The 60,948-nt window shown below is 39.8% G+C and overlaps 1 protein-coding gene across 1 annotated transcript; it reads left to right on the top strand.

Annotated features, from left to right (window-relative positions):
* The first annotated feature begins 7,249 nt into the window (after positions 1-7,249).
* On the top strand, positions 7,250-60,183 carry SYK (spleen associated tyrosine kinase). The gene is made up of 14 exons (XM_072859073.1): positions 7,250-7,313; positions 25,127-25,579; positions 27,040-27,200; positions 37,250-37,388; positions 38,831-38,912; positions 39,931-39,980; positions 43,941-44,009; positions 51,466-51,556; positions 52,219-52,396; positions 53,688-53,897; positions 54,339-54,528; positions 55,900-56,040; positions 56,281-56,393; positions 58,011-60,183. The coding sequence occupies exons 2-14, from the start codon at positions 25,166-25,168 to the stop codon at positions 58,081-58,083; spliced, it is 1,911 nt and encodes a 636-aa protein (XP_072715174.1). The 5' UTR covers positions 7,250-7,313; positions 25,127-25,165; the 3' UTR covers positions 58,084-60,183.
* The last annotated feature ends 765 nt before the right edge of the window (positions 60,184-60,948 follow it).

A 60,948-nucleotide genomic window follows, 5' to 3' on the forward strand; every position in this document is an offset into this window, starting at 1 on the left:
TCTTGCAATCCAGTGAGGGAGGGATTCCCAAATCAATTCTACCATGGGAAAGACAGTGGTGTTCAAAGCATTCAGAACAGCTCAGATTATTTTTTTTTTAACTTTGGTGTAGTTTTTATTCAGAGACAGGCTGTGGAAGAGTTAAGTCAGTGCTAAATCAAGTCTCAGAAAACAAAATAAGATGGAAAACTGAAAAGTGTTACTTGTGCAACTTTAAGATATTCCATGGGTTACAATATCTCAGATATATTGCTTCAGCACGAAGGCCCCAGCTACCTTGCAGCAGCAAAAAAAACAGAACTAAATTATACATGAGGACTCTGATACTAAGGAAGTGTTTATTCCAACTGTAAAGGCAGGAAAGTAGGTTATGAGAACAGACAGTTAATATTTTGCATTATAAAAAAAAAATATAATATTTTATAGCCTGATTCATTTACAGTGAATCCTGAGTTAGAGGTGCCCATGCTGTATGGCTGGAAGAATACCTATGACTGGGATGCAAGGTCAGCTCAGATCCAACAGGACTCGTTAGTTCAGGTGCAGTGATGTGGAAATGCATCACACCTCTTCCAGGGCTAGCACTAATCCAGAAATAGTACATCTGCTTTTTGTGCATCCGTCAGAATCTGTGACAATTACAAACTGGCTTCATGAAGAGACAGGCTGGGTGTCTCCACAGTGGGGAGTTCCTACTACTTCTTGCTAGTGGGAACACTCTTTCTGCTTCCTCAGGAAGCAATGTGGGTCCAGCTTAGATTATTAACTCTGAATACTACAGATGACAGCTAATTCATTTTCTAGAAGGGTTTAACAAATTAAGCATAAATGCACAGATGCAGGTTGGAACAGCACTGCATCTAAGCAAATACGAGGTCCTAGATCACAATGCAAGGATAGCGGCTGGCTCTGTAGGAAACAGCTGACAAACGCTACAGACAGAATAAAACTACAGCTGCATCCAAGCTGACTCTTGAAGTCTCTCTCTCTCTCTCATGTCTGCTCCCAGTCCTTGAGATTAGAGAAGGGTTCATTAACAAAGACATGATGTGAGACACCCAACTAATAAAAGTCTCTCTGGAGCATGGATTTGGGAGAAATCCTGTAGAAAAGTCCTATACACTTGGATTATACTGAATTGGCTTCACACTATTTCTAAGTAAATACATATATAATCCTATTTAAGTACTTTGTACTATTTACAGGTTATACTAAGTCCAACCACGTTTCAGCTGAAAATAAAAAATTAAGAGGTTTGTGTGCCACTAGTAGGCTTACACTGGCAACATTTTATTCTATTTCCATTTCTACATACTCTTAAGGATCTATAGTTTTTTGCCCATTTGTCTCTATTCACTGATGTCCTAGGTTCGGCACAGGTGTGGCGGCTTTTATTATCCACATGAATATATAATAGTGTTAGAATGAAATTTTAGATGCTCAAATACCAATGCATATGACCAGGAAGCATGACAACTGATAATACCCCATGTCTCACCCAATGCAGTCCCCCTTAACAGTATGTTTCCATCCACTAGTGCTCTGCTCTTAAGTTCCTAGGATGGCCGCACAGGAATGCCTATCTAAGCACTAATCATTACAGTATACAAGGGGTGGAAAGGTGGATTACCCCATCCATTAACTGATCCCCCAACCAGAGGGAATCCCAAATGGAACAGGACCAAGAAAATGTGCTCTCCATGCTCTAGCCTCTCAGTACACAACCAATGATGAAAAAAAGGCTTCTGTAGATAGTATGACTTTATGCTAGCACAATCCTCGGCTCTGACATACTGGCTTCCAATACCGTTCTTGTTTGCTGATTGAGACAGTCCAAGATGGCTCTCAGGCGGCTACAGATCCAGCATTTTACAGACCGAAATGCTTCTGGAAATGGTGCTGAAGCAGAATCTTCCCCCATAGTTACTCAATCTTCTGACAGTTAAAAGGTGATTACGTATTCTCTCTCTTTTTTTTTTTTTTACCGTTATGCTAGTTCTCATCCAAAGCAGACCTTACCCATTCTTTTGCTAATAAATTCTTCTTAAGGGTTTTGCTCAAGCCTTCTTAAAAATCTGATTATCAACTCCTTGTTACCCACTGCCTTGGTTATTTTCTGTGCTACGATTAGGCAATTATTTTAAAGAAAAATTTACTTTAAAAAAAGCACTGCTTTTTGTCCTATCCTAACTTGCTATTGTATATGCTTTTGCTTCTTTCAGCCATTGTTCTCAAACAATGCACCATTCTTTAATACTGGTTTAAACAGACACATCGTTGCTATAAAAACAAAAGCTAGAACTGATAACCAGCCATGGGTGTGTGGTATATGAAGTCATAAAGACTGGACTGGCCCAAGCCTACATCTTCACTTTAACATAGATAAGTATTTTGTAAAGTCATGTAAGTTCAGAAAACACCTTTTCTCAGCTAATCTACAATCTTAGCCTGCATCGTCCCACATAAATTTAAAAATGTAGATATCATACCTCCTCACATCATGATCTTTCACGTATAATAAATACATCCTGACACTACTCTTAATCACTAGTGAGCAACACTATCAACAGTTTTATAACACATATACATAATGAGTGTGATCCATTTTTTATTTTAAGGTAAAAATAGAGGGCAGAGGTGAGAAACGTGGCTGTTGCATGCAAAATTATGGTATCTAAATTGTTATAGTTACATGCACATAAAATAATACAGATACCATTACATTTAGTGTGAGTTGATAAAGAAAATACCTTGATGGTCCTGAATTTTCTAATTATTACTCTTAACTTCATATAGCAAATAATATTGCTACTGACATTTCTAGTCAAAGCAGTAAATTAGTATATAACCAAAAGAGTCGTAATTTATAGATTCTCACAATGAGCAGGCAGGTCAATTAATTGGCTGCACATCTCCCCCACCTTATCTCTGTGTAATTGTACTCAGTTTTCCCTAGAGATTGCCACTACTGTTTTCCACTTAAATTCAGCTATAAGTAAGTGAAATCCTTACGGAAACACAAATAGCTGGTATTTACAATGTATGAAATATCTTCAGGCCTAGCTCTTATGTAAAATAAGGGTCTTTGCTACTCCTTGGATAACAAAAAGAGGCCACAGAATATGAGATTATGGTCCTCACTTTTTGAAGCTTCTGATCGAGCTCAGTTCTTTCTGACTGTAATACAGGACATTTGCTTTTGTGTCACAACACTGCTTTCAGGCTATTGGCGTTTGATTTTATCTAAATGTTGTTTACCACTATCGTGCTAACACTGAATCACTGCTTCCATCAAAATTAAAATGAAGTATATAATAAATAACTCCCAAATAGCATGTATTTTTGTTCAAACCATGACTGAATTCAATGAACTGTGCAGAAATTTTATATTCCTTAGGCAAAATGAGTCACTTATGCATTCTCCTCTGTGTATAGATGTTGTGTCCCATCTTACTGACACTAATTGTTTCTATCATAGAGACCCTTGACTTTTAGCTGTAGGTATAGTCAAGTATCAAGAATTTGAACCTCAAATGAGATTGTCTGTCTGTGGTGTTGTATATTTTGTTGCTATGTGTTCTACAGAATTTAACATTTAATCAGACAACAAAGCATCAGCTTAGCTTACAGTATTCCCTACTATAGAAACAGAGATGGCATTTTAAAAAATGCTCAGCTTCAGCCTGTAATTACCTCGAGAGTAAGCCTTTGCGCTGGAGCAGAATTCCACCAGTGCAAACTACGTCTACAGAAGTACATCTGCAAATTCCACTACACCAGTAAGCCACAAACCAATCTAAAAATTCCCTCTGGAGAATGAAATAAATAATAATACTTCAGTATGGTCACTTAGCTGAAGAAAGGTCTATTTCAACATACCTACTTGTATTTTCTGTTAACCATCTATTCCCTGTAACAATGAAGACAGATAGTAGGAAGGCAACAGAACAGACACTTCATAACTCCAAATTTCTGAAGTTTGGAGAGGCTTGGTTACACAATTACTTTTTATAAATTATATTGATCCTAGAGTCAGTATAGTAAAGAAATTAGATTTGGGAATATTCTTTTAAATCATTTAATCAACTCTATCATGATTCATGATAGGATAAAAAATAGATTTAAAACAAACCAGTGGTGTAAACTTCATCATTACCAACAGCAATACCCCTCTGTTTCCATGTGTTAGGTCCTGTGAGTTCAAGGGGTCATCCAAATTGCTTTCACGATAGAGAAAAAACTGGCAGATCACATGTGGAACCACTAGAGCAGCTGATGACTGTAACAGTGTCATGGTATGTGAGAAATTATTCAGATTTTTTATATCAGGAAAAATCTGGAGTTTGTCTACAGTAACAGTTAAGTCCAACTTCAGGGCTGAAGTTTTACCAGAAAGAGACACAGCATTTCACCCAGGCTCCATCTGTCTCCTCTTCTACCAGCATTGATTGGCATGGCAAATGGTCATGTTGTTGTAATGCCTCCCACCACAATAGATGTACCCTGGCCTTAAGCAAATTGTCATGCCTCCTGAAAGCAGAGGTCTTTCAAATCATATTGCAATAACGAAAGCATTGAAATTCCCTCAGATGTTCCCAAAAACGTATGGAGGATTACAAAGTTAATTATTGTAGTTATTATACAGCACAACTAGTGGGAGGCTATGGACAAGCTATTGGGTTTTACTGTATGTATTCATATTGGGCAGGACGTTCTGGAAAATTTACTGAATCTTTCCAGAAACCCCACATATACTCTAATCAGATTTTACCAGACAAAAAGAGGAATTATTTAACCTTACCAATTACTGGCCTGCTATAGAGTCAGCCACACATCACAGAAAAGCTTCAGAATGATAAAATATATATTAAGACATGATAATACGTAACATTACATGTAACACATTAAATAATATATTCCACTGTTGTGAGTCCCTTACCAAAAATCAGTATAGCAGAACTCCAGAACACAATTATTTGTATTAAATCTCACATGAAATGAAAGAAAAAGTAAACTGTGGATGGCATAAAAAAATACTTACTGCCCTTACTGGATTTCCCCTCTACTGCTGTTATGGGCTGACCCAGGCCTGCAGCGAAGCACCCATGCAGCCAATTGCTGAATTCCCCCTGCCCAGCAGGACTGAGGACAGAATAGGAAGATCAAAAGCAAGAAAAGTCATGTGCCAAGATAAGGACAGTTTAATAGGTGAAGGAAAGGAAAAAAAAAACCAAAATCCAAGTGATGCATAGGTGGTCACTCACCACCTCCCACAAGCACAGTGATGCCCAGCAAGCCTCTGAGCAGTGGCCACCTTGGAAGACACCCCCACCCCTCCACCCTTCTTCATCTACCCCCAGTTTTGATTGCCAAGTGTGATATGGGATACCCCTTTGGTCAGTTGGGAGCAGCTGTCCCCGCTCTGTCCCTACCCAACTTCTTGTCTACCTCTAGCTTACATGCTGGAGACAGAGGCAGGGTGGGAAACGCAGAAAGCCTCAATGTTGTGCAGTGTCCAGGAATAGCCAAATTATTAGTGTGTTATCAATATTGTTTTAGCCAAAATCCAAGACACAGCACCATATTGGCTCCTATGAAGAAAGTTAATTCCATCCCAGCCAGGTCCAGTACAATTGCTAATGTATAATTTAAAGCCATACAGTATTGATTATTTTTTCCACCAATTTAAGATGAGACTTCTCCTTAAAAAACAGTTAATAGTCCAATAATTATTTTCCAAAAGCTATTTCCTGAAGATTATGCTCTGTTCACCCTTGGATGTTGATAGGAAAAGAACTCTGCCATCAAAACACATCCAAGAATTAGGTTTTCTAAGTTCTTGTTTTTTCTAACATGTAGGCAGTGCCAATAAGAAATGCATCGCCACTACAGCAATTACCAAAATTCTCACTGAAACGAACCAAACCAGAGACCTTTTTAACTGGTATGAAATATGAGAGTTTTGTACTGTGGCGGCTCTATGAACTATAAGGGGCGTATGGTCCATTTTGCAATGAGGAAAAGAGAGCCAGTGTTTCGTCACTGAAAATAACGCCTGTACCCCACATCAGTGTTAACACTGATTTATTATGGAGAAGAAGGAAGTGGACTTTACCCCCCACTAGCACTGCCCATCACGGGACACGATGCCGTGTCATGCAGCACAGTCATAGCTGAAGGAGACCTGCCCGCTCGGGCCTCTGCAGAGGCCTGTCATGCCACTCATCAGCCCTGTATGACCCACAGCAGGCGCAGTTCAGCCCTGGACAGTCCCTGGCAAAGGATAGTTGCCACCTTTTGCCGCGTGGGGTCATTTGCAGTGGGAATTAATTCCCTGTGACACGGGGTGCCGAGGAGGCCTTGAAGAGGGACTTGGCTTCAGCTCAGTGTCTGGGCACACTGGAGTCTCCGCCACACCTGGAGCTGCTACAAAAGTATTTTTGATTGAAATATGGGGGGTTTTGAGTGAAATATAACAGGAAGGGGAGATATGGTGCCATGGTAGTCTCCTGTGTTGCTCCAAAAGGGAAACCCTCTAAGAGTCATTTTCTCACCCAGTACAAGTGCTGGAAGACACCGAACTTCAATATTCACCAAAAGTGTGCATACTCCTTTTCTCCTTAAGGGAAGCCCACATTTGATACACTTTGATCCACCGTCCCAAGCGTGGTGCTGAGCAGCGGCACGTCCATCTTCCAAAGCCAGCCGCCTGCGAGGCGACGCGGCTGCCTCGGGGACCCAAACCGCAGGGTACCAAGGAGACCCACATCACGGGGTCCCAAAAGACAGCCACATCACGCGGCACCAAGGGGACCCACATCACAGGGTCCCGAGCAGCCCCATGCCGCGGCGTCCGAAGGAGACGTACTCTTCCTCGCCCCGGGAGCAGCAATGCCGGAGGGGCCGGGAGGCTGCAGCGGTCCGCGCCACGCCGCCGGGGCCGGGCGCCCTCCCGCCGGGGCTGCCGCCCGAAAGGGGGGCCGGGGGCACGGCGGCTGCGCCCGCTGAGGAGGAGGGAGTGCGCGCCGACACCCCGTTGAGGAAGTGGCCGCGGTTGCGAGAGAAAACGAGGAAGCGGCGGCACCCGCGGCGCTCAGCGCGGGTCCAGCCCCGCTCCCGGCCGTACCCCGAACCGGCCCGGCCCGGCAAGGCTCGGCGGAGCCGCGCGCCCGAGGGCTGCCTCCCTGCCGGCTCTCTCCCGGCGGCGGCGGCGGCGGCGGCGGCGGCGGCGGCGGCGGCAGCGGCGGCAGCGGCAGGAGCCGCCGGTGGCGGGAGGAAGCGGCGGCGCGGGGCCGAGCGACCCGCGGGGAGCGGTGAGTAGCGGCGCTGGGCCGCCAGCATCGGGGCCGCGCCGGCGGCTCGCCCGCCGCCACCGCCCCTTCCCCGCGAGCGCTGCGCTGGGCGGCGCTGGGGCCGGGGCCGGGGCCGGGGCCGGTGGAGCGGGCGGCGCTGCTGCCGGCTCCCGCGGGGTCCGCGGCTGTCGGGGAGTGCGGGGGGACGGGCAGAAGGCAGAGCCGGCCGGCCCCCGGGGTCACGGCAACGCGGGCGGCAGGAGTTGAGGGGAGGGAAGGGCGAGGTGCCGCTGGGAAGCGGGCGCGTCGCGGGGAGCCAGAGCGCAGCGGCCGCACTCGTGTCGGGGCGGGAGCGGCCGGCTGAAAACGGCACCAGCTGGAAAGCGAGCCTGCAACCTTCCTGTGTTACCGTGTTTCTGAAAATAAATGCCACTGGCCCAGCGATTGAGGAACTTAAATCTAGAACTTAAACACAAAAAACCAGATCTAATTGTATCTTCATACGCTATTGTGGTGGTGGGTTTTAACAAAGCAAAGTGTGGGGCTGCTGTCTGAATGGTGCATAATATGTCAAAGATTTGACGCCTGACAAAATGGCTTTAAAAATGTGTCTCTTTCTTACCAAACTTCCCTATTTTGTTTCCAAGAAAACAACTGTAGCGTACTACTAGCAGTGCTGGAAGTAGTTGAATGCTACCAGCCTGATGCCAGAGTCATTGCTCTTCATGTGCTTTGCCAGCATTATTCAGTTTTCTTCTTTAGCACTGTACTGCATAAACTTTGTGTTGTAGTTGCCCAGATTAGTTTGCAGCGATGTTGTTTTGGACAAAGTTGAGCAATACTTTTGTTAGGTGCCACTGACTCCAGTAGAAGAGTGGCAAGTGGCGTCCCAGTCTGGCCAAATTACATGATATGTTGTAAAGTACTTCCATTTTAAAACAAAATTATTCCTTTTAAGGGATTTTTTTTTTTTTAATGTTCTTTTCTGTTAGACTTTTTTCGTGCTCTTTTTATCCACAGAAGCTTGGATCTCCTGAGCCCTCGGGTTGAATCTGCAGCCTAATCCATGGGCACAGCCATCCGGTACAGAGCTAGTATCAGCATGCAAGGCTGTGTATTTTTACAGGCTTGGAGGCCATAAACTGTAGCAGCGTAGAGTACATTGAGGCAGTCCACTTAGAGGAACTGTGACTTCTTTTTTTTTTTTTTTTTTTTTTTTTTCATCCCTCTGTTGAGCATTGAGCGATAAACAGACAAATAAGGAAGTCTGAATGTTCTTTATATTCTGACAGTTATCCTGTGGGGGAGAAAGATTATAGTGTGGTGAAGACAAAATAATTTGAACTAAAGGGTTTGGGATCAGTTAGGATGCTCAAAAATGGCTGAAATAGATAAAAGTAAATAATTGCTTTGGTTTTCACATTCACTTGGAATAACTGCAAAATCCCAAGAGAAATACGGTTGAAGTGTTCCGGTTTTGCTTCTGTTAAAAAATATTAACAGTCTGTCAAAGCAAAGTTGAACTGTGCAGCTCTCTCATTCGCATGTTGTTGTGGTTCTGATACAAGAGCAGAATTTGATCTGAAGTTGCAGGAAGACAAAAACTGAAATTTATTTTTAGAAGCAGCTGGCGGGTTATGTTGAGCACAAAATAACAGTTTTGAAGACTGATGGTAAAATTATAAGCTGGATTTAAGCACCTTTGAAGATGCTGATGACCAAAAAAAAATTATGTAGGGGCATTTCCTCAGTCTCCCATCCTTTCTTTTGGATCTGTTATGCCAGAGGCACTGCAAGTGGGAGAAGACACTTCTGAAATGTATGTTGTGTTCAGAGGGCATGGTCTCATAATTATAATTATTTTTTGCAGATTACACTTCTTTTTTCCTTCCTAATGCTTTTCCAATGTGCAGTATTTAGCAGAAAGCAGTGAGTCTGTTGTCATTGCTCGTTTGAATATCATGAACATAAGAAACTGTGTTTGCATCTGAATCCACTGAAGACACTAGGTAGTTATCTTTTTTCCGGCTTTATAGACTCTTGGATCAGTGCCTCGAGATCTGTTGTGTGCACGTTAGACAGGCTGTGCCAGAATCTGCTTTCAGTTGCATGTGTTTAGTTCCAGAGTAACACAGCTGAAAGGGGGAACTGGTCTGTTTTTATATCATGATTACAAGGAATACAACGCTTACCTTCGAATGTGAGTAATAGTTACAGAAAGATCGTTCCAATCAGCTATTTAAAATTACTTCTTTTTTACTTAAAAGTGAACATGTGCTTAACAGAGTTACTCCACTGGGGCAAGAGTACTTGTATCATTCAAGTGCCTGTTTAAAAGCTGAAGATGGTCTTGCAGGAGTTTGTGAGTTGAGTAGTAAGGTTCAGTCATAAGAATGAAGACTTCTCACCTTGCAAGGATTTGCAGGATCAGCTTCTTAATTTATAATTTAGGGAAAAAAATAGCATTTTGTTACGGGGAAGCAGTTTTGTAATCCACTCGAACAGTAGTTTTGCTTGCATTTGAAAAAAGAAGAAAATCTTGGGGGTAATGGTAACTCACTTTATGTCTCAGCTGGCATTTCTAGAAATGCTTGTCCAGAGAAACATTCCTAATATTTGCACCACTTTTACAGAGAAACTCTGCAGTTTAATTTAAGCCCTTTGATCACTCTTGTGAGAAAAAGAAGCCCTGGTCTTTGCAGGATCATTCCCTATTGTTGTATGCAGTAGAGGGTAGTAACTACACAATTAGTAATATTTATTTTGAGCATAGTAAAAATAATTTTCCTCCTTTAATTTAAGGTTTCAGCAGCAAGGTTACGTAGTTGGTGTTGTCTAGCTTTTAAATTCATGACACAGGGTAATGTGGAGGCATCCAGTTAAGCAGAAGAAAACCTTTTGCCACTGACTTCTGCATTGCTTGTGGGGGTGATGGGGAAACATCAGCATTGCAAGTGCAAGAAGTGTGAAGGAGCCTGTATGTTCCTGCATCAAAAAAAACAATTCCAGGATTTGCTGTAGGAAAGGATAATTGATAAATATTCATAAAGTTTGACACAAAATATCACCTGCCTTGAACAAATAAAATAAAATTTTGTAGTTTGTCTTTACATTCCAAAGTTAAAATTAGGTCATAACTTCCTGTCCCTCTACATACAATGACTAAATGGCCACTTCTTTAAACATGGTTGTTGTAAAAAGGAAAGAAAGGGGAAAAATATTTTTGAACTCGCAGGCATCCTAATGTTCTAAGGGGACTTCAGTGTATGCAAAATGCCGCAAGCCTTCCCTTTGTACCAAGTAACAGAGCAACTAATGAAAAATTAACAAATATTAGAATCTAAATAACCAGTGTACAGGAGTATGACACAGTTAGTTTGTGCAGTTTCACTATCACTCTGTTTGTAACTAGCTGATGTTGGAATGTATTAGTTTGACCAGCTAGGAGTACCCTGTAATTTCTCCAGCTTTGTCCTAATTTGCTTTGGGACAGTATTTTCCAGAACAGGTATGGAATGCCAGGTGTCCTGAATGGACAATAGGTCCAACGGTATATCCAACAACTTCTCTTCCTTTCAAAATGAGAGGAGGCAATGCAAGGAATGTTTCAGCACTGACACTCAGTAGAGGTGCTAAAAGCTTTTGTAAAGAAGTAGGATTTGTGGCACTGTGTTATGTAAATCCAGCCATGTAAATCCATGAGGCAACTCCTAGGCTGGGGATGGAGTTGAAATTGGCAGGAATCACAGCTGTGGTTGGAGGTAGCTAGAGAAAACACAGGCAGGAAGTGTTAGAGTAGAATATGTACCAAGGAAATGGGCACGAAATTGCCTAAATATATTAACATCATAAAGTTAAAAAAACAGAGCCTTTTTTTTTAATACTTAAAAATCCTTATCTTAAGCAACAGATTCAGTAAAATGAGTAAAAGGACTAGGAGTCATCATCAAATTCATCAGCCACAGCCTGCCCCTACCCTTTTGGATAGTCTTTCTCTTATTTTTTTCCCCCGGTTTGGATAAAATAATGAAGTAAGTGAGAAAAGGAAAAAAAACACAAAACTTTAGAGACCACAGCCTCTAAAACATGTAGAAGCCGGTGTACTGTCTCTTAGCTAAAACCTGTGTAACTGAGAGCATCTGTGGGATGCTAGAGCTAAAATGTTAAAATGTGCGCCACTGCTGACCACTGAGTGTGTAGTTCTGCTTTTAAAAATTCTAGTGCTGATATCAAAATTGGCTCTACAAATTTCAGAAGAATTAAGCTCAGTTTAAAAGAATGTCTTAATGTTTTTTTAGAAACTCGGTTTCTTGATTTTTTGTAGGGTTGCCTGAAAAGTTGATTTCTTAATCTAGATTTGAAAACTGAAGTTAGAAACCTGCTATAAAGACAATTTGGCCCCCTCCCCAACCTCTTTTAAAATATGTTACAGGAAAACTTAAACTGAAAAATCCTTGTCATCATTTTCTTTGGAGACAACATAGAAAAGGAAGCTAGTAAGCAACTAAGCAGTTGTTTATGGATAAATTCCTACTCTGGGAAACTCAGCCCAAATTTGATAACTTGAATCAAGAAAACAAGTTCACTCGATGCAAAAAACAAAACTAAGATTTTGGTAAGGTGAAAATCTCCAATATCTGAAATACGGGGAATGTAAGTAAAGGAAGAAGCATCAATGTAGTAATCTTTGACATAAAGTTTTAGATTTTGCTGCAGCATTTCAAAGAATATGTATGAATTGCACAGTATTTTGCTGAAAAGTTAGTAAAGCAAGCAGGTTGTTTAAGTAAGGATTATTTTAGTAAATCAGATAATGGGTTTAGTTATCTTTTGAATCAGTGGACTACCTTGCAAGTTTCTGAGAATGATTACTTATTTAAAATGAGTACCAAGAGGAAGAGAGCTGCTCTGAAGAGTTCTGGTCATGCACTTCCAGAACGCAAGTGGGCATTGCGGGAGGCTTTGAGTGACTATTCCGTCCTCAGTTATCATGTGCAATTGGTAAGAAATCTCATGCTGCCTCAAGTGAGCTGAACGACCGTGTGACAGTCTTCATCCAGTGGATGTAACAAAGATCTGGTCTGCAGGTACTCCTACGCACAGAAGTGCAGGAAAAAATCTGGTAAGGGAAGAGTGAACTCAAACCCACTGGAGCCTGCTTCCTGCAAAGGATGCAGGGCTGTATTCACTTGGAAGCAGTGGTGTGTTGAAGGAGTGATGTTGCTAGCATGAAATCCATTTGCGTCTGATTCCCAAGGGACATGTTTCATCAGAGGCAGCTTTTTGGTATCCTAGTGTAGCAACTATCTGTAGCGACAATTACCATTGGGCCATTTAGCAATGTAACCATTGATGCTGTGCAGAGCACGGCACAACATGAGAAAAGAAGCCTGACTATGAGCTATTTTTTTCCAGCCTGGCAGTTTGTCATGCAAGAACTAGGGAAATATTGCCTGTTGGCGCAGAACGTGCAGGGGCCAGGTGCATCCTCTCTCTGCCCAGAGTGATAAACGGGCCTTGTCAAGAGTATTTCACTGGTCCAGGTGCTTCAGATAGGCTTCCTCTGCGGGACGGGGGGAGAAGGCTCATGCCTCTCTCTGGGCAGCTATTCTGGAACATTCTAATGTTTTATGTGAGAGGTGAGGTTACAGTTAATCCAAATGGTCATTTGCTGGCTTAAAGGGATTCCTGCCCAAGAGACTGTTTGATCCACTCTTTATAGCAATGAGAAGTAAGCTTTAGCTGTGCTGCTTGTTCTGAGGATACAGAGTGGTATGGGGAGAGGACGCAGACTTAAGTCTTTTCTGGGCCGCTGATTCACTGATGCGCTAATTGGTATGAGGAGCTTTTTTGCTATGCAGTCTGCCTTTCTGATGTATGTGTCCTCACAAAAACTAGTCAGGAAGAGCTGGCTCCACTGCTGGAGGATACTATTTTTGGAGAGAAGCTTTCCTTTGATCTGGTTCTTAATTAGAAAACTATTACACAGATTTTAAGAAACTGATCCTTAATGTTGGCAGTCTGGCTGTGTGAGCTGGTATCACATCTTCCTTTCAAAAAAATAAAATAAAAATGCTTGCCCTTTCTTCCATACCTCTGTGGGTGTAAACTTTCTGAGTGTAATTGCCAGCAGGAGATGAGCCAGTGTCAGTTACAGTGCCTCTATAGCAGAACATTAACCTTGCTATATCCTCCTACCAGGAGCTTTTCAAAGAATAAAGTAACATGGCACAGTTTTTATAAACTCTAGAAAGTGGCACTGAGGAGTCTTGATCAGTTTTGTGGAAACCTGCCTATTCTAGGAGTATGAAAAGCAAGTTATTTTTGTTCCTGCAGTAATTTTTCTACTTTATATAAAGCAAGATACTGCAGACTGTTTCAGATGACAGATAACCTTGGTCTGAAAGAGGAACCTGCCTAATTTTGCCACCGTAACTCACAATGAGGCCAGTCCGTTGAGGCATCCATTCAGCAACAGGTTTTAGCGATCCTAGAGAGAGAGCAATACATTTCAGAGAAATTAATGAAGTATGATGGGATCCAAATGTTCTTGGTTTGTTGTTCACTTAACAATACGCAATTGTTAATATTCACGGCTGAGAAACTGAGATCGTTATCTACATTTGTAGCCTGTAGACTGGGAACTAAGTAGCGACAGACAGAGCTGCACAAAGAAGGGGAGTTCATACCCTCATAATAGCTTTGGAAATGTCAGTCTGCGACAACTAAACAACTAGTTAAAAAAAAGTTAAATGAAGATACTTACTGGAACCAAAAAGCAAACATATCTTTTGGGTCTGCCCACTGGTAAAACCAGAGTGATGTTTATCCCAAATTTTGAATTAAACATGTGGCATTTTGTTTTAGTCCTGTGATGGCTTTCAGACTTTGAGACTGCTATAATAATGTTCAATTTCTGCTGCAATATCTTTTATTTTCAAGAAAGAGGTATTAGTTTTCTTCCATCTTCTGTTTGATAGTAGTGACTTCCTTCTAGAACTGATGATGCTTTAGTTCTGAGAGATGTCTTGTTTACCAGAGATTTTGCTAAAAATACCACAAGGATTGAAAAACAAAGTTATGTATGGATTGTACATGTATCCACACTTGGGACCTGATCCTCCTGAATGAAGCCAGTCTTTCTCAGTTCTCATGGTAATAAAAAACCACAGTATCACCAGCTCTGTGCTCAGGGCTGCAGTTTTCTCTTTTTATGTGTGTTGGGAAATTGAGCAGATACTCCAGGTTTTGCCTTCCTGGAAAATGAGGAACATTTTGATTCAACATGGTTGTTGGTACAACGTTCTGGTAGATCTGCTTCTTCTGGCAACTTCTGAGTTGTGAAAAACAATTGACCTTAGTGAACCTTGAAAAAGAGATTTTGGAGTGAAGTGTTTTGGAGTAAAAGTGTAGTGATAGTTTGATGTGTCTTGGTTTTACTGTGCTATCTTGTCCATAACAGTTTTGTCATAGCCGTCTCTGTAAAAAGTCTTCTGTAAAAATAAGAATCTATTCCACCTGGAAACGGGGTATGCTGACATACTTAATGTCACTGTATCTTTGAACCTGAAAATATCCAGGCCATTGGGTAGGCAGTTCCATCTCTTTTTAGTAGTTCTCCTTGCAAGTAGGCTGATAGTATTTTTGTTTTGCTCTTCACATGTTTTCACTGACTTTATGAGTTCATTTCACAGCTCACTCTGTGCAGCCGTAGTAGCCTCTGTGGTACATAGAGGAGTTTTACTTTTTACTGGAAAGGCACTAAACTTGAAACAAAACCAGAGAGGAACTTTATATATTATATAACTCAACTCAGTCATTCCTGAAGTATTCAGAGGTAGTTTTGGGCTCCCTGAGAAAGACTTTTGTAACTGCGCCCCAACCCAGGCTTTTTTTGGTCAGCATTGGGAAGAAACAGTTATCCCTGTGCTCTTCCATAGTCACTGCAGAGCCCACAGCTGGTGTTGGTGAAGGTCTGTCTGTGCCCAAAGAAGTTTGTTCACACCTTGTCGGAGCGGGAAAATGGGAGATTAGAGAAAGGTCTGCCTGGAGTATCTTGAATGCTTTCCTTTGGATGTTAGCTCACCCCCAATGCTTCCACTTTTTGTATGGTGGTTTAATGGGTACCGATCACAGTAAGGTACTTTGCTCGAAAGGGAGCAGGCTTCCATACAAACGATGCCATCTGTTTTAAGGCAGAAACGCTTGCTTTGACAAGGGACATCTTTAGCCAGAGGAAATGGTTGCATTTGTGACAGTGTAAGAGTTCCCTGGAAAAGGAGGCAAGGGAATGAGTAGTAGAGCATGGCAAGGATGTGGAAGGAAGTGTTGATATTTTTGTGTTGGTGGGTTTGTTTTTTTTTCTTTTTCTTTTTCTAAAGGGAAAAGAAAACCCAAACCTTTTTTTTTTCTTTTTTTTTCTGTTTTTCTTAAATATATGTGAAAATCTTAGGGTTTCTACCACCAGGGAAAGAATAATTCTAATTCATAAATGCCTGGCTTTTTTTGTTTTGCCCAGTACCATCCTGAGCTTTTTAAAAGATCAAAGCCAAAAAACCTTTTTAGAGGAAAACTATGACATGTGAAAAGGTTACCAAAGTCAGGAGAGTCCCAAAAGGAAGGTGTTGTGGAAGAGAGACAATAGATTCCTAGCATCAGTGAAGAATATATTTTTAGTCATCAATGCCCCTCTGTGACCTCAGTACAGAAGCTTATATAGGAAACCCCTGAATAACATACGAAAGCTGTGGTGCTTTTTCTAAGCATCTGTTTGCCTTATAATAGGGCAGCAATAGTGTTGCCAAGTCAAGTAGTATTTCCTCAGGAAATATTTCAATAGCTAGAGTGCCTGGAGTAGTCTGATGATATCAGAATGTCAGATGCAATTTAGAATAAATGAGGGCATTTCTGGCATGTTTCAGTGGAGATAAAAACTAATCGTCTTCAGTATAGATAAAAATGACTCTGGAAAGCAAATCCAAAGAAAAATATTTCTAAAATCACAATTTTTTGAAGCGAATAATAATTCTAGGTATGTTTGTGATTTTTTTTCAGTTCTTTCAATGAATAACTCTTTGATACAAGAGGTGAGATAAATGGTGGTTTCCCTAAACCTAGTAGATAAAGCACCAATACCACCTGTTCAGCAGGCAGTTTTTTGTTCTAATGTGGCCAAAATGATGACGATTTACATGAACAAGGGCAAACATTGTTTTCTCTTAAGCTGAGAAAGGTGCTAGCAAGGCCACTAACTTTCATAATCACGAGAACACACAAAACCTGCCACAGATTGGACAATCCCACAGGTCACTGATGGTGATCCTAGATCCAGGCTGTGAACTCCACAGCAGAAAAGTCTTCTGGGCCCAAAGCTACCACATTCCCTATTTGTTCCCAGATAGACTTTAATTAAGCTACAGTTCTGTTAAAGAATACATCTCAGTGTTTAAAAACCCTAGCAGGAACGCTGTAGTTATCCTAAAAGCATTGCAAGAAATCAGAAATAGCTAAAAGAAAGAAAATGCTTCTGAAACTGAACTGCTACAAAGTAAAATATGGAACTTGGCACCCAAAACGGGCATGTCTGATAAAAGTGCTGAGTAGAGAGACCAATGTTGGAGAAATAGTAAAAGTGAAATTTGCTTAAAAACTAACCGATATGCTTTGTGTATGTCAGCATTGCCGAGGAGTGTGTGTGGAACAACAGGAAAGCCTGTGGAGATGAAGGAAGGCATGTTTTAGAGTCTGAAGTGCAGGGAAAAAAATGTTGAAGCATAATGCTTAGATCGTCAGTAAAAGGATGCAGAGCTCAGAGGTGGGCATTTGATTGCATGAGGAAAACTTCTCATGGAGAAGCTGGAGAAAACACATGGAGAAGGAGGCCCAAGCATAAGTGACGGAAAGATTGCTGCAGGCTGTAAGCTGGTTAGAGACGCAGTGGGTGGAGGCTGAGATGGGCGCTGGGGCAGCAGTACACAGTCAGGACACTTCCCTGAGGTAGATCAGCGTACTGGAAGAAAGATGTTGGTGATCCCATGTATGTCACTTTTCCCTTTGAGACAGTACTACGCACGTCTCTTTCAGTATGATGAATGTGACATTGTTTGGAGATGTCACTGTCTACAAAAGTTGTAAAAATCATCGGTGTTACCAGCTGAATTAAGTAAGATTTTAGATTTTTTTCGGTAGCTCAGAAAGTTCACCCTAGTGTCCCAATCAAACTCTAGTTTGTTTGAACGACTTAAGAAAATGGTATTCTCTTTCATTTCCTTCTCTAACGATTTACTTTTAAACATTTACTGTGTTCTTCCTTTATCTCTGCATAATTTTCTCCTAAAAATTCCTCTCCTAAGGTCTGGATAGAAATTAAATCTTCATGTTTATGCAGGGAGGTAAAGAAGACATTTAAAGATAATCTGATGAATCAAATTAAGACCACCATTCAGCTGCCTAGACAGACTGGAAGGTGATTTTAAAGGTGAAGAAAAGAGAATAGAACAATTGTTTAAATGCATTTTATTTGTTAAAATACTATAAAAATGTAAATATCTGCTTTAAATGTGAGGCAATAACAATGGATTTGTAATACCTTGATGGTAATTATGTCAGAATTTACATCAGTTTGGAGTATACCATTAAGATTATACTAAACCCTGAAAGTACCAAAATACTTAATAGACTATGTGAAGTCACCATCAAATGTATATTTCTAATTCTATTCATGCTTAATTCCTTTCAGCTTTTAGGTGTGTTACATAAGGTGGAAATACAGAAAAGAATCTTAGAATGAAAAATCGTGCTGTTCACAGAGGGACACATGTTGATTCCAAGAATCACAATTAAGCAAGAATATTAGAAAAAATGCATACTCACATTGTTCTAATATTTTTTTTTTTTTCTGTGTATGACCAGAGAACTGCTGAAGTTAGAGTCGGGTGCTTAAAATATCATCCTGTGCTAGAACAAATTGTTTCAGTCAGCATATTTTCATCATTCTGCACTGTCTAGTGAGCCTTCCTTATGCCTTTTGCATGCAAAAGATACTTGATCTAACTTTACTTCTTTACTTTTGTACATTGCTCACAGAATACTACTTCGAAAAACAAGGGAAGGGAAAAAAATAATTTTGTTCAAATAAAGAGCTTATTCAGAACACTGTTTCACCACTACATGGCTTTTGATCTTTTGTCACACTTCAGTCCTTTTACTCATTAAATAGCTGGACAAGTAAACTAATCAATCAACTGTCCCTAAGTCTCCTTCCACATTCCTGTTTGGTCTTTGTAGAAAGATTCATACTGCTATTAATGATTTTTTATGTTAGAGTGGAGATCAATACCTCAGTAACAGTATGCTCACTGCTATGCAAGTGTTTCAATAAAACAATTATTCTACCTTTATCCTTGTCTAAATATAAAAGGTGAAAGAGAAGCAAGCTAAGGGTAGCAGTATGGTCAGCACAGATTCTTTCTAACGCTTTCCAGGTGAGTTTTCCTGAGTTTTGCTCCTCTGTAAGAATGTTCCGCTTCCCTGCATGCATGAAATGTGTGAGATACTAAACTCTTGCGTTGTCTGGAGTACCCACTGTCTGCAACATTGATGAGGAAGCTACCTGAGGGGAAGTGGGTACCTAATTTTCCTACGTATTTGCATAATATTTTTTTCTTTCATGTAGGATAACCGTGATATTTGCTTGCATTTGTAGCTCCCTTAAAAGTCAAATTTAATGGCTATGGGGAGAGTTGCACTTCAGACCCTCTTTTACTGTTATGCTCAAGTGCATCTCTCAGGTAACCAGCCGCACTTCCTTCAGCCCTCTCAAGGGTAAAGCCTTACATTCAGCCCTTTGGGGACTTAGTCTCCATCTTACAGCCTCACATTTGTAACTGTGCTTGACAAGCTCAGCATGATTTGTCCCCTAGAGGAATTTAGAGGAGGAGAAAAGTATGAATCCAAATACATTTTCTTCTACTCTATTACTGATCCTAGAAGGGTACTGAACTCACAAAAGGAAGGCAAGATTTTGAAAGTGCAACCAAAGAGAACGTCCATCTCAAACTCAGAAATTATTGCAAAACAGATAAGAAGTTTTTAACCATTATCTAATATTTTGTGTGTATATTTGGCTCCTTGCATGTCCATGGGACACAACATCAGTCCAAACATTTCCTAATGTTGCTACACACTGAATATTCTTCATATGTTAGACATGGTGGAGAAACCTTGCTTGAAATCCATCAACATTAACCTGTTTTGCAAAAGTAAAGCATGCCTTTGTTGTCTGAAACAGTTATAAATAAATCGCTTATGAAATCTAAGAGATCATAAGGATCCTGCTGCTGTTCTTTCAGTGATGATTGAGAAATCCTCTCTCTATTTTATAAACTTTTTATAGCAGGCCTTCTTATTTATTTGAGAGTTGAACTTCTGTGACTTTGATTAAAGTCAAAGTGAATTTTAATTTCAGTAGCCATTGCATCAGGATCTTTTGTAGCCAGGAAATGAGAGTTTCCCCTCCCACTCCAACCCCCACCTCGTTTTTTTTTATTAGCTCTTAATTTCATGCATAAAGTTCTTTATCCTTTTTAGACATGAAGGTCCTAACGTTTTTTTAAGTCTGAAACAAAAGGTACGGAGAAAAGCAACTTCCATGAAATACTTCCATGAAAATAAATTCCCACAGATAAAGAGTGTGGTGGCATTTTTCTGTTTGAATTTTGTTTGCTACGACATTACTGAGGTATTTTGAGCAGATACTGCATTGCAGTACCATTCTTGGCATCATAATCATATGGGATTATTTTGGCCTTTTCTCCAAATTAGCTGTACAGTACTGGTGAAGAGCCAGTGTGGATCATTCATCCATCCATGCATCCAATGTGTCCGTGTCCAGGCTAACATCCCTACCAATATGCCAATGGACACCTCCTGCAGTCTCAGAAATAACATTCTGCAGCTGTGCCCTCCATGTCCCTGCTGGTGAGGACCACAAAGATTCACACAGAACAGAAATTATAGCAATTGTTCTTTTGTTTTAATTGTGGTAGAACATGATTTAAGCTCTTTCCTTACTGAAAACTTAGCAGCAAATCTGTTTTCTTCCACCCTTCCCAAAAGTGAGACTGAAGACTTGGAGCCTGCCTTCAAGGAGCACTTCGCCAGAGGTGGGATGATGTATGTTCATCTCCTAACCAGCAGTATCTGTGGTGCGGAGTGGAGTAAAAAAGAATGACATGGTGACATGGGGTGTCTGAGGGAAACAAGTAAGCAGGAATGAAGGAAACAGGAACTAGAGCATACAAAGCCTCCATATTTGTAACGACTTTCAGATTAATAGAATCATAGAATCCTAGAAACATTTAGGTTGGAAAAGACCCTTAAGATCATCGAGTCCAACGGTAAACCTAACACTACCAAGTCCACCATGAAACCGTGTCCCTAAGCGCCACATCTACACATCTTTTAAGTATCTCCAGGAACGGTGACTCAAGCACTTCCCTGGGCAGCCTGTTCCAATGCTTGACAACCCTTTCAGTGAAGTAAAATTTCCTAATATCCAATCTAAACCTCCCCTGGCGCAACTTGAGGTCATCTCCTCTCATCCTATCACACTTGGGAAGAGACTGACACCAGCCCTGCCGGGGACAGCTGGCTTGTGCCGCTGTCCCTTGCAGCAGAGCCGCTCTCCCCCATGGGTTCCTTGGTGCCCAATGCCATGTCCTGCCCAGAGAGACATGTGAAGTGCTGGAGTTTGTCTGGTGCTATGAGTAGAAAAGCCAAGGAAGCCCCAGAAGGCTGTGGGAGAGGGAAGTCAAGGGCCTCCTGAAGGCTCTCTGGTGGGCAGTTGTTGCAGCCCTGGGGCAGGGCAGAGATGTGGGACCAGGCTGGGATATGCCCCTATCCCCGCACCCCTTTGGAGATGGGCTGCAGGGAGGGAGGGAGGGAGAGCAGGAGGGGAAGCCCCGATCTCCTCCACACCTCCCCAGTGCTCAAGCCAGGATGGGTGAGATGCCTGGGGTGGGCTCTGGCAAGCTGTTGGCAGACTTTGGGGGAAGAGCTGGTACATCCAAGACCCCTGAGTCGCCGTGCTCTCCTCCAGACACCACCATGTTAGCACAGGGTACCTGCAGGAGGTGGTCAGGGAAGACAGAAGAACTTGCTGGGAGTCTTCACCACTGCCAACGTCCCTAGCGTTCTCGCTGCACCCACGGTCCTGGGATGGGCACTGACAGGCCCCGCAGCACTGCGCAGCCGGGCAGGGGGGAGAGGAGCCCTAGAAGGGGCTGCCTTTGCTCAGCGCCCACAGCTGCTGCTCTCTGCCACGCCAAAGCTGGTGGAGCAAGCCAAAGGTGCTGATGGAGCCTGCACACCTTGCATGTGCAGCCCCAGGAGCCCTGGACAAAATGCACGGGCAGAGAAGCACTGAAAAGCAGCAAGGTCAGGGGCTGTCACAGCCCCTCCCCAGCGACATTACAGGGGTGTCGGGGCTGCCCCCGACGGCTGCCCAGCCAGGAGGGCAGACACCCCAAAGGGGAAAGTCTTCTCCGCAGGATGTTTCCCCTTGTTGAACTTCATTAAATTCCTCTCAGCCCAATTCTTCAGCCACTACTTCCTATTTTGTATTGTCTGTGAACTTGCTGAGGGTGCACTCTTCCCACTGTCCACCTCCTTAATGAAGTATTGGCCCCAGTACTGACCCTGAGTTACACCACTATTAACTGGCCTCCAACTGGACCTTGTGGTATTGATTACAATCCTCTGGCCCTGCATTATGTTACTGAAATAATGCATTCTGTTTAAGGAAAGCTGTCTTTGTCTTCATCTGGTATAGTCAAAATTGTAATTTTTCATCGTATTTTATGCAGAATCAATGTTTGGTGGTCACTTACTGAGGACTGCCTTCTTCTGTCTCTTCAGTTACAGCTTTCTTTTGCAATTAATAAACAGAAGATATATTAGTAGATCATTTGGGTTAAGAACATGAATTCTCAGAACTGAGGTATTTAAATGGGAAAGTAGAGGGAAATTTTGTCAAGAAAAATGTGAGAAAGATTAACTTGACCACAGTATGTGATCTTAAACCAGTAACCTTAAACCAGTAAGCTTTCGTTGCAAACCACAAAAGTAATAAATAACATGCTGCACACAGCTCTGTTTTGTAGTGCTGCAGTAGCTCTGCAGCTTTGACATCTCTCTTCTTTGGGAAAGTGGGAGAAGACCAGAAGATCTGCACAACATGTGATTTGTCCTGACTGTGTCCTGTCTAGTTTTCTATACTGTGTGAGCGTTGTTCATGTAACTTGTGTGTTCCTTGCCCTTCCCCCTCTCCCCTCTTCTTCACATATTCACAGAGCAGCATAGGTATTTCTCTGCTGTTTCCTGGCCCAAGCACAAGAGACAGCAGATCAGCTATGGTCTACTGATTGGCCATATCTGAGCTAAGCAGTAGGCACACCAGAGCTCTGCCTGCTGCAGAACTGCCGGGGAAGGTGTCAGCCTGAAGCACCATGTGCCAAAAGGCCCTACGTTAAGACGCCTGTTCCTCAGTTGCAGGTTTGCACTATGGACCCTCCCTTCTTGCATGGTCTTCCATAAAGTCCTCTCTACCTGTGCTCATGTAACTCAGTTGCACGCTTTGGCCAGCTGCAAGCCAAGGTCTATTAACCCCGTTCACATACATCCTGAATTATTTAGTGCTGATTCCACAGACTGCTGCCTGGGTTCCCTGAAATTGTGTCCTTCGTTTAACTGTGAAGGGCACATTTGTACTGCTATATCCTGCACAGCAATAGAAATAGGAACTGAACTTCTGATCCTTTTGTCCACTTCTAGCCAAGGTAATGGAACGTGGGAAAAGAGAGCTGTGGTAACCTGAATAAAACAGATAAGAGTATTCTGTAGGTTAACATTCATGGTTTTCATATTCAGTATATATACATTTTACTTAGTATATATACATTGGAAAAAAATAATACAAGATGTGCAGTGATCTTGTAAATACAAAGAAACAACAGTGTTTTTCCTTTTATATACTTGTAGTGTTGCCTAGTTAGTCTAAAATCTGCATAATACACTACAGATAACAGAGGCTGTCACCTATTTTGTATACTCGAGAGTATTTCAGTATCAGGTTGTCACAACTGAACATAAAAGACAAGGAAATAAAACTTTTGGCAATGAAGTCAGGAAGAAACTTTTCCTAAGGAAAAGTTTAATCTAACACACACAAATGATACAAACATAAGCACATACTGCTAGTTTTATTCAGCGTTTCATGTGTTCTCTGAAAGTAATTTTTCAGATGATGAAGTCATTTTACACATGAACAGGTAATAATACTTAGTGGGATTTTTCTTTTCTTTCTAGACTGAAAGAAGATGTTGAACTGTTCCTAAATGGAGTTCCTTCCTTCTTATGCCCCATAAACTGTAGATGTAACAGTCTGTGGCCAGTACTGATTAAACAGTGATTGGATTGGGGAAGCATTTGGAGGAGAAAGTGTATGAAAAGCTCGTAATGTTGCAGGAAACAATTAATGACTTGGCTGGTGAACTTGCAATTACATAAGTAATTGCAGTTGTGGACCACTTCATCTGACAAAAAAGAGCTTGCAAATACTCTTGCAAGAATACAGGTCTCATTGGTGTCACTTTTATATATTCACTTCCTATCCGCTTAAATGTTATCAGCAGGTAGCTGAGGTATTCCTCCCAGTATCCATTAGATAGTCATTTAAATGTCACTAATATGAATAATAAACCAAATTCAGCTTTTGCATTCGGATGTTTCCTCTCCAATAACTTGAAAGAGACAAAAGTAATTCCAGCACAATACTTAGCTGTCCAGGCAGTGTAAATCTGCTGTGGGGTTTAATGAAAATAAATTTCTCTGCTGACAATGTAGGTTAGAGGCTGGGATAACTCGGGGAAGACAGGACACAAGAAGAACAGTATTCCTGTAGCTAGAGTTCCATAGAGTCCTTGTGCTTATTTGTTTAAAATATATCATATATTAATATTCATAATAATATAAACTCATATACAATTAAGATATATATATAAAATATATGCAATTATTCTTATTGTTAAATTAAGAATAAAAGAATTGAAGCCATTTATGTTATATTCACTATTATTCTTCAGAGATGCTGAACTTGATTCTCTTCTGTGTTTTTGTGGTAGTGTGCCTTGTATTATTTCAATATAAGCTGTTTGAAATGAAAACTGTTCAAAAAGACACAAATATCACTTTTGTTTGTTTGTTTGTTTGTTTGTTTGTTTGTTTTTACCATTAAAAAACCAGGGGTAAATCTCTGTGGAGAGGAATGTTAACTATTTTAATATAGGACTTTTGTCCATATGCTAATATAGGATTTTTGTCCAGTATGTGGGCTGACCCCACATACTGGCATAAGCTACTCTTATAAGCAAAATTATAATGGCGCAAAACTGGAATGAATAACTGTTCTCACGGAATCTTTCTTACCTAGTTATTTCCTTTTATTGGGAAACACCTCAAGGCCAGTACAAAAGGATGGATAGAGGCATTCAGGCAAGTGAAAATGTCAGGACCTCTATATGGCTAGGCAAAAGAGCAGAGAGGGAAAGAGTTAAAGGAAACTTGTGCAGTTATAGGAAACTTTTATATTACTATACAACAGGGGAAAACTTTATATTGGGTTTTAGAAAGACAACTCCTAACAAGATAAAAATATGATCTTTGTCCCAGAATCTTTTAAAAAATGTATTACCGACATGCCACATGTGAACTGCCATGTTACTGGTTTATCCTCTTTTCTTTCAACTGATACTCATGTCTCTGTCTTTGTTTTTCAGATATAGAATACCAAGTTTGCTATTTGGAAAAGCAAAAACATGGCTTCCAACATGGCAAACCCTGCTAACCATTTGCCATATTTCTTTGGCAATATTACACGTGAAGAAGCTGAGGAGTATCTGATGCAAGGAGGAGTGAGTGACGGACTATACTTGCTCCGCCAAAGCCGGAATTACCTGGGGGGCTTTGCCTTATCCTTGGCCCATGGAAGGAAGGTTCATCATTATACAATTGAGAGGGAGCTGAGTGGCTCATATGCTATAGCAGGAGGCAAGTCGCATGCCAGTCCTGCTGAACTCATTAACTATCACTCAGAGGAAGCAGACGGCCTTATCTGTCTACTGAGAAAACCTTTCAACCGACCACCAGGCGTTGAACCCAAAACAGGACCCTTTGAAGATTTAAAAGAGAACCTCATCAGAGAGTATGTCAAACAAACTTGGAATTTGCAGGTAAATCCAGGCTGATTTTGCCATGAAGTGGTCTTTGAGTTAGGACAAAAAGAGATTACAGTGTTTGTTTCCAGCCGTTGCTGCTGCTATGTAGTATTTTTTCATAATGGAATGATAGCTGTTTGAGTTTTGAACAGTGGGGTTTTTTTCCCCCCAATACATGCAGTAACTTGGCCATAAGTGTAGTTTTCCTGAGATTTTACAAAACTTAGGACTTTTATGATGTCTTGGGCTAGCATAGCCTTATCTACCACTGCACTAACTTGAATCATCAGATTTCCATATGCACCAAAAATTAATAGAAGTGGTGAACAAGATACAGAAATGGTTTGTTTGATTGCTTTTGATTCTGAATTTTTATGGATGGATGTGCAGGCAGGCATGGCGACATGGTGACTTGTTTTACATCCCCCCCTCTTAGCTGGCCTTGTTTCTGTGATGCTTATTTAGATTATGTCCAAAACAGAACTTGGTTTCTTATCCAAGAGCACTGCCTATATGTCTTTGGTACTGCATGTGTCAAGCAGGAATGTTCCACACTGAGGAAGACAGGCAGGACTTTTTCCTTAGAATGACTGAAGAAGCCAGTCTTAACATGGAAATACTACTGTAGGAGGCTGCAAGAGGAATATTATTTCACCTTGGGATGCCATGAGTTGCCATTATGAATTCATGGACTTACGCTAGGTTTTTCATCTCTTTTGGTACTAGCAAGTAACCCTGTGTGTTCTGCTCTGTAAAATATGTGGAGCAATGCCCAAATTGGAAAAGCCAGAAACTTATACTACATTTACTACAAGTGCTGAGGCTTCTAGTTTTTTTCTGATGAGTCCAAGCCCAATCTAGAAGGATGTTGATGAACTCAAGTTTAAAACTGATGAAACTAGGGGTTTTTGCCCTCAGATTCTAGGCCAAATTTAGAAGTGATAGGTTGTAGATGGGTTTAGAAGTGTCAGGGTTATACCTAAAATATTAACATAGTTCACTCTAAAATTGGGACTGTCCTGTCTGCTTTTGGGAAATTTGCATTGGTGTCTTCAACATAGACATGCTGCAAAGCGTGTTCAGTTTATTTCAGTAAACTGCCATAGGGTATGTAATATGGAGGTATGTTATGACATCTCAGAGTGACACAAAGTATATTTAGCTATGTCTCATTAGCATAAAAATATGACATAATTTTCAGTTGATATAGTGATATATTAACAGGTTAATTTACTGGTTATTTTTCCTTCTGTTTCTCAGAGGTAAAGGAAGAATCCCAGCTTTCTGATGTTTCGGTTACCATATGTTGGTTTCTGTTTTCATGTCTTTATAGCAGCCAGATCTTTTGTTCACATACAACAAATACGTGCAGATTTTGGATGTCCCAAGAGCCATCCAATACTGGGAGTCTACCTGTCATGTTTTTATTGCAGAAGGCAGTTTGACTGTCCCACTGTGTTTTTACCACTCTCTAGGGGCATGCTCTTGAGCAAGCTATCATTAGTCAAAAGCCTCAGCTGGAGAAGTTGATTGCCACTACAGCCCATGAGAGGATGCCGTGGTTCCACGGGAGGATCTCTCGGGAAGAGTCAGAACACCGTATCCTCATTGGGTCAAGAAACAATGGGAAATTTCTGTGAGTGCTTTTTTCTGTGGTATTGCTGTTTGCCACCAGTGTTACTACACAGTTCCCTTGAGTGAATCTCAGATGAGAGTATGCCCTAAAAGGTGGCTCATTCACTGTGACAGAGCCCAGTCCAGCATGATATACATGACATAATCATTCCTGTACTAAGCAAGTGTCTCCAAGATTAGGTTTCCACTTAACTAAAGATGGGAAAGTACAGCAAAAGCGTGGGTCATTGTTTTTTAATCAAATACTAGGTGTAATTCTAAAGGGAGCATCAGAGAAACTCAATACCAAGAAAAATTCATTGAACTTTGTTTTATAACTGATAAGCAGTACTAAGTGGCTGTGGTAGCTTAACCTTGGCCCACCAAGCTGCTGTCACACTACCCCTCACCAACAGAAGAGGGGAAGAAAACAGGATGGTAAAGCTCGTGAGTCAAGGTGAAGACAGGGAGATCATGTACCACTTAACTCTCACGGGCAAAACAGACTCCACTTGGGGAAAAGTAATTTAATTTATTGTCAATTAAAATTGAGTTGGACAGTAAGAAACAAAGACAAAAAAGTAGAAAAACCACCTTCCTCTCACAGCCCCACACTCCCAGTTTTCACAGGCTCAACTTCACTCCTTCACACTAACCCCTCTCCCCACAAAGCAGCGCGGCGGAGGATGGGTGGGGGACAGGGGCTGCGGTCAGTCTGGAACAGCTTCTGTCTGCCGCTCCTTCCTCCTCACACTGTTCCCTGATGCAAGGTAGGCTCTCCACAGGAAATATTCTTCAGGAAATATCCAGCTTCTTGGAGGGCTGCAGTGTGGATACCTGCTCCACCGCGGCCTCTCCACGGGCTGCAGGGGACTCTGCTCCGGCGCCTGGAGCGCCTACTCCCCGCCTCCTCCTCTGCCCTTGGTGTTTGCGCTGCTGCTTCTGGTTTGTGTTTGTTTTTTTCTCTCTGCCACCACCTACCAGGCGTTTTTCTGCCCTTTCTTAAGGATGTTTTCATGGAGGCGAAGGCCCCACATACACGGCTGAGGGGCTTGGTGGTGCCCTGCAGGGTTGTCCATTGGGGCCAGCTGGAACCAGTTGTGACCGGCCCAGGGCAGCCCCTGGCCTCCTCACAGAGCCCCTGCAGCCCCACTGCCAAAGCCTGGCCACCTGCGCCCCATACACTGACTTACCAAAGCGGTAAATATACAGACAAACTGCCTATGTTAACCATTGGGATCTATAACTGTCAGTTTTCCCGGGGGCAGTGGTGGTGCTTTGTTTTGCAGTTAAGCAACAGAAGGAATTGCCTTTACCTTGATAACGCCATTTTGTATCTGCTGCTGTTTGCGTTTACTCGACCTCATGATCTTTTGTTTTCTGAGTGTAAATGTGTCATTTAGTATAGTGACTAACAGCCATCACCTTGTGAGGATTAGAGCCAGTCAAAATCTTATAACAAAAAAGTTTTTATTTTGGAAAATCCTCAGTTGAAAAAAATCAATGTTTCACTGAGCAATTTTTCATGAACAATTTTTCGTTTTCCCCCCACTCCCCAATGGAAGTATTTATATAATGACAGAAAATGAAGCTTAAAGGTCATGGCCAAGGAAGGATCACTTAGAGCTGTATAATTCCTGAGAGAACTTTCATCGCCCACCTACATAGTCTCCTTCAGCACTCAACTACCTTTGATTTTTTTAAAGCTAGTCCAAAGTAAAACCGCAGGAGTGAGTGCAGGATGGATATGCTTCTTCAGTACCAACTCTTTCACCTTACTGATTTGCTGTAATTGTGCCACACTCATTGCTCATGTAGATGCAACCTTCATATGTTTCCATGTTTCAATCTTAATTGTCGTGAACCAGTAACTCCTCTAAATCTTTATTTCCAGTAGAGTTAATTCCTCTTGCCTACGAATACTTTGAGTGTACTGACATCCCATTTCTTGAAATCTCTTTCCTTCCCTCAGTCGTTGAATTTTTTCTGTTTCATGGTCACTCTCACCCAAGTCGCCATCTTGTCTTTACGTTTTCAGCCTTGTACTCCCTGTTTCTTGGGATCACACCTAAAGGGTCATTTTCTCGGTTGCTTTTGTTGCCATCTGTAACAAAAAATTGTTACAAAAGTTTGTGGAGCCAAAGACTTCCCTTATCACAGATTCATCTTTTCTGAATGCTTCTTCCTATAGCACAGGAGAAGTTTAATCGGTTTGATGAACGTAGTCACTGTTGTAGATTACCAGCACAGCATTACCATACCACCTCTCCTTTTCATTGCCCTGTGACTTTGCTAGTTTTTTTCTTACTTTTTAGATACAAGGGCAGGTGCATATGTAATCTGAAACAAAGCAGCAATCCTTTCTTTTAATGACCTGTTTTTTCTAAAAAATTATTACTTTCTGTATTAACATCTTACCAAATCAATGTTATATCAGCTGAGGCATAATGTTGATCATGTATTAAAACTTGCAGCTTTTCCGGTATACCTCTTGCACACGTTGGTTTCTATGTGGTCAATGTGCTTCTCTTTGGGGAAAAAAAAAGGAAGCTAATTTTTATTCAAAGAGATGGATCCCTTAGCTAACATTTCTTAACGACAAGGATGGACTTTGGAGTGAGGGAGTGTAATTTTTTAGCAGACTTGACATTTTTACTCACTATAATAGGCCCTGGTCTCTTTTCAATCTTCTGTAAGCATTCCTACAGCTTTAGATAGAAATACTTCCCCGGCATTTTCCTGTTTCCCTTAGAGATGGCCTAGGAGGCATTTCTGGTGCTGTTTGCAGTGACATGCTCGATGAGCTGTGGAGGGAGCAGTCAGGCCTTCTCCTGTGGGACTGGTTATGTCAGTGGGTGCATAGTTCTGCTGGAACTCAGGTGGCTGTTTTCACATCACGTAGATAAACCCATAGAGGGGAAAATGCTAACTTTAAGGCTCTGTTTAAACCATGAGAAGTGCCACTGGAGCTTAAATAATATGAAAATGTAACTGGTAGTATGTTGAGCTTCGGTCCCTCTTATTAAGGACAACACTGTTTACTTCTGCACCTGTAGAGTGCTTTCTGATGCATTAATTGTTCTTGCACGGACTGCCTATCTGGCAGGTTTAGAGCTCAGTAACCACTTAGCTGCTGTTTACTCTTATGCTCCCAGGGAAGAAACAGGGTGAGATCTTCATCTGCCCTATAATTCAGCAACCAGAGCAGCAAGAGAAATAATGTGTTGTTCATTTGTATCAGAAACCAGTTATTTTTCTTCTAGCTCTCAGATTGGTAGACCTAGAGGCTACATTGCAAATAACAAAAGAACTATCTAATTCAGAGAGGTTTTCTATTTTCTGCAGTGGTTTGCCTAACATGGGCTTGCTCAGCAGGTGTTGAGAAATAAACCGCTCATTTCTTAGCTAACTGAAACAGTAGCAGCAAAATTGTGGAGTGCTGGAGAGGTGCGTTGTTTTACATTTCAGGCATGGACATCCCATACTTTTTCCTTACCCAGCAGCAGCATGTGTCAGTCTTCTGTACATATATGGACTGAAGACTGTGAATTTGTGCTTGTCAATGTAGCTGCTCAGGGACTGTTTTTCTCACATTGGTTGGGACACTCAAGCCTGGTAGCTGACTGAAAGGTAAAACTTGGAAACATTCATTGTCTAAGAGAAGTTTGCTTGTTGAGGTAGGAATTGGAGCCTGGGAACATAGAGGGAAGCTAGATTTTCAATGAGAAGAGGTACTCTGAGGCTATTCAACCAGTCCACAAGTAGGTGCTGGTATATGACAAAAATAATCTTGTTTATTGTAGAAAAAATAATAAATCTTAGGAGGATGGATATTCTGTATATTCTTTTACAAGGGTCTCTAAAACGTCATTGTACCAGAAATCTGCTAACTCTCTGACCTACCTACCTTGAAACAAAATCCAGTACAGCAGTCTCTGTGAATACACATCTAACACCTAGATTTTTTTAGCGCTGCTTTGCAGCACTACAAGATTATCAAATCTAGAGGGTTTTTTATTTAATAAATATGGAAATAGTTGAAAAGCTTCCTGATTGCAGTTCAAAATGTCGTGAATAGCATCATGTATCTAACACTGCGACTCATCCAAGCTGCTGGAAAAGTTCTGAGCTAACTGTGCGTGTTTTACTAGGGTCTTTTTAAAGCTTTTGTCATGACTGAAAAGTCAGTGAAATAAGTATGTATGTGGATGCTATAGAGTTTGTTTTCAAAGACAAATATAGAAACAATGTCATGAAATTACATGAAATAGGAAGCAGTGCCCACCTCTTCTGGGAAGAACACTCATGAAAGACTGCCACGCTAGCCACAAAATTTGGAGAAAAAACTATAGCAGTGGAATAGAAGGAAAATATGATATCTCTAAAATGACCTGAAGAGCAACTGAAAATAGGGAATTTTATTTAAGTCTCAATCCCCTGTTAGCTTCATTTACACTACTTTGCATGCTGTGTAGGATGAAGGTTCTTACCAGAGTTCTGGTTTTTCATTGGACTTCACTTGGTAGAGGGCATAATTGTAGAATATGATGATCAATATTGTCTAGGTGATCATAGATAATACTATTAATATCATTAATACTGTTATTAATATTGTAATAATATTTATATTAATAATATATAATATTATTGGTAATATTCTCAATATTATCTATGCAACTGCATGCATGTATGGAACAGTTTAAAAATAAACTAATAATTTGCTAACAATGACAGACTAGCAGTATAAGAAATGTTAGTTTTCTCTGCAGTTTCACAGAGGAAACAACTCCAGTAAGTGTAAGTGTAGGTCTTGGCACCTCTTATTTTGTCATCGGTAGTGGCCACTTCAGTTATATGAACATGTGGTCTTCTGTATGTGTTAAGAACCACAAATTCTGAGGGTGAAGGGAGATAAACAATATTCATAAATACTGTTAAACTTAAAAACTCAACATTAAGGAAATTGTGAGTGAAGGCATTGCATAATTAGCAGTTTAGTCTCTATAAACTTTTTATATGGCTTCATAGCCATATGTAGTTCACATAAAATGTGAGCAGTTGTGTTAAAGGGAAGTAAAAATAATTTTAGTATCATAAGAACGTCTTCAACATGCAACGAGATATACTAAAGAAGACAAAACTATTTTAGACTGTTAGAATGACTCACAGCACTACTCATCATGGCATCTCATGACATCTAGACACTAAACTGTCTCATATATGTCACAATAGTTAACATTAGTAACATGCATTCAAAATAACAAGGTTTGAAGTGCAGTTGTCCGTAAGAGTTTTCTTGTCTTTGACCAAAAATTTGTGTTTCTGGTACATGTAGCAGTCTATATTTACATTAATCTTATTGTCTTCCTCTAGGAATTTACCACTACTGGAGTACATACTGAGCTAGGTGATTTATAGGACCTTGTAGAGTATTCTTTAAATAAATCTGTCAGTATTATGTTTGTATCCATAAATGGAACTGGACATTGCTGACACCAGACAAGGTGAAAACAATCCTACTAAACATGACTTTAATTCAGGAATATTAATTAATGATGAAGTTTCTCTTCAAAAGGCCAAGCAGTTGCTAGGCTTCGATGACCATAAAAATTTTCCAATGTAAATGATAAAATACAGACAGTGAACCATGTTTCTGGTGGTGCTGTATTCCCCTCCACAGCAGCCTGGATGATGCCCACAGCTCTTTGGGAGAGCTGTTTACTGATCTTCAGTTAGGTACATAGTTAGGTGCCACTTGCAGACCACTGCAGCAGGGCTATGGCTTCTCAAGGCTAGCTCTATGCTGTGTGCTTCAGCAGCAGAGTTGGTCAGAGGTGTGAAGAAAAGATGCGATCCCTGACTGAGATAGCTTTCCTGAGAAGATCCGCTGTTGCAGGTGCAGTTATACCGCAAAGCTATTTGTTAGGGTTTTGGTGGAGCATAGTGTATTTCGCTGTCAGGGCAATGCCAGCAAAATAGACTACAGTGATGCAATCCTTCTCACAAAGGTGTTTCGTCACTGTGCAGCACACCACAATAGACTTATCAGGAGACAAAGTTTTAGGTTCCATTGTAGATCGTAATAGTGTGTGGTTGAGCTAGCTCCTAAATTCTGTAGTGTGCTGACATTTCTGAAACAGCTTTGAATATGCTAACTAAATAAGGGAGAAGAAATTATGTAAAGGAAGACTGCAGTCAATCCATTTTTTCCTTTGTATGATCCTTTTACAGATGGCACCAAGTTAATTCCTTATTGCCCTCAAACTTGGAACATGTGCAGTGGACTGTAGATATTTGAAGTGATAATGAATAGCCATGTTGTTAATAACAAGAGAGATTGTCATAAGGGCAGACAAGCAGGGAATGGCAGGAGCTTGACCAGCAGTGGGAAATGTCAGTATCTCTGGCATCAAGGAAGCTGTTATCGCTAGGAAGGCAAAGTAAGACCGAGAACAAACTTTAACATGCCCTTGGATTCAGGAGTGAGAATAATTTCACACCATTCCTAAAGCAAGCATTTTGCTAGTTTATTTCCTTCATTATTTTCCACCATAGAATGCTGTGACTTCTGTTTTTCTACACAGTCAATGAGGCATGTTGTAATAGCAATTTATTTTTTTACCCTCAGGGTTTTTTTCCTTTAGAAAGAAAGGGATCATTTGGCTTTTCACTTGGAAGCAGAAAAAAATGGAACATTGTTCTTTTTGCTTCCAAGCAAAAATAGAGACTTTACTAAAAGAGAGAATGGATAGCTATTTACAGTCTGTAATGATACTCCAAATAGTTATTGGTTGCTATTTGGGTTACATTCACAAAAAGATAAAAAATATTGAAACATAGATAACATGAAAATTAAAATAAATAACTAAACCTTCTTTGCATTGCATCACGTAACAATTTGAGCTTCTCAGTTCCTTCTAAAATTACTGTTTTAAAATGTATGTCGCAGAAAATCTAGATACCTTGGTGCTTCTCTAATGTATCTGTGAATTCAGATTTGCTCTCAGTTAAATTGTTCATGTTTCTGATTAATCTCAGTGGATGAAAGGACAATATTGTTTATTTACAGGTGTTTATTATCTTTATGTTTTTCTTCTGTAGATCTGCAATTCTCTGCAATGGCATGAAATGGAAGACTAGGTGATATTTCACTGCTGACTTCCTTCCTTGCCAAAATGCTTTTTTAAAAAAATATAGCTTCTTAAAATGAAGATTTTTTTGTTATCGGTTTGTATTGAAGAGCAGTAAATGTTGTGTGTAATTTCAGAGCACAATAATGCAGATAATGCATTTGGAATTTTGGATTTTTTTCTCAACATTCTGAAAATTGTTACTTTTCGTAGAAGGAAAGTTACTTATATGAAGAGAACCCCAAATCTGATGTGATGACCATGACTACTACAGGCAGCACCATCAAGAAGATGTGAAAACCTTGATTTCCATTTGAAGAGGTTTTGGTTTATAACCTTTAAGTTTGAGTAGCCTTTTTCTTTGATTCCATTTTTTATGGTAACTGTAAGTACAGGATACTGTGTACCCAGCTGGAGTTCTGGAGACTTAGCCTAACCTAGACAGCCATTATTACAGTCTACAAAACCAAAATGAAATTGTGAAACATGGCCTGTGACAATCATTGTCACCAGAGGCAGTGAAAGTTTTTGGTTTGGACTGTGATGGTAAGTTCTGTGAGAGCACTTTTTGGACCAGTAAGGGATCTGGTTGCCAAAACTAAGACTTAGGCCATCATTTGGCTGTTGCTTCAATGCTCTTGATACTTCCACTCTTCAGACATGTTTTGGAAGGTAGCAGTACCTCCTGTTGTTGTGTTTTGTAGGGATCCAAATTGTGCTGGAGTTGACTGGCTACAGTTTAAAAAAACACCTGGACCATAGACCCAGGAGAACGAGTCTCCCTTTGGACCCTGGCCAACCATAGGTGTCAGAATAGTTTTTTGCATGTGCAGTGATAGAGTTGTCTAACAGAAGTTGCCGTGACTGTGAGCTGCAGATGTCTTCAGAGTTACGTAGCTGTTGGGCTGGGGGAAGGAAGAGCTCAGAAATGCAACTACGACCTCAGAAACCTGAACTCTGCCTAAATCCTGCACTGGATAGTAATAGGTCTGTTTGGATCTGTGCCATGGTCCTTAGAAATCAGGACTCTCTTCTCCCATTAATGCCTGTGCTCTCAAGAAATGTTTATGATACCTCTTGTGATAGTAACAACTCTTGCAAATGAGAGCCGGTTTCAGTAGAGCTAATTGTATTGGAGCCACCATTTCCTCACGTGAAACATGAAGGACATTTATTACTGGGAAACAATCTAATTGCATTTTTATAATCTTACTTGTGCTGTATTCTGAACAGAAGTCTGAATGCAATGAAATGCCATTCACTTGTGTTTTAGAAACAATGCCCTCTTATTTTGAAAATATTTTTCCAAGCCTTATTTGCTAAGAGCAAGTCAGAGGAAGACAAAGTAGAAGTCCTTCTTCATTTTAGCAGAACCTGTTGCTCTCCACTGGTCAGTCAGCACAGGAAATCAGCATGCTGAGAAAATACCTGCATGTCATGAAAAACCACAATGTGTTTCAAGTTGCTTTAGAGACACTGGGCAAGTTACTTTGGTTTCAGAAAAAAACCTGACCCTACTTCCCTTTTCCTTTAGCCAGTGTCCTGTTCACATCTTAGGCAACAAGAATCACTCTGCTTGAAAAAATAGTGGCATGACTAGTTCAGAGAAAAAACGGTTTTAGTTCAGCCTTGAGTGAGTCAGCTGAGGAGCAGAATTTAATGCTTGCCTCTGCAATCTTCTGAGATGTGATAGTAAGTACTAGTGTTGCACCAGCAGAGCTTCCCAACATCTTAGTGAGCATATCCTGCTATATTTCTTTTCAGGGCTCTTGAAAAATTCTAGGGAGAGTGAGTAGATTTCTGTGCACACTGAAAGAAGAAATATTTCACTGTTGCTAAATCTGGGGTTTTGGTAGGAAAAACACATTATAGCACGAAATTTTAATCTAGCTCTATTGCTGTCTCGCTGTCAGCAGCAAGTGAACATGGGCAACTCAAACTAAAAGAAAAAGCCTGCTTTCTAAACTCAGAAACGCTATGCCAACTATGATGGAGCTGGTAGCAAATTCCTGTCTACTCTGAGTCCAGTCACCAGAAGACACTGGTCTCAGTGTGAGCTAGCCTTGAGTGCACGTAAAACAACTCTGTAACACTTTACAGGCATCTCAGATGTTACTTGCAGATCTCCTGAAGGAAGGAGATCATCCTGGCTACCTGTGAATTTTAGACAATGTTTTTGTATTACATTCCGTCATCTCTCCCTAGTGAAGTTTAGACCAGATATATAGCCCAACACCATGTGAAATTTTGTGTGAATTTTATGTGAAATCTGCAACAAAGCATTAATATCTTTACAGAAATTAGAAGAATTGATGATTACAGAAATGTATGATTTACTTTAAATTCCCAGCCAAACAACAAGCTGTTTCAGTGCACAAAGACTTTCCCTTTATTTGTATTTCACATTATATTCTTTTAGTATTTTATCTTCTGCCTGTACTGTCATCTCTTTATTTCAAAATAAAAGATAGAGAAATCTTGCTTTAATGAAGGCACTTATCTGCTGTTTTTAATTTTAGGTCAGCTGTACAGGAGATTGAAGTGTAGCTGCTTGTACATGCTGGATCCTGGCCTCAGACTTCCATGGGCTTTGTAGGCCTACAGTGCACAAACCTTCAAATGCTTCCTTGCTCAGACAGCACTTTGTGCACTGCACAGTGTTCTGTAGCTGCCTAGCAAAGAGCTCCACATCGTGGATTCTCTGTTGTCGTCTGTTGCCTTTTGGGGGGAAGAAAAAAGAAACTTTAGCGAATTCCATTTGAAAACAAATGACACTAAGAATTAAATGAAAGGCTTAACAAAATGTCTTCAGAAGTTGCAGTGCTGATTTTGCTTTTTTTTTAATTCAAAAGCTTAAAGGAAAGTGTGATTTAAAAAAAATTTCAACCCAGATGCTCATTCCTAGTAAAACATAACCCTGAAATCTCTCTTATTCCTACAGCATCCGAGAAAGGGACAGCAATGGTTCTTATGCCCTGTGTCTGCTGAATGATGGAAAAGTACTGCATTACCGTATTGACAGAGATAAGACAGGAAAGCTCTCCATACCGGATGGAAAAAGATTTGACACCCTCTGGCAGGTCTGTTAAATTTGAATCGCTTGGATATCTGTCATCATGTTTCCATATAACCGACTAAGGCAGCTTGTTTTACTTTGCTGTGCAACAACAGTCTTTCGCTAAACTGCAGGATGCTTTGGCAGGTTATTTGTCATATGTTTCCAACTTTATGTGGTTTCTATACATGAAGAAAATATATGTTAATGTAGAAAGCTATGTAAGCGTAGAGAGTTTAATAATTTTTAAATGTGATGTTGCAGCTTGGCCGAGTTCAAAATTGCTGTAATTATTGTTCAGTTAGCTGAACATTCTCTAGAATGGAAGACCGTTTGCATTTGCAAGTGACCATATTCAATAATAGCTATGCTAGGTATAGTCTTTTGCTAATGTCCTTTATGGCAGCAATAAACAGAATTCTAGGAAGCACAAAGGGGATGGTTTAGGATGCTGTACACATACTGCATTCTTTAGCTTTGAAATTCTCTACCTTCAAGGCTGAAAAAGCATAGTTTGATGAGGGTTACCACCAAAATATGTCTGAACCCTGGTAAAAATTAAGCAATTATGGAATGCATAGTTGACTATGCCATAGTTGATAATAAAACTGAATACTGGAGAAATGACTGTGTAAATTGAAAATGCTAAGGGAATTGAAACCCCTGCAGAAATCTCGTATGTCCTCTTGCTTAAAATTCTATTAAAATAAATAAAGTGAGTCACAAATCTAAAATATGAGTCTTTACTGGCATATATTAATTTTTAGCCTTTCCTGTAAATGTCCTGCCTATATCTTTCCTGGAGTCACTGGAGATTTAAAAGCAGCTGTGCTATCTTACAAGTTTTTTCAATATGTCTGCAACTCTTTCACTCACAGACTCCCTCCTTTCTACCCAAATGCACCAAAGCCAAAACAGCAGTAATGAACCTGTAATAAAATGGCATGGAGAGGACAATCCAGGAACACAAATGGCCACAACTATTGGTGCTATACATTTATTAACTGCTTACATCCTATTGCAACTTTGAGGTCCAAAGAAAGCATTGCGTATTAGGACAACTCCTGCACTGTAGTTATACCCATCTTGAAAAAAACAATTAAAAAAAAAGAGCAGGAACTCAGAGGTATAAAAAGAAGTGATTTGCTCAGAGTCACAAAGCCGGTTAGTAGCAGAACCAGGTGTGGAATGCTGAGTCATACAAATCCAGTTCCTGGATCAGGTTCCAGATTCATCCACGAGGTTACTTCAGAAACATGCACCCCTGCTAAAGAGAAGTAAAGATGAGGTAAGAACATGTGCAGTAAAGATCTGCTGTATGCCCAGTTCATTTGCTGTAATATATACCAGTTATTGTACATATGCACACAATTTTAGAGAAACAGTACATTTAATTATACCTCCCTTACCTTTTAACATCTTTTTCTCTCCTTCTCTCTTCCCCCGCCCCCCCTCTCATTCTGGTAGTTAGTTGAGCATTATTCATACAAACCAGATGGATTATTAAGGGTTCTTACCATTCCCTGTCCGCAACTTGGCTCAGAAAATGGTGAGTTATTCCTATTATTTTGTTACGTATAAGTAGCCATTCTAATGATGACAAACGTGTGCATTTTGTCCACTTGCCATGTAGGTGCATGCAGATTACAGTAGATTAAAGTTGGATAAAAAAGAATTTAAATGTTAAATTTCCAATTTTTCAAATGAGTTAAGATCTGCCAGACCATGCAGGATGGAGGCAGATCCTATAGCTTAAGGGAGGCTACAAACTCCAATTATTGCTGGCTCTAAATTAGTGTCAGATGCAAACTGTGTTTTGCTGCTCAAAGTGGCAGTGTGTGTTACTTGGCCCACACACACTAACAAGGTGGTCGTCCCAGCACTCCTCCAATGGTCCTTACTCCAAGCTGAGGCCAGCACGTCAGCAGCACTGCTATAGACATTCCGGTTGGGTGCAGTGAGAGGTGCACCCAACAGGTGAGTTGCTGGTAGATGAGGAGTTACTTCCCATGTTGGGGAGAGCAGGGCAGAACAAGGGATTGGGTGCACCTGATGCTGAAAATGGGGGTCAGAGAGGCATTCCTTCATAACTTGGGGGAAGGGAGGGGAAGGAGTGGGGGGGAGTGTCCTGAGGTCCAGTATGCTCTTTGGCCTGTTTCTCCTTTAATGTCACATTAAATACCGATGAGACCTTGTCCTCCCTCTTGCCCTGACTGCCAGGGGAAAAAAGATGCTTCTGCCTGATCCTTGTGCTATTCCAGAAGTGGTGTTCTCTCTCTAAGGCCTTCTTCTGTCATTCTGACTGGATACCAGTGCCATGGTGAGAGGATATGCCTGTACTTTTTCCACTCCTTTGAATTATTTAGGCACTGCACATACTTTTGTCTCTGTGGCAGCAAGTACTAGAGTCTGCTGCACATTAGAGACAAAAGCAAAGAAGATGGGCCAGGAGAAACACTGTAACTTGATTTAAAGACTAGAAAGTTGGTCCCCTATGTAAAATTTTGTGTTCTTACAGTACATTTCTCACCTTGCTCAGTATCCTTCTACGTTTGATTCTTTTACAGATAATGTTGTTTTTAACACTCGTTCTCCTCTTCCTGGAACCCCTTCTAAGGTAAGAGTAGGTGGTGATATAGCAGTAGCATTCATCTGAGAAGGCTTACAGTCACATACTGCTCTAGGAATCCTAATGCTTGGATATTATTGCAGCAGTGAATTTGTTTTTCTAGGGATATAAGCAGTAAGTTGAAAAGAATAAGCTTAATATATTCCAGCATGGTTATTGCTTTCATCAGGGTTTTGCATGAGCTATTCATCATTTAATTTTGTGAATTTCTTTTATACATATAATGTATGTGAAAATCGGTATTTTTCATATGCAAAATGCCTCATTGATGGTCATGTTCTGTAATGACTGTATCAACACTAGGAGGAGAGATACTGCTTTGTTTACATTGTCCATTTTGAGAATCTTATGACTGAAGCAGAAATGGAGGTTCAATTTATTTTCATATTTGGTGTGTGCAGTTAACATCAGACTTTACACAAGGGTTTGATTCCTTGTGCAGTGAAATTAAGGAAACTTCCATCAACTCCATGAAGAGTGAGTAAGCCCACCTGTGATTATAATTGCCTAAGTTCTTAGAGTCCATTGAATATAGGAGCCACCTGAGGTGTGATACATAACACCATCTCATTCAGCTGTAGTTGATCTCATCTGAAATAGGGAGTTTAATTTAGTTGTTTCACCGCTCCCTGGAGAGCGTAATCATCTAGGTCATTATCTTAATGCAGTCCCACATTATAGAAAAAAATATTTTTGTTCAAACAGGCAATTACATTTATTTCAGTACTGTTGAGTCCCTGTGGGTCCGGGAACAACCATTCTCATACCGTCACTTTCTGAAAATCAGGTGCCCTTTTAAATTATTGGAAATTACACAACGAAAATCAGTGCCATTTTTTTTTTTAATGTTGTCCTGAGGTTTGGATCTATGCTATTTACAAGGACAACTGTGAAGTTTAAGCACATGAGACCACATGTATATCATGTGGTATACACGCAGTTATAATGGTAGAGCAAGCACATTCAGTGTGGGAATACTACGTAGGTTTTAGATTATCCATAGAAAATTTTGCAGTTTAAGTGTAAATGAAAGTAAAATCAAGAGATCTTACTTTAGGTATTTAACTTATAGAAGAAGTAGTAACAAAAAACCCATATATCTGACTAAGTTGACTGATGTTTAGGACTGTGCAATGGAAGTAAATGGGCCAACCTCTTCTCTTTTCATCAGTGCGTTGCAGTAATACTGTCTCAGTTGTTTGTGATGCTTTACAGGTGAAAGACTGAGTCATGCTAACAGGGTATGATTAACCTTGCCTAACATTAATGAAGTCAAATGAAGAGCCAGTCATTCAGCAAGTCACAAAGGCTCGCTTTTGAGGAATTTTGAAGCAAGAGAGAGACTCATACCCGTCCCCATGTCACTTCAGCTTAAATGTGGTGGAATGACTTTCTGCCAATATGTGCCTATGTCTTTCCACTCAGAAGGCGCCTAGGTGATTAGTTACTAGGTGATTAGTCAAGACTATATGCCTTGCTTTTAGGTAGCCATAGTTAGGTGAGATTAATTCCACCCTTGAACACGTACTTCTCTAGCAAGTAGCTGACTTAAATACACTTGGTCACTTGCACATTTTACATACAATCATTAATGTTTTCAGGATTGATCAGTAGTAGTTACATTTAAGACTCATCATGATGGATAGAAGGAAAAGCACCAAAGATATGAGTGAGATGTGTTGAGTGCATATTTTGCAATTATTCTCTTAAAATATTGTTTAACGCTACAATATGTTTGACATTCTGAACTTCTTAAAAGTGAAATCTGAATTTCGTGTTTTCTTTAGGAGTTTTATAAAACAAGCCTGCTAAGTTACTTTCCTGTAGTATAAACATAAAAATAGAAAGTGGAAAATTTTAAATTAATATTACTATTTATGGAGCTCAAATCTTCAGTTAATATAACCAGGTTCTTATATATTAATATCTTTCTGCAAAAGCAGTAACTCACTAATGACCACTCATGTAGCTTTTTTTATACACAGAGCCTGAAGTACAATGAGTTCAAGTTGCAAAAACAAAAATGTATCCTGAAAAGAGCAAATACAATCACAAAGTCTTATGCAGAGGATGTGCAATCTATCTTCACATCATTTACATCATCGTACACTGTTGGTGTGTAAGGGCTTGGAGTAAAATTTACATCAGGGAAGGGATTTGTGTAGTATTTGCTAATGCTCCAAGAACAAACTTAGAGTAACAAAATGTTACTGTTTGTTGTCCCCTTTTTTGTAATCTGGACAGCTCCTTTTTAGTGATACTAATATGCTTCCTCTGCAAAAGGAAGGACTTTCTGCTGAAAGTCTGTATTGGAGATAATTTCTCCATGCAGAATATGGAGGCTTACTCCTTCTTACTTCTCTCAGGATATGTATGGACTAGGACTTTTCTTGCCTTTCACCAGAGCCTCCATAACTAGATTTAAGGTGATTTTGATCCTCTTTGAGTTCGTAAATTACTTTTTTCTCACTGCACATCATCCCAATATGTATTTAAACCCACAGAGAAGCTTTTGATAGGAGCCTAAAATCAGTTGTTGACATTACAGTGCAGCTGCCAACTTCTGGCCACTTCCCAAATTTTCCACTTCTTTCAGTATTTTATTTGTTTAGCCATAGTTTATCAGATAGTAATAGTAGACCTAAACCTTATGAGTACAGCCTAACTTTAGACTAGTACTGTTGCACTCCCTGATTAAGTATTCCTCTTAGCATGCATTTTTATGTCTAATACAAACATTTGAGTTAAGCAGTATTACCATCAAGGCAGTACAGGTGGCTGCTTGGTCAAGTGCTGGGAGCTACTCGTGTCGGAAAAATATAATGAACCGTGCTCACCATGTGCAAAAGAGCACTTAATCTCTTCAATAATTTATCTGTTGCAAAACTATAACTAAGAAGTGCTTCAGGTCTCATTTATTCCCAATATGGAAAGAGAATTTTGTGAGGTAAAAGAAAATAACGGATTCAGTAAGCAGACAGCTCTGAAGACTGTCAAGCATCAAAAAAGTTTCTGTTCTTCCAGTGGAACAGGGACTGTATTGCTATCCTTGGTGTTTTAAAATAAAAGATAACTTTTTTATGTGAAATCAAACATTTTTTTTAAAAGAAAGCTAGGAAAAATGCCAATCCTATCCATTAGAAAACCTATCTTTTCAGGGAAAAAAAAATGTCCAAATGGGTTATTTAAAACTTCAGAACATCTAACTGAAAGTCTGTTCAAAGGCTGTTTAAAGTGGCTTAGAATGTGTCTCAGATTATTATTTCAACCTCAGCATAGCCTAAATGCTTGGTCAATAAGTACTGCATCGCGGTTTTAATTAGGCAGGTATGATATCTTAGTGACCTCTAGAAATGCTAATTAGTCAAATTTAATGAAATTAATGTATTATTGTAAAATATATTTGCATTTCTTTTAAAAGTATCTTTATACAGAACATAAGTGCACATGTAAAATCTAAAGCCTGTTCATTTTTGTTTGGAATTAATATCAGTTTGTGTGCTTTTTGCTTCAATAACCACATTGTTTGTTGTAAGACCAAGGTGTGCCTTAAATCTTGCTTGATATGTTAGTCATATTTCAAGACACTGAAGTTATCAACTGATTTACATTGCTAAATATGTTGGGAGTGGCTAAAGTTCAGTAACAGAGGCAGGAGAAACACACTGTGTAAAAGATCTGGGGAAAGGGCAATGTGCTTGAATTTAAAAACTGCCTTAAGGTATATCTACAGATTCAAGATGGTTTGAGACTAATATAGTTGAAAGAAAATTTAGTACTACGATTTCCTGTACTACATTTTTTTGATGCATCATATGTGTACTTGCAGGCACACACAAGAGAAAGGTTGGGAGTGTTTTGTTCTTGTATACTACATCTGTTTTGTAAAATACCTTTAGCTATTTTCCTGACACATTTACTGTTCCTCTTTGACATTGTGGTTTCTAGAGTTGGGCAGGAGGTGGAATTATCTCAAGACTCAAATCGTACACCTTTCCAAAGGCTGGCAGCAAAAAGGTGCCTCATATAGTCTTTTTAGGTTTTTGACTGAGTTAAAAGGACTTACACTTCACTAATTTCACTCTCCCCCCCCCGCCCCTTTTGGCTTGCTGTTACTAAGTGTGAGTCTTGGCTACTAACAATCAGATTGTGAAGATTTTGTAAGCTTTCTGCTTCTTTCCTAATCATCTGTGTAATTATGGCCTTGATTTTATAACTAAAACGATGGTTTTAAAGAAGCTTTTAAAATTGAGGGACTATTTTTAAGTAATTTCTGATATCCCAAAATACTAGTGTGTATCTCAACATTTCTGCAAATAAAATGTGATAAAATACTTTTCAAAAAACAGTCACTTGTAGCAGAACAAAATGATATTTCTACTCTGAACTATCATTCCTAATCAGAAAATTGGCTTGCTTACACAATGCTATTGCTGAGCACATTTAGGGAACAATTTGTTAAGAACAACCACAAAATATATTATTACAGAACCTGTGTGCACAAATCTTGTTATGCATTGGCATTAATTGCATTTAGGCAAGTCTAAGATGTCACAAGACCAAGCAGAATGGGAAAGGTGGTAAGATGTCAGGGAATCAAGAGGAGCCCAGCCCTGTACTAATGAAAATGCTGCTGCATGGCCAGAAAATTATGCTGTCCAGTAATTGGTGTAGTTGTGAAGCATGTAGTTATGAGCTTTGTTTGCATGCTGAGAATAACATGTGTGTCCCTGTTCCACCCATGAGTCTCTCTTTTTGTTTATTTATTTATATATTTCCAGTTGCTCTTCAACAAAAATGAGCAGGCATAAAAAGCCCTAGAGGTACACTGCTGTTTAGAGTGAAAAACTGTTTGACTTATACTGTATTTGATAATCCTGGTAAATAACGATTACTCTCTTTTTATAACTTCAGTTCACTTTTATACTGAAGTACCAATAGCTGTTGCCATCTGTATACCCTTACAGCACCCACTTCTCATTTTTAATGTGCTGTCATCTTGTACAAATACATACACAGTGTCAGGACATGTTCTAAAGGCATCTGAAAAAATTGCCGTACTATCACACGTTAGACGAGAAATATTTTAGTTTTGTTCAGAAAAGTGAGTGTGGGGTCTGAATTCTCTAGACATGGCTTTGGTCACTGTGCTGTCTGTTCCCCTGGTAAAACCTGTGCTTCTCTCTGGTTGCTTTCTGCAGTCAAATACCTATTTCCTGCTTTCTGGGGAACATACACAGAATACAGACTGAAGCATATTGACGGAGAAAGACCAATCATTTAAGAAAATAATTTCAGAAATCTGATTTTATCACCATTTACATGTACTTAACAGTGAATACTCAAACCCACAAATTTCATCATACTGCCAAATTTTAGACTCTAAACAAAAATCCTGCTCTGAACATTTACCATCCATTAACCCCAACATGCAGAGTTTACTTTAGACCTGATTAATTAGGCAGTTACTTCTCTTATGTCAAAAACTTCCAGACAGTAACACAGAAAATTTATGCTGTTATATTTATTCAGTCTTGGAAACTATGGAGTTTTTAGAATTTCACAAACTGGTTATTTGGATATAATTTTAGCACTCAGATCAAAATTTTTCAGGATGTTTTGCTCACTAATATAAAATTGGCAATTTAGATGACAATTTAAGTGAGCTCGTGCCCCCTAGTGGCGACTAAGATGTCTTAGCCAAAGCTCATTGAGGATTTGGCTAATAAGGTCTTTGTCAGGCAGTATTTTGCTATTCAATTTGATTTAGCAAAATAAGATGACTTTATAGTCTTACCTATACGTTTGTGTTTTTGCAAATCAGAGTTATTAACCTGAAAAGAAATCGCATTTGCTGTACTGATTGCCTTGTAAGTATATTTTTTGCTATAAAATGATGATCTTTACTATAAAAATCAGACTTACAGTAGTTAGAGCCATTTCATTCATATTTTAAAGCAAGCAGTAAGTGGGTCTTGTTCTCATTACATCAACTAGATGCTATCAAACCTGCTTAGGGGTTATCCTTCTAAGGCCTTATCCATGCATAGAAAGTGGTCTTCCTTTTACTAGAAAGATATCTTTGAGTCAGTGCAAACTCTCTGCCTCCTGCTTTCCTCTCATTGTGGATGTGGCTATATTACTATAAAAGTGCCACACTAGCATAGCCAGTCCCTAATATGGGGAAGAATGGCATGTTTAGATTAGCTTAACTATGGGTACCTGAGAAGTTCAACCAACAAAAATTAAACCCTAGCAGAAGAAAAAAAATATGTTGGTGTGAAAACAGGACAGGGTCACAATGGCTTTCTAGTATGAGAGCAGAAAATTACAGCCTGCCCCATAGTCTGCAAGTGTACATACCACAAGGTGTCACGTAGTATGTGCCATTTTTAATGGGCTCCTCTAGTGGACTCTTTTCTTGTATTCCTTTTTACTGGATGAGCAAATCCATGGTCATTTTGCCCATTCTCTGGTTCTTGTAAAAATACAAGGAGTAATCTCCTACCCTATACCTTGGTTGTATTAAGACAAAGATCCCTTTGTCAGAAAAAGATCTGCGGAATTAAACTTGCTCTTTTTAAAGTGTAGGGCAGAAAGGACTCTGGATTTAAACGACAGTTAAATAAAAAGGAAATTTTATTGTATTATTACCCAGACCACTGTATATGCAATGACACATACATCGTGCACAATTTCTAGTCAGCCTCGCTTGGCTTCAAGAGAAAAATTCCAACCTTTCTGCTAGAAAATCGTATTCAAAGGCATCCAGCATGCTTCATGCCACGAATACATAACTGGCAGAACTGAAGAAAAGTGTTTGAGGTTTTCTGAGTGCTGCACAATATTCCCAAGTTACTAATATGAGCTGAAAAGGTGCCTGTGAAACATCAAATTGCAGTTCAACCAGAAATATTAATGAAAAAGGCATTGTTAAGCTGTTAAATCAAACTGCAACAATGGGGAATATCATTCCACATGTACATATATATTAGTTAACTAAGCTAACACTAATGATATGTAAGACATTATCACTCATCTTAAACATGAGCAGCTCTCTGAGAAAGAGAACGTGCTTTGTTAGATTTGGTGTCACTGTGTTATTTCCAGTTCACAGCTGCAGAGTTCTATTCACAAGCACAGGAGTGATGCACTCTTTTTTTTTAATGTAGTTCCTGAACAAGAGCATCCAGTCCTTTCTGATTCTTTTATTTTGTCCTTGAATTGCAAAGAGCAGAAATGTCTCTCTACGTCCCATTTGAGGAGTCAGCTATGTCATGACCAGAGGTATATTTTTACCAGCTGCTCTGCACTAGTGAAGGGATTCTTGAGGTGTCTGAATTTGGTGTACATGAGTTCTGTTTGGCCAGTCCAAAGGATGCCAGTTCATACACCAAGACCTAGGATCAGGGATATTTAGCTATCTTTCTAGTCTGCAACTAATACTAATCACATGAGACTTATGCCCTCCAAGTTTTTTAAAATTTGTGGGGTTATCCAGTACTGGGCTGAGTACTTCCTAAGTGTTTCTGCCCTGTTGTTCAACAGCAATCGGATGAAGCTCACTTATCAGACCTGTACAAGGTGTTGCAGTGCAATTGGTAATTTCCATCATTATGATTCAGCCTGCAGGGTTATATTGCCATCAAAAAGCATCACTGCTTCAAACAGTAAGTTCAAGTCCATTTGAAATCTTGAGCTTATAATTTTCAAAGGCCTTTCCCAAAGTGCTTGTATCTTATTTCTCTTAAGCTTGGGTTATGATGAGGAAAAGTGTTACACGGTCTTTTTCTCGTCTAAAAATGAGGAAGATCTGCTGAAGTTGTACCCTTCTGTGGGCTGAATTCATATTCCTTGTTATGTAACAGCAACTACACAAATTCTGTCCAACACTCGACTGTTTGTGGAAATAAAGAAAACAGAGCTGCCATGCTTCATTGGTTAGCTTGGAGCTACAGCTACACCCGTGTGACTTTATCTAATTGTGACTACAGAAAAGGTTTCAGTGTTTGAAGTGAGGAGTGTGCTGTGGGACATTTCAAGGCTTGGTTCTGATATTCCCATTACACTTTTTGGTGCACAATTGAGGTACTCCCCACAGTGAACAGAGGACAATCGGTAGCCCTGTCAATGCTTTCAAGAAGCAAAGGAGTCCCAGAGCGATGCAGTCGCTTCTAGATGTCATTTTCTGAACATTTCGCATTTCTATCAGAAAGATTATTTTAAGGGTAAAATACGCAAAAGGTATCCTTTGAAACTGTGATTCTGTCATTCCTGAGTATTTCAGAACTTTCCTTCAGTATCCTGGAAACTGCCACTGAAGACCCAGCATCTCAGACCCATTCTTAGGTAGTCACCATATTTTTATCCTTTTTTTCCCACTCTACTTTTGGACTCCTTGGCCAAGAAGTGTTAGCCAGAGGCTTCCATAAAATCCATACAATGTGGCAATTTGCACTTGCTTCCTTTGTGCTTGTCTCTGTCTCACAACAGGTATTAATGTCAGTCCATATTGCTTTGTATCCACTCAGTTAATTGATTCCAATTACCTTTTGGAATGTAAAAATGATCTCCCCTTTAAAGTATAAATATAGTTAACGTAGGAAGCAAGAATACATCCAGGAAGCTATCCAGTGAAACTATTGTCAATTCTTAGTAGTAATACTGAATGGGTCATAGTAACTAGCAATAAGATAAAAAACCCTAAGAAGTCTTGATGTGTTCGGAAGCAATGTGGAATATATGAAATGCACAAACTAAAATCACTGTGGTCTCAGTAAGCATAATTCCATCTGATTTCTTTTTGCTTTTCAAAAGCTGATTAATATTTTTGACTGAATATAAGCATTTCCCTGTACATCCTGACATAGAGTAGGGAAAGACTGTCCTAAGTATTCACAGTGAAACTGACAGCCCATCACTTGAGAGGTTTAGGACTGAGTTCCAATCTTAGTAGGGTTTTTTTATTTAGTGAATGGCCTGTGTGAAATAGAGTGATATAGGTTTTGGAAGTACAGTTCTTGCAGACCTGGCAAGTTGTACGAGGCTAGAAAAACAGAACTAGAGCTGGGCATCTTAGAATCATACAATCATAGAATCATTTAGGTTGGAAAATACCTTTAAAATCATCAAGTCCAACCATTAACCTAGCACTGCCAAGTCCACCACTATACCATGTCCCTAAGCACCACATCTACATGTCTTTCAAATATCTCCAGGGATGGTGACTCAACCACTTCCCTGAGCAGCCTGTTCCAATGCTTGACAACCCTTTCAGTGAAGAAATTTTTCCTAATATCCAGTCTAAACCTCCCCTGGTGCAACTTGAGGCCCTTTCCTCTTGTCCTGTGGCTTGTTACTTGGGAGAAGAGACCAGCACCCACCTTACTACAGCCTCCTTTCAGGCAGTTGTAAAGAGTGATAAGGTCTCCCCTCAGCCTCCTTTTCTCCAGGCTAAACAACCCCAATTCCCTCAGCCGCTCCTCATGAGCCTTGTGCTCTAGACCCTTCACCAGCTTCGTTGCTTTTCTTTGGACACGCTCCAGCACCTCAATGTCTCTCTTGTAGTGAGGGGCCCAAAACTGAACACAGTCTTCGAGGTGCGGCCTCACCAGTGCCGAATACAGGGGCACGATCACTTCCCTAGTCCTGCTGGCCACTCTATTTCTGATACAAGCCAGGATGTCATTTGATTTCTTGGCCACCTGGGCACACTGCTGCCTCATATTCAGGTGGCTGTCAACCAACACTCCCAGGTCCTTCTCTGCCAGGCAGCTTTCCAGCCACTCTTCCCCAAGCCTGTAGCGTTGCATGGGGTTGTTGTGGCCCAAGTGCAGGACCTTGCACTTAGCCTTGTTGAACCTCATACAATTGGCCTTGGCTCATCGATCCAGCCTGTCCAGATCCCTCTGTAGAGCCTTCCTCCCTGCAAGCTGATCAACACTCCCACCTATATCTTCTTTTATCTCCTGCATATCTTGTTTTATACCATTCATTTGCCTCCTTCTTGAGATTGGCAGGTCAGTTTGGTCCCTTACCTATCTCACAACCGTCTCAGGGCTCTTGTGGCTTGCCCTGACAGCAAATGACCTCTCAACACTGTTCCACAAGACTGAGTGATTCAAGTCAGGAACATTACTCTTACCATCCCTGATGCCACCATGCTCATCCCACTAGGCCAGAATCTTGCCAAGTGTTGGCTTCCTACTCAGGGTTTGCTGTAAAATCTATGTAGTGAAACCTTTTCTGCTTCGTCGAACTGGTTAGATCACTTCATTGTTATTTAAAGGTCTGTACCACACAGGTCAGGCATTTTCCCTACAAAATGCAGTTTCCAAGTGATAAAACTTCTGTTACACCCAATAATTCACTCCTGGACATTTCTCAAGCTCTGTTTCTCTTTACTTGAAAACCACAACTGTTTCAGGCAGGAACTTATGCCACTGAAAGCTTCAGTTATTAAAAAGAAAAATTATATACTCAAATATTTGCAAAATAGCCCTATCCAGTGTTTTGCAAGTACAATATATCTTTGTTTCCTATTGGGGCTGAGCAAACTCATGCTGATGTTTGAATTTCTGGTTTTAAAACACTCTCTTAGGAGGGTGAGGTCACTCATGAGTAAAATTTCTACATTGAGAAAGAAAAGGGACTAAACTGCAGAAATAAGTTCTGTAGTTCCCTGTTCCTGACAGGTCACAGGCAGAAGAGAGCAGATTATAAGTTTCTCTCATCTATACTTTATTGTGCCAGACTCATCCTTCAGCCAAGGAGCTCCAGAACACACTGTGTTTCTGCTGGGGTGGTTTGTGTGCTCCATAGTATTCCTCTGACAAAGAGTAAAGCAGAGGGATTGTATTTGAACCAGATGTTCAAGTACAGTAAGAATTAGGTCATTTTCTCCCTCCTCAGAGCAAACAGACTGGCCTAGTATCTGGTCCATGACATTACACAAGCCTATTAAAATAATTACTTTTTACCCCAGTTTCTTCCAAGTGGAGTCACTCTATAACATCCACAAGAGAAAAAGGGACGTATTTTTTGTTTTCATTTGTGCTAGGAATCTCTTTATGGCCTAGATATGGAGAGAGATAACTTGGAGAGGGAGGAAGGACAGATTAAAGAGAAATCCTTATGGCTACTTGTGTTACAAGGCAGATTTGAAAAGAGCATGTAAACGTAATACCTGCAGAATAAGATTTGTGCATGACCCAGTCCAGTTGATTCTCTCAGATCAAATGCTCTGAATATTTGCAATAACTTTTTATGCTTTAGCAGTGTATGTTTCATTTAGCCTGCATATTTACTCAAGCAATAACCTCCAGATTGAAATAAACTTTGTTAGATCCCTTTCTTACTTTCTGATTCTCACCTATGTGTCTCTTGCAATCACTATGCCATAATCCTCGGGGAAAAAATGCTTTTAACTTAGCTATTCATTGTTAAACATAAAAACTCTATTTGTGTGCTACAGCTTCAGCCAACTATTGGCCACCCACCTGATGAAGCACCTTTTAATCCTTACGTGCTGCAAAGGAAGAGGGGTCTTACAGGAGCAGAAAAAGGTAGGCAGAGTAATTTATGTCATTAATACAATTTCCTTCTTTATGCCAGAGATCTCTCCTCAACCCATATTTCTTTTGTCTTGCATGTTTTCACACCATGGCATGTATTGGTATAGCCACCAGCATAGCTCAAGCCTGGTAGCTGAAACTGCCAGATGTCACCATCTGTAATAAAAGTAATTTAGCAGAAACCCCTTTTTCCACGCTGAAGTGAAAGATTATTACTTCCATGACTCTAAAAGCTGCATCCTTGCACTTCATAAAAAACAATGTGCCCTGTTGCATCCACAGTGCCAAGCTGGTGCTCAGGTTTTCTCTAAAAGGCAATTGAAGACAGCTGCCTAAGAATGAAATACATATAAGGCAGCATTCTGAGTGAAGAATTGTCCGAGGTAACTAATGGGAAGTACTAAGGAGAAGGGCCAGCCTTTAACCCTCCTTCTGCAAGGAACCTCCTGGTTTCACATTACACAGAAGCTCAATAGGTCACTCTCTTTTGGGGTGTTCTAAAGTGCCTGTAGCTGGACTGCATGTGGTTTCTTTATAATGCCCTCATAAGTCAAACACACTGATGATCCTGAACATAGAAAGGGTGCATATAGTAGCTGTGACAGCAAAAATGTCTCACATAACGTCCAATTTTTTCACTGATTGAACTGCAGGTGATCAGAGAGAGGCCTTACCCATGGATACTGAGGTCTATGAAAGTCCATATGCTGATCCAGATGAAATGAAACCAAAAAATGTCACTCTTGACAGAAAATTGTTAACCTTGGAGGAAGGAGAACTGGGGTCTGGCAACTTTGGTACTGTAAAGAAAGGGTTCTATAAGATGAAAAAGTAAGTATTTCCTTCAGTTTTCATGGAGTCTAATATGTAAAGCTCTAGCCTTTATTTTTCGGAGCAGCAGTATCTTTGCATGTCATTTGGGGTGACAGACTGTACCTAAGCAATTTGGGCTAACATTCACTGGTTTCTCTCTTTGTACGTACACTCATACACTCATTTTCTATACACTCTTTTTCTTTTCCCCTGTTTGCAGACACCTCTTTGCCTGCAGCGTAGTCACCTCCCAGCCATTATTTTTGTTTGTGAAGTGGGGAAGTGCCCCTTATGATTATTTTCTCTCCTGTCAGGGATAGTAGAGTGGGAAGTCTGCTGCCTTCCTCTATAGTTTGTATGGGCAGTCACGCTACTCAGTATTTCCCATCTGCACAACCTCTCTTTGAGAAATAGTATAGAGTGCTGTGGACATCGTACCTCTAGCAAAGAGATTTTCACCTAAAATAAGTATGATAAATACCTGTCTCATGAAGCTGGAATGTTGTTTTTCAGGAAGGCAGAACATGTTGTGACCTCTTTTATCATGTAATTGCAGTAGGAACAGACCCTGTTTACACTGGCAGAAGTGGAAGCACCTTGACTGTTCATGCATTTCCATAGTAAAATGTTGTCAGTATGTTGTTTAAGTGCATGGGCTGATTATGTATACACTTTCGCCAGTTGAAGTTGGAGGCATTTCTTTAACCAAGGTTTTCAGAGCCAGGAGGGATTTTTCTTTTTTCAGTACAGTCTGAGGAGATTTGAAGGGCTCTGGTCCCAGCTTGTGTATTTGCTAATCATGTTTCACACTTGAGCTCTGTCAATCTCATCAGTCACTCTTTCACTTAGTTGTATGAGCTGAAGGTTGGAGGAGTAGGCTTTGTTTCTCAGGATTTCAGAGCACTGCCTTGGGGTCTTGCAATGCTGCATGTTCTAGTCTCACCCCCAAAACACCTCAGTGCTTAGAAAGGCCTTTATAGGTTTTCTTGCCAGAAAAGCTTTATGGCATTCTTGCCAGAATGGGTAAGAAAATTTTGTCTGGTACATTTGTTTTCAGGCTTGTTAAGACATTTTTATGACTATTTATAATTTTCTCAGGTTCCTTCCATTCTCTCTCTTTTGCTTAGCTGTCTTCTGAGCATTTGATAGAGAGATGTTCCTGTTACAGTCGGGTTTTTTCCCCTCTGAATGTCAATTCTGTCTTTTGTCACAGTTTGTACTATGTGCACAGAAACATCAGAAGAAGATTGTGTGCATTTGCACACAGATTTTTCAGCAACTAATCCCAGAACTGGATTCTTTTTTGTAGGGGTGCCAAGCCAGTGGCTGTAAAAATTCTTAAGAATGAGAGTAATGATCCAGCCATAAAGGATGAATTACTCAGAGAAGCAAATGTAATGCAGCAACTGGATAACCCATATATTGTTCGAATGATAGGCATATGTGAAGCTGAGGCCTGGATGTTAGTAATGGAAATGGCTGAACTTGGGCCATTGAACAAATTTTTACAAAAAAATAGGTATGTAAGCTTTGATTTGTTTCATAGGATTTATCCAAAGGGGGAAAAGGATACAAGTCCTTTTTTTTTTTTTCCTTTAAGGGCAATTTTAAATTGACATGTTGTTAATGTAATAATTAATGATTATAGTTACTCTTCACTGGGACATGATTATCTTGTACATGTCTCCTAACTGTCAAATATTTCTGGTAAAATAGTGGATTTTGAATAAATGAAAGAATTTTCACATGTCCTTCAATTGCTCATTTACTGATATGATCACAGATCATCTTGCTAGGACATTCTTATGCTGCCTGTTCTAATTAAAGCTTAGCTAAACATAACTGGATCAGGTTCCTAGTATGATGTAGGGAAGTTCATAGTAAAGATTTATATTTGAACTCCATGAAAAGTCATGAAAATGAACTCCTGACCTCTTAAAAATTCAATTATGATTTTCAGACATGTCACGGAGAAGAATATAACAGAGCTGGTACATCAGGTTTCCATGGGGATGAAATACCTGGAGGAGAATAACTTTGTTCATAGGGATCTGGCTGCAAGGAACGTGCTATTAGTCACCCAACATTATGCCAAAATTAGTGACTTTGGACTTTCTAAAGCTCTTAGTGCTGATGAAAATTATTATAAGGTAAGGTTTGCACAAGACCTGAAAGCTGTATAGTAGCATAGATTAATAAACTTCTTTTCAGTTGAAGTGCAGTTGTTTTTAAAAGTTGAAAATTAGAAATAATATGCATCATCCATTATTTTACAGCCTGATAGTAGGTCACTGATTTTCAAAATGTGTAATCAACATTAAGAGATGCGTAGGGAGGAAAAAGCTAGTCCCTTCTTTTATTTGCTTACTTCATTCATTTACTTTTGGTAAACTTGTCATTAGAAGGTTGAAATTTATGGTGGAAATGAGATACCTCCTTATATAAAAGGGGGAGAATGTCTTTGTTGCAGATAGGAACTTTTGGGCACTTATGGTTTTCACCATGTCCAAGGAAAATTTAGGGTAGCACACTGTATTATTGAAATTTTTTAAAGAATACCATTGGTAAATAATAATTTGTTCTAAGCAGAATTTTTTTAGCTTGGTTTTAAATTCATTGAATCTCTGTACAGCTAAAGAGACTGAAATAACTGCCACATTTAGTAAGGTAAAAACATCCATGGGAGACAAAAGCTCTAATCGTGTCTGCATCTTTTTTTCTGATATATTGCTCTTGCAGTTCAAATTATTTCTTCCTTCTGCCTATTCCCTTTCATCAGCTGTTTAAAACTAATAAGCCAGACCATGAAATGCTGCAGAAGAGGATCAAGCACATACTCCCTTCTGATGACCTTCCTATTGGAATAGTAACTACTGCCAGAAAAGGCAGTAATATCTTGAATCAGTGTCACTAGCCTAGCCAGAGCTGCTTGTCAGAGGTTTGAGAATTGGTATCAAAGGCCCATTCCCTTTACAACTCCACAAAATGCAGTGGCGTTCTTTCACTAGATCTAGAACTGTGCTGGGATAGCTTGACACTTGCACTGTCATAACACAGTGTTATGGCATAATTTAATCAAACTGCAGTTTGCCACAAGGCAGTTGCTGTGCTTTGAATGGATCTTCTCATTATTACTACAAGTAATAATGCGACTCAGTGTAGCTGGGTGTGTATCTTTTACCCTCTGTGGAGAGTCTAGATGAAAAATCTTACTTTTAAAGAGCAACTTTAAATTAAATGCCACTAAAAACATGACTCCAGGTCATTTAGCTAAGCTTTGCTTTACCATAGATTTCATTTCAGTGCATTATTTTGAAAGTGGAAGATTAGGAACAATTTTGTAATTGAAGGAGCAGCTACCCATTCTCTCTAATGCCAACTGTATCATCGGAAGTGTTATAGTACTTAGTACAAATGTGTGCAGATCTAAGTTAACTTGGCTTATATGAATTCTGATGTTGTTTACTACTTACCACTGTCTCTAGCCTGCTTTTTTTCCTTTCCATTATGACTTATTTTAGGCACAAAGTCATGGAAAATGGCCAGTCAAGTGGTATGCTCCAGAATGCATGAATTTCTACAAATTTTCTAGCAAAAGTGATGTCTGGAGCTTTGGGGTTTTAATGTGGGAAGCTTTCTCTTATGGGCAAAAACCATATAAGGTGAGTATTTCTATCTGGCAATTTTTTTCCTGTAAAAAATCAGAGCAGATTTGAACCAATGCCTTTTCTTACCTAAAAAGGGTTATTGCAGGCCAAAGCAGGCCTTAGCGCCCCATCTGTTGCAACAAATGAGCCAAAGGATAGCCCCAAAATCAATTCCAGGTCTCTATTTATTTTATACTAGCACGTGTGCTGTAATCATTTGCAACTTGGATGACTGTTCTGGTCACCCTGTTCCAGGGAATGAAAGGTGGTGAAGTTGCACAGATGATTGAAAGAGGAGAACGAATGGAACGTCCTGAAGTCTGTCCAACAGAAGTCTATGATCTAATGAAATTGTGTTGGACATACAAGTGAGTGTGATGTGATGCTCTCTCTTTTAATAGAATTATATTTTAATCTACTTATTTAATAGCCGGGGGGGGGGGGGAGGGGGCAGCGGCGGTATTTCAAAATCCATTGTTTCAGCTGGTGTTTAGTTTACAACCAACCTCCAAACTAAGGAGCCAGTTGCACTTTCAAGTGAAAATTATTTGAGTTATTGGGTCTACTACAAGAAGCTGATTTTGCACAGCTGATTTTGCTGGAACACTTATATACAAAAAACAGGGCATCATAAAAAACAAGTCATTCCACAAAAAGGTCAGTCTGATGTATTTTGAAAAGAAAGTTTGAAATTAAGCAAATATTTTTGTTTCATTTTGGATTGTATTTTGTTTATTTTTCATTTCCAAGACTACTTCTTTACTGAAATTTCAAAGTCATATTGCCAGATTATTCATTCCATTCCTCAATAATTAATTGTTTTACCTATTTTTCTCTTCTCTCATTTCTGAATATACTCAGATTGGATCCCACATTGACTTCCTATTAGTGAGGGCAAAACAACTTTTCGGATCATACCTAATATGTCAGAAACATTTTTCTGATCAATAACAATTCAGAAGTTAGAATTATGAAATATAGAGAAGAAAAAAAAGCCTATCTGATATTCTTTTTTAATTAGTATATTGCAAAAATTTATTAAAAATTTTTATGATTTACCATTTTAAACTATTTTGCTTAAGTTGCTTTTAGCTGTAGGAAGGCCTCCATGAAGTACCCAAAGTCTACTGTAATGTCACTTATTCTTCCAGTTAACCATCTGGAGAATATGTGTGTCCAACAAAGGTCTCTGGATTCCATTTAAGGAGCTGTGGTACTTCACTTTTAGGTACCTTGCTTCTTTGTTAGTTTTATTACACCTAGTACTCTAGAAAGAATGTAGAGCCATAAAATAATTTCTGCCTTTTGGTTTGACTCAAAGAATGCCGTAACAGTTCTAGAGTGAAAGGGATAATTTTTTGTTATGATTAATAAGCATATCATAAAGCATGCTGCTTTTTATTTGTTTGTACTTAAATATCTTTAATAATGGAAAGAAAAAAGAAAAAAATTTAAAAAGAAGGCTCAAGTCAGGCAGTATAACAATCTCAATATGTAATGTATTATTGTGAGGGCTTGTTGTCAGTTTAATTGTGTTCTCCCAAATCAATGAACAGTTGCAGATATAGAGGAAAGAAACACAGTACAGCCACATAGTGTATGCGTAGGCTCCTCTTAGTGGTGCTAAGCTACTCTGTATGACTGTAGTACCCATTATAAAGCAGATATTGCACTGTAAATATTCTTTTTTCTAGATTATTACTGAAGTAAAATTAAGTAGAAAATGAAATGGAGCTGATTTACCATTTCTTTCTTGTAGTACCTTTGCCAACCACAAATAACAGGCATGATAGTAAATCCACCAACTGGATGCTCCATAGTGACATTTGCCACTTGGTATTCATTTGTAGCATCATTTTGGTAGCCTTAAAATGTGAGCAGCTTTAAATGAGCTATCACTGAGGTAAAGTCCCAAGTGTTACAGGGCCCACGCACCTTTACAGCTTTCTCCTTCCTACACAATGATACTTGTCATCTTTCCACAGTGTTGATGACCGACCAGGATTTGTTGCGGTCGAGCTGAGATTACGTAACTACTATTACGACATTTCCCACTAACAGCGTGAAGAACAGCAGCTTCCTTGCCTCCAGCCAGCACCCTCTGAGAAGCAGTTCAGTTTCTGAAACCAAGCGACTTTGATTTTTATACTGCCGCTTTCACCCTGCAAAGCTCAGAGCTAAGCCGTGTGTCTGTAGGGTTGCCTTTTTTTGCTTTCTGCGCAATATTCAGCCCTGAAATAGAGTGTTGAAAGTGGAGAGGCCCCAAAGCGAGCCACAAGGACGTCAGAGCAGATGCTTATACTTTTGCTACATTCCATTTCATTTTATTTACAGCCTTATTGGCATTACATTTTGCGGCCATGTAAAACCTATTTAATGTCTTTCAGCCCTCTTCCTCTCTTGTATTTGAATGCGGATTGGGATTTAGATTCTTGTTATTAATATTCTTAGCCTCAAATGCATTAAGAGTTGTTCCAGCCTTCCCCCTCCCCAAGGAAGAATAGCATAAACATTTCTCACTGTGAAGGAAATTCACTGTGAAAGTGTGTCAGTCGCTTTGACTGACAGCATGTTTTATATTACCCCCAAGCCCCTTTAAAACCAAATTGTATTCTTCTCAGTAGTAATGTAGGCAGAGGGCAACTGGGAGATGTGAATTTCTAACGTCATCATCTCCTTTAAATGTGACCAACTTCTCTTGTTCCTCATCTCATGTGGAAGCCTAGCTGTCCCTCAGGGAGTTATTTTTTCCTGGTGAAACCTGGGAACTCAGGGGCTTGCTCTCATCTCGGAACAAAACATATCAGCACCTAAGACAATGATTCTGGGTTTTAACATAAACTCCATCACTGCATTCCTGAAAGAGAGCTGTACAGTGAAAGGTGACGGAGCAGCACCTTTCTTTCTCTGTGCTGTTTCAGCCTTCTCCAGAGGTATCTTTTCCATGCATCTCTTTGGGTATACCAAAGCTCCTTGCATTGTGTTTTGAGCAGCAATCATTTCTGTCTTTTTTCAAACCTTTCTTGAAAAGTATTTGTGAGAATTCACCACACCTTATCGCCTCTAAAGCTAAATTTCACCCCTAGCTCAAATATTTTAAAACAGGCATATGGACATCGAGTTCACTTTTGTCTGCCCCTAAATGTTAGTATTTGTCCAGTTGTTAATCCCTGTGAGCATCTCAGGAAAAGGTATTTGTTTTATCACTCTTTTGTAATGCACCATGCATCTCCATTAATGTGCAAGTGTAGCAATTGTAATAACAAACAATGTAATCAACTTCTGATTCTGTTTTTACCCTTATGCTGTGTTTGTCCAATGTCATTTTAAATATTACAGATATCTATATTTCTATCACTTATTCCTCACAAGCAGCTACTTTACTGGCATTTACATCTCAGGAGTCTACATACATTGCATCTACTAGATATAGAGATTTTAGAAGAATATAAAGAATAAGATTTAGAGTTAGATATATTTATTGCATATGGCTGGTTAGAACATACATGTTTAATTGTTGTGTGAACAGGGTATTCTTAGAGATGCACCAATATTTTTTTCTCTAGCAAAGCAACTGTGTGGGCAATTACAGTGAGAAAGTGTGAAATGATTTTCATAAAAGAGCTGACTATAAACAAGTGTAGGAGTTACTGTAATTTTTTTTTTCTTTTTACTAAGTTTATGGTCTATTTTTCAAAAAATACCTGGTGATTTTTGGTAGTTTAATCTTGGGTGTCTAGTGCAAGACACTTCAGAAAGCACATGCTACTGAAAGATACTGAGTGCAATAGACCATGTTTCAAATGTGACCAAACGTGACTTATATTGAAGATTATGTATTTTTCGTTTTGTTTTTAAGAAACATTTTTCTACAAGAACAGCTTGTCTAGAAGTTAGCCATAGTTATATGAAGGTGTTTTGTCGCTTTAATCCTGTTGCAGAGAAATTGTTAGCTCTACATGTACAATTAGTACATTCATGGGGATATTAGTTATAAACAAATTGCACAAATCTCTACTAGCCAGTGAGTGACAGTACTCAATTTCCCTGAGAGAGATATACATATATCTCTTTAAAAGTGTTATCTGATGCAACAAAACTGGAGGAATATTTCTTTCCCTCTGTTCTGAGTGAATGTCACTTTCTGGTGTTACTCGATTATTGTTAACTTCACTATTATGTAATAAAAGTTTACAATGAGAATATAAAGTATTGTGAAATAAATGGATTAGGTTTTAAAACTGAAATTAAATACACTGTTTTACAAAATATGTTGTTTTAACAAGAATCCTTTAATATTTAAGTGCTTTCTAAAAAATGCTGACGCTGTGCAGAGCGTGTATATTTACTGAATTACTGTGATTTTTGTGGAAGATTGAGATTCACCTATTGACACTGAAAGGTGCCTGACACAAGAGATAAGCCCACTGAAGCCTGGGCTGCTTTTGGAGCTATTCAGGACTAGCAGGAAAATCTCCCAAAATATGCATTTATTACGCCTAAGCCTTTCCAAGATACTGCTTTTCAACAATACTGTGCTGGATCTGGAAGGTTAGAGGTGTCAGGAGTCGGTGCAGCATATCAGCTATCCAGGGATTTCTGCATTACAGGTAGCAGCTATGGAGGATTTAAGTCACATCATCATACCACATGGAGCTTCCCTCAAAGGTGCAGGAAACTGTTCTAGGTATTCTGAAGTAACAATAGAGAGGTCTTAGTCTTTCATTTAGCTTTTGCTGCAAGCTCAAGTCCTCAGGAAAGCAAAGGCTGGATGGGACCGAATGTGAATCTGAATAATAAACAACAAAGGCCGAAAGGTCGGCAACTCTTCAAGCAGGTACTTACCTTTGGGGGGGATCAGTCAGTGTCTGACTTACTTACTTACACTGTACTGCTCTGGTTGTTTTCCTGCCTAGCAAATCT

This window comes from Ciconia boyciana, chromosome 4, assembly GCF_034638445.1.
Source record: "Ciconia boyciana chromosome 4, ASM3463844v1, whole genome shotgun sequence".
Lineage (NCBI taxonomy): Eukaryota > Metazoa > Chordata > Aves > Ciconiiformes > Ciconiidae > Ciconia > Ciconia boyciana.

What these genes read in the sequence shown, in the direction of transcription:
- SYK (XM_072859073.1), top strand. Translation starts at nt 25,166, where the DNA reads ATGGCTTCCAACATGGCAAACCCTGCTAACCATTTGCCATATTTCTTT. An exon ending in AACAAACTTGGAATTTGCAG is followed by an intron (nt 25,580 to 27,039) that starts GTAAATCCAGGC and finishes ACCACTCTCTAG; the next exon opens with GGGCATGCTCTTGAGCAAGC. An exon ending in GATTTGACACCCTCTGGCAG is followed by an intron (nt 37,389 to 38,830) that starts GTCTGTTAAATT and finishes TCATTCTGGTAG; the next exon opens with TTAGTTGAGCATTATTCATA.